This window comes from Saimiri boliviensis, chromosome 10 (assembly GCF_048565385.1).
Source record: "Saimiri boliviensis isolate mSaiBol1 chromosome 10, mSaiBol1.pri, whole genome shotgun sequence".
NCBI classification, from domain to species: Eukaryota; Metazoa; Chordata; class Mammalia; order Primates; family Cebidae; genus Saimiri; species Saimiri boliviensis.
This window is the reverse complement of record NC_133458.1, coordinates 110,607,544-110,679,632: the sequence shown is the minus strand read 5'-3', so window position 1 is coordinate 110,679,632 and position 72,089 is coordinate 110,607,544. Positions and strand designations below refer to the sequence as shown.

Here is a 72,089-nt window from a genome sequence, read left to right as displayed (position 1 = left end):
CCTAATATAGATGAGGGGTTGATGAGTGCAGTGAACCACTGTGGCATATGTGTACCAACGTAACAAACCTGTACATTCTGCACATGTATCCCAGAACTTAAAGTATAATAAAAAAAATTGTAATTGAATCCAACAGGATAAATACATTAGATAAGTTAAAAAATAAATATCATTTCATTTTTCTTTTTGACTCATGCCCTGACATGCTAACCACTGTATGACATTAATGGTCTCTATGGAGTTCCATGACCTCAGATCTCTCCCTCCACTGCAATTGTCATGACAATCAAGCACTATGCTGCTACCAGAAATATCTTCTCTAAATATTATTCTCTTTTAACTACAAACAAGGAAACAAAAACAAGAATGGCAACGAACGGGTAATGATGGATTTCTGCTAGCTACATGTGAGGCCACATTCCTGCATTACTCTGATAATCAGATCTCAGGGTATTACACCACTTTTATTTCCCTGGATGATTCCTAGAACCTGCTCTTTTCTTTAAAAGAGCCACATATTCACTCACCTCTCCTTTTACTCTGAATGTCTTATTTTTTTCTTATGTCTTTATATGCAATCTTACCCTTCTAAAAAGCAAACACATTTTAAATGTATTTCATTAGCCCCTTGCTTACATGCAAATTCTCCATCTTCTGTACTTCCATTGCCCTTTGCTTTTCTATTTTATTGTTTTGACCCATGATAAATAGGTAGATGGGGTGTGGGGCTGTGAGAGAGAGAGGCAATTGTATCTATTGAAAGCAACCTGAAGACAGTAGGAATAAATGTGGTTCTTCTCTTAGCCTTAAATAGCTTTTGCCATAGTGAATTATACAGACAGGGCTCAAACATGACAACGTGAAAATGTCTTGGGTATGGAAGAGAAAGGATCATGCAAGGAGCTGTTGTAGTTTTTTCAGAGGGTGTGGCTATGAAAGTTTCAGAATCTGAATGTGATTAGTTGGGTGGAGTGAGGTAAAGCAGTTCCCTCAAGTACCTGTCAGCCAAGCCCCATATTTCTCAGGTATCTAACGAGGCAGGAATGCTGTGTGATCATGGGACAATTATACACCTCTTCCCACTTAAAAGCATCAGCTTATCAGTATTTAATGATTTATTTCAGCCTTGCTAGGCCTCATCAAGACAGGACACATTTAGCACAGTGCACCTAGGCAAATGACAAAAGAGAGGGCAGCCACTGCCTCTGTAACCTGGTGTATTTCATGTGAGTATCACATTTCCTTTCTCATCATGTGTTTTTTTCCCCAAATGAATAATGAGATCATTAAATTGTGGGTATATTTAATCTTATCTGATGTAGATGCATTTTCTTTATCCTCTTGAAACGTATTTTAATCTAGACCGTTAATAGAATTTAAATAAAGCCCATTGAAAATGACTAAGCATTGTGTAACAGGAGAAAAAACTAAGTACATTCTGATCTAGGTCTCTATTCACAATTTGCAAGTAAAGTCTAGCATGTAGTGAGTTTAAGTTCAGCTATATGTTTAAATAGGAGGCGTGAGGCCATCAAGGAGAGTAAACATGTAATATAAAACACATGTAGATAAATGTAAATATGTAACTAAATTACTTAGCATGTAAGAGTTTAAAGATATATGTATATAAACCCCAAATATGTAAGCACAGTCTTTAAGAAATTGTAGATTCAATTGCTGGGCATAATCTACAGACCACGTGTTTCAGCCATTCAACTTGTAGACGAAGTAAACAATCACAGGCAGAATCAGTAAATTACCTACCATTCTACGGGAAGTTAGCATTAAGCCACATGGTTCAGAACTTAAGCCTGAGTGAGTGTTCAGACTCCCTGTCCTGTCGAATGTGAACTGAATCTGTGCTTCTCAATTCCCTGCTTATTATATGTAACTAAAAACATTATAAAAACACTCCCTTCCTTTCTTTCTTAAGAGTATGGCCTATGTGTTTGGGCAGGCATTCTGCTCTGTATTTATCATTTATAACACACTCAGAGACAGCAATCCTTGACTTTCGGGAGATGACAGAATCCTCTATCTCATGAGACGTTGGCATCCTCCCCTTAGAAAAATAAGCTTTGTGCCCACATTCAGCTTTTCCTATAATTCCTAGGGAAGCCAGCAAGCATTTTAAGTTAAGAAAACTTAGGATGTTATCACTTTGTCAGTGATCTTCCAAATTATTACCATCTGAATTGAGCCTAAGAAACTGCCATTTAATGAAAAATGTAATGTCTGGAACACAAGAGCTGAACAAATGAATAATGAAGATTACTTAAATGCTGGATTGTGCATTTAAAGGCTGCCCAAATGTTGCAAATTGGGAAGCAGATGATTCAGGTGTTTAGAAGTCTCTCTTCAACTTTTTCTCGTAATTTGGTCCAGGCTTGCAGGGTGCTTCATAGTTATCTCTCACCTCTTTATGGTGTTAATGGATAATATATTACTGTAATTTCTCAATGGGAGCCCCACCTGGCCTGACAAGAGAGACTCTCTTAATTAGGACACATACCTTCAGAGAATACAGTCTTTGATCCCTACATGTGAACATTTATACATGTATATTAATGACTATATTTGACATTTGCTTCTGATCACATGGAAATGAAAGTATGCCAGTATCTTCTGTGCTTCTGCGAAATAAAACTGTCCATCCCCTGTAACTACTTAAGGGACGGTATACAGGTAGTTACAGGTAACGCTGAGGGCTTCTACTTCTTTTCACTTGTGACATCCTATCCCCTTCATGGCCTGGATAACCTTATACCTTTTTCATGAAGATTATGTGAATTCTTCCAACAGATTTAACAGTATTTCTACTCTAGAATTGACCTTGTTGTTTTATTACACGTTATAAGTTGCCCCCTCCACTGAACTGTAAGCCCATGGGGCTTAGGGACCAAATACCATTCATCTCTGCATCCCCGCAACCCAGGGAAACCCCGTAAACCAGAGAAACTTGGATGTCGTACATTATGTAAAAATTCCTGTTACAGAATGTTTGCTGCCTCGAAGAAGCTAACTGTTTATTATGTGCGAAACGGTCACCTCACGGATCTTTGTTGATGACCCTATTATGGGGCAAATAAATAAATGAAGGACTGAATGAATGTAAAGGAACTGTGGAGGAAAAAAAGAAAAAAAAAGCAGTAAACTGGATAATGAGATTCCTTGAAAAGAATCCCCCACACCATTTTGGGATAAGAGAAGCCATCAGCCGAGCATCAGCCACTTTTCCTCTAAGGAACTTTAGAAAATTAAGACAAAGTATGGGTGGAAACACGACATGGCATTCGTAATGGATGACTGGCTTCTCTCAGATGACCTCCTAGCTGGCCATCTTCCACGAAGCCGGGAAAGCTGTGTTGCTCTATTATAGGACAATGACGGTGACTGGTCTTGTTTCAGTGATTATAGTGTTGCTTCTTCTGTGCTAGCCCAGAGCTGTGAGCAATGTGAAATAGCTCAGGTAGGGTATGCACATTTCTCCAGCCCAGGAGATTAAACTCCCGGGGTCTAGGTGGGAAGGTGTGTGGGGATCAGTCTGCGGTGCAGCCGCTCCTTTGAAATAGCCTCGCCCAGGACAGGCTGAGCCAGCCAGTCAACAAGAACTTTGTTTATTGCATTTCTACTCTGTGCTAGGTCTAGGGATGCATTCTGGGCTATTCTCCCCATTTGGACATGTTCTCTCCTCACTCATCTCCACACTACGACAAAGGATGGTCAACTAGGGTCACTTTTACTAGGGAGATACTTGAGTCGTTATTTCTCAGACGATATTAACTCACTGATAAAAGTAAAGAAATGCTTTTTGGAAGTGGGAAACATTGAATTGCACTTTAAGAAACAAAATGCTGGGGATAGAATAAGGAAGGGTACATTTATACCAACCCCTGAAGGATGGATAAAGCTTTTAAACGCCATCTGGGGTGAGGGAGTATGTGGGTGTGTTTGTACAGGGAGATAGGTGGGGCTCATGTACCTGAAGAGCTTACATTACAGGGTGAGGTGCAGGCATGAAGGTACAAGCGTTACAGGCAGGTCCCGAGGCGGTCCAAGAGTGCAGAGCTTCAACACGGTCCTTAGAGCTGGAAGACCCCAAGTCTGACCTTAGTTCCAGAAGTTCATTACAATGTCTCTATGAAATGGACATCTGGCCCCTCCCCTCACAGGGTGGATGTACGGATGTGAGGCCATGTTCCTAACTTGGCAGACAGCGGGCAGTCCTGAGTGGCAGCTACCACTATTTTAATAGACACACCCCATCTGAGTTCATCACCATAGGCATTCAGGCCTCCTTCACCCCACATGGTGCTGTGCACAATGTATTTTTGTTTCTGCTTAGGAACGTAATGTGAAGGAGCTGAAGCAAAGCCTGACCCTGAGCTCAAGAAAGCTCAGCTGTCATCCTGAGTTTCCAGTTTTTTATAGAGCATGTGGATTTACTCATTGCCATTGCATATACTGTCCTGGCCTCTCCACTTACCCTGAGCAGCAAGTTGCGACGAGGACTCTAAGCATGATCATACAAGACTGCCTCTATCTTCCATTTCTGCTGCATGTCCCTGCCCCCAGCAATGGACACAGAGAGCCAACAAAGGCAACTGACCACATCACACTCTTGTGGACGGAACCTGAGAGGGAAAGGCAATATAGGCCCCCAATGTGCTCAGGCCATCCTGCTTGGGCTAGAGTTTCTGAAGCTACCTGCATGGAAGAAGACAGGCGGGGACTGTGACTCGAAGGCACAGCATTTTGGGGGAGTGGTGCTGGGGGACAGTGCGATTCAGGGCTGCCACAGGCACAGGGCAGCAGGCAGGAAGCTAACGCTCTGGATGGTGGCATGAGAAATGCAGAGGCTGCTCAGGTTTTCAAACTTCAGCCTTGAGGTTTGTTCTGGAGGGAGGGGGGTAATCCAGTCAGTGGGCAAGGCAGGGAGTGTTTGTTCAGAGACCAGCCAGGCTGCCCATCTGCTGGCTGCCCTATCAGTGCAATAAAGTCTTCTAAGAAGGTGATGTCAAAGTGAGGAGGAGAAGCAGAATGGAGGCACCAGGCAGACCCAGGTTTGAGTCATAGGGGCAGTGCACATGGCAGGCACAGAGACTCCAGCCAAGCATGGGAGTGGGTGCCCATGCTTCCGGCATTGTGCTCACTGCCAGGGCCTGCTCAATCCGGGGTGACCTGATGTGAACATCATGAAGGTGTGAACTTGGGGGACCCCAAGTTGCCCTAGATGATCTTCAGAGACATCTTTGGGGACAGATGTGTCATATCCAGAATCTTTCATTTGCTACCTCCATTTCGAGGCAGTCATCAAGCTTAGTTGCCTTCCTATTTATTTTCTTATTTTCATACAGATGGAGGTTATATAAACTGTTTCATTTATTATGTAAGTCTGAATGAGATAACCGGTTTGAAGCACTTAGACTCTAATAGAAACTCAATCATTGTGACTGTGCGTCACCTCTTTTTCTTCTTAAATTCCAGTCCACCTGCCTTACTCAGACTGCTTGAAGATTGATCAAGCAGCTTTCTGGAAAGGAGCAAACAGCGTGTTGGGCCCTGCAGAGCCTGTGGGGCCAAGAACTGTTATACTCACCACACTCTTTTGCCTTTGCAGTCACCTGTTTGGCTGTTTCTTACCTGCCTGCCCCACTACACTTTTGCTGGGAAATGGCCTCAGAGAGCAGTCTGTTGTGGACCTCCTGGCCCTAATGGGATCCAGGCTTCTCACAGGAAGGGTTTGTTGTGACAGCCATTGTGGGTATAGCAGAGCTCACCCCGGTGTCAGGTGCAGCTATGGGTATGCACATAGCCTGGTGACAAGTGACATGCGACCTCACCAGGGCACCTCATCCACCTGCAACCCTGCCAGCATGGCATCAGATAAAAAATTAAAAATGTTTGTTCAGAGATCTGAAAAATGAGAGTGAAACCTTTGAGAGACGAGGCATTCCTGTGGGATCCTGCCCCTCTGCCTTCTAGTCAGACCCCAGAGAGTAAAGAATGACTCGAAGACGTCTGTTTCGTGGGGGGTATCTCACCCAGCTGAGTACCTAAGTGCAGAGAAGTCTAAACATAGCTGGCAAATGAAAATACTAGAAGGCCAAGAACGTCCTCCTTGCTCTCTTTCCTGGTTCATGTTGATTTAACTTACATAGTAAGTCAAACTTTATCTTACAGAAATTAATGCATTCATCTGAGTTTCTTAGTCATCCTGCAATTTAGTTATCTTCAAAAATGGATAAAACTACTAAAAAATTCTCAGGTCTCTTGTAATTCTACTATAAGGACAAGAAAACAAAAATTGGCTCATCTAAATTATTATTTGTTTTATCCCAAGGAAATGAATCCTATTTAGATCATAAATTCACAAATAATAGACTAGTGCAATGTGTGTCTCTGAGTATATATAGATACATATATATATATAACAACTGTGCATTTGGAATAAAACATGTCTGAGAACCTTGTGTTTAAGCCATTGTGCAACACATTTGTTAAAGGTAGGATGTATGTTTGTGACTCTTCAGGGATCTTCAGGTTGCAGGATTGGGAGGTGAAAACAAGGAGCAGTCACTTTCTGCTCTGAACAACTGTCACTCTGAAAACAAGTCTGTGTACAAACACCTGCAACCCAAGTCCCTGACAACTGGGACAGCAAAGAAGATTGTCCTGTGAGTAGAGAAGAGAAAGAGAGGGATGCCCTGTGTGGATGAGAAGAGGAGAGGACGTCTTTCTGTGTGACATTTAGCATAGCATTTAACTGGCTGCACACGCTCCTCCATCATTCAGTCCCGTCTTCAGCTACAGCAAGGGGCAGTATGACACCGGAGGGCAGCAGTCTGAGGGCTGTTCCCAGTTGTGCAGGGCTTCCTGGAGATCCGTATCCCCACTCATATCACGCAGGGTGGAGCAGCTACCTGACTGCTGGACCCCAGGGACTGGGCATTGGGCCTGATTCTGCGACCAACAGTATCCAGAAAGCTGCCAAAGTATCCCCCCATCCTCAATCCTCCTGCACAGAAAATGTGGGGCTGGAATGCGTGAGAGCTATGTTCAGGCCAGGCAGTGGCTCACGTCTGTAATGCCAGCACTTTGGGAGGCCAAGGTGGGTGAATTACCTGAGGTCAGGAGTTCGAGACCAGCCTGGCCAACATAGTGAAACCCCGTCTGTACTAAAAATTCAAAAATTAGGCATGTGTGGAGACAGGTGCCTGTAATCCCAACTACTCAGGAGGGTGAAGCAGGAGAATCGCTTGAGCCCAAGAGGCATAGGCTGCAGTAAGCCGAGGCTGCGCCACTGAACTCCAGCCTAGGTGACAGAGTGAGACCCCGTCTCAAAACAAACAAACAAATGAGCAAACACCTATGTTCACTTCTGAGGAGAGAAGCCTGCTGTCATCCTGATCTTTGTTTCTCTGTATCCAACACCCTCTTCCCACGCTGCCCCAACCCCAGCTGATTTATAATTTTCCATTTATCACTGGTTTTAAGCAATTGCTTTATGAAGTGTGTTGGTGTTTGTCGCCTCGGGGTTTTTGGACACGGATTTCTTCAAGCTACTTACTTCTGTGGTTTGCAGATGTCATCCAATTTGGAAAATGTTAGTCATTATTCTTTCAAATGTTTTTCTGCCCCCTCCTCTTCTTTGAGGATTCTAATTATACTGTTATTTAACCATCTGATGTTGTCTCACAGCTCGATTATGCTCAATTCTTTTTCTTCCCTGTCTTACTTCTCTCTCTGTTGAATTCTTTCTATTACTATGTTTTCCTGTTCACCAGTGCAGTATTTAATCTGTTAAGTCTGTGTGGTATAGCTTTCATCTTATTATCCTTTTTCTCTCTAGAAGTTTGATTGGAATCTTTTTATACCTTTGTATCTCTTCTTAACATGTTCAATTTTGACTTCTTGAACATGTGGAACGCAGGCATAGTAACTGTGTTCTCGTGTTTTCCTGAAAATTCTATCATCTGTATCACACTTGGGTCAGTTTCAATGATTTTTTCCTCTATCTGAGTATTTCTCGCATCTTTGACTGGAACAAGACTTTGCCGGACAAGAATCTTACCTTATTATGTGCTGGATATTTTTGTATTTCTACAGATATTCTTGAATTTGTCTCTGGTACATAGTTAAATTGCTTGGAAACAGTGGAATATTTTTCTGTTCTTGCTGTGTTAGGTGAGACCAGGCATTAGCAACAAAAATATGTTTTTCCTGCTCTGATGCAGAATGTTTCTGAGTGCTGTGCTTGATGCTCTGTGACTTACAATGCTTTCCAAACTGGCTGGTAGAAACTGGACTATTTCCTTCTCTGTGTGAGTTCTGAGGATGTTTTCCTCTATTTCTTTCAGATGGTTCTTTCTCCAGCTTTGTGCGGTTTCCTCACGGGCACAAATGGGCTGGTCTGTACTTAGCTGAAGGCTTAAGAGGAGTCTATGCTTGTCTTGGAACTATCTCTCTCACTGCCTCTCTCTCTTCCCTGTATTCTGCTTTGCAAACCCTAGCTCTCTGATCCCCCTGGACTTCCAGTTCTGTCTTCTACTCAGAGAGACTCTGGAGTTCCACCTGGGCTTGTCCTTATGCACCCTGGCTTGAAAATTGTCTGGGGCAAGTACAGGCATTACTTCCTTGGTTCCCTTCTCCCAGGAGTCAATCAATGTCTTGTGTTGCCTGATGTGCAAAGTCTTAAATATCACTGTTGCATACATTGTGTGTGTGTGTGTGTGTGTGTGTGTTTATGTGTGGGCATGTGTGTGAGAGAGAAAGAGCAAGATAGATGGAGAGTTGTTTCAGGCGGGAATATAAATATGCTTCTTGTCACTTCATCTTGGTCAGGAACAGAAATGCTCACCTTATGGGTCTTAAGTCCCTTTTCTTAATGGGTGCTTAAATATTTTCACTACACTAACTTCTAACTCTAAAATTCCGTGTCAATCTCAGAATATTTATGTGGTTTTAGATTTTTCTGATGCTCTGCAGTTTCAATTAGAGCAGATTATGGAATTAATCGCTTTAATAAATCCATTCATTTATTCAATTTTATTTTTACCAAGTGACTCCTGTGACAGAGTCTGAAAAAATTATTGAAATAAAGAGCCATCATGCCTGCCATCCTGAGAATAGGAATCTATAGTCTGTTTAGTGGTGCTGATCACCTTCAAGCAGACACAATGTTCAGATGAATGCACACTTGTAACACGTTCCATTCAGGATGATAGCTAAGAATTGTGAGAGGACACAGGATGGAGGGTGAGCTTGGATGGACACTTGGGACTGACTCGTGATGAGTCTCAAGGATTAGAGACAGACAGCAGCACCGAAGGTGAGGAAGAGGAGCCTGGTGGGGAAACTGTGCATGTGGTAGCCCAAGGCAGGAAAGCGCTGGGAATCTATGAGGACCGGAAGAAAACCTGGATGGCTGGAGAGCAGTGAGTGAGGCAGGAGTGAGCCCCAGAAGGCTGAAGAGGAGACAAGGGCTTTATTTTGTGGGGTTAACAACCGGGAGTTTGGATTTCACTACAGGTGGGAGATAAGGGATACAGTTAAATGGTTTAACCCTCAAATATGATGATGTGGATTTAAATGGAGAACCTTGCCTCTGGGTGTTGGGAGAAGTGGAATGTGGAAGACACAGAGCTGCAATGAGAAAACCAGTTTAGGAGGCCATGGCGGTGGTTTCAATAGTGACAGTTGTCACTTCTGCTATGGCCACTGGAGATGGAAGAAAGTGACTTTTAAGACATTTCAAAAGATGGCATTTTTCCTTGTAGCTTCCTCAATGTTTATTTTACATTAGAACCAGCATCTCTTACGAAATGAATCACTGACAAATGAGAATCTTGGGATGGATCTTACCCAGTGATCTGTAGCCACATTCTACTGAGGATTACTGCATAACACAGCATCATGAATTTATATGTCCAATGGAGAGAAATGGTAACAAGACTCTAATAGAAATTCATGACTCATCAACTATTTATTATAGTACTTACTGTAATAAAACAATATGATAAGTCTTATAGAGCCATTTAAGCTAAAGGTAAACAAAATGTGGGTTTGGGTGGTGATAGCTCTGTGGATAGAGACTCCTCTAGGCCTTTAGGTAGGAGCATCATTACGTTCGTTTTCCTAATCAAAAATGCCAGAGTTGAGAGTGTAGTCTGGGATGAGAGGCAGTCAGATGATGTTTATTTAACAAAGTGAGTAAAGTTTTGGGATACAAAATCAATGTACAAAACTCGGTAGCATTTTTATACACCAATAACGTCCAAGCTGAGAGTCAAATGAAAAACACAATCCCATTCACAATAGCCACAAAAAGAATAAAATACCTAGGGATACAGGTAACCAGGGAGGTGAGAGATTCATCTGAGAATTACAAAACACTGCTCAAGGAAATCAGAGACGACACAAACAAATAGAAAAACATTCCATTCTCATAAACAGGCAGAATCAATATTGTTAAAATGGCCACATTGCCCAAAGCAATGTACAGATTCAATGTTACTCCTGTCAAACTGCCAATATCATTTTTCACAACACTAAAAAAAAAATTCCAAAATTCATATAGAACTCAGAAAGAGACCAAATAGCTACAACAATTTTAAGCAAAAAGAACAAAGCCAGAAACATCACACTACCTGACTTCAAATTATACTACAAGGCTGCAGTAAACAAAACAACATGCTACTTGTACAAAAACAGACACATAAACCAGTGGAACAGAATAGAAAACTCAGAAATAAAGTCAAACTCCTACAACCATCTGATCTTTAACAAAGTCAAAATAATAATGAGCAATGGGAAGAGGACTCCCTATACAATAAATGCTGCTTGGATACTGGCTAGTCAAATGCAGAAGACTGAAATCGCTCCCCTTCCTTTCACCACATAAAAAAAATCAATTCAAGATGGATTAAAGACTTAAATATAAAACTCAAAACTATAGGAACCCCAGAAGACAACCTAGGCAATACCATGCAGCGCATAGGCATGGGCAAAGATTTCATGAAAAGGACCCCAAAAGCAATTGCAACAAAAGCAAAAATTGACAAATGGGATTTAATTAAACTAAAGAGCTTATGCACAGCAAAAGAAACTATCAGCAGAGTAAACAGACAACCTATAGGATGGGAGAAAATGTTTGTAAACTATGCATTCAACGAAGGTCTAACATCTAGAATTTATGAGGAACTTAACAAGCTGAACACTGAGTATACATGGACACAAACAACCCCATTTAAAAAATGGGCAGAGGACATGATCAGATATTTCTCAAAAGAAGACATACATATGGCTATGGCTAACAAAGATATGAAAAATGCTCAACATCACTAATCAGTAGAAACAGCAAATCAGCAATGCAGTGAAATACCATCTCATACCAGTCAGAATGTCTATTATTAAAAACAAAAAATAGCAGATATTGGCAAGGTTGTGGAGAAAAGGGAACACATAAACACTGGTGGTGGGAATGCAAATGAGTTGAGGAACTGTGGAAAGCAGTTTGGAGATTTCTCAAAGAACTTAAAACAGAACTACCTTTTGACCCAGCAATCCCATGACTAGGTATAAAAAGAAAAACAAATTATTTTACCAAAAAGACTCATGCATACGTTCATTGCTGCACTATTTACAATAGCAAAGACATGGAATCAACCTGGATGCTCATCAATGGTGGGCTGGATAAAGAAAACATAGTATATTCACACCATGGAATACTACACAGCCATAAAAAAGAATGAAATCATGTCCTTTGCAGCAACACGGATCCAGTTCGAGGCCATTATCCTAAGTGAATTAACACAAGAACAGAAATCCAAACAGCACATGTTCTTACTTACAAGTGGCAGCTAAACATTGAGAACCCATGGACGTAAAGATGGGAACAACAGACACTAGGTTTTACTTGAAGAGGGAGGATGGGAGGAGGACAAGGGTTGAGAAGCTACCTATCAGGTACTATGACCATTACCTGGGTGATGAAGTCATTTGCACACCAAACCTCAATGATTACCCATATAACAAACCTGCACATGTGCCCCCGAACCCAAAATAAACACTAAAAAAAAAAAAAATGGAGTTACCACAGTGATGACTCCAGTGAGGCAGAATTCCAGATGAAAGGTGCCAAAGAGGAAGAATATATCTAGAAGCATAACTTGGATAGGTGACCGTCCCTGTGGCCAGCTTTCAGAGGATCTCTTTGTTTTAAAACAGGCTTTGTTTAAGGAGCCAAGGGTAGGAATAACTGGGCAAGGTTTCCCCGAGCTTTTAATAATCTAGGACAGAAAAATCATCTCTCCACCACAGGTCATTAAATACTAACTAGTAGTGATAATAACTGAGTAATATGGATAGTTACATAGAACTGTATAGGTTTTCATAAAAGCACATCTAACTCTATTATTCAATTGGATTTCCAAATGAGTACATTCCACAGGGTCATTTCCTCCCATTTGCCTGTGAGGAAATGAAGCCTAAGGTCATAAGTCTTTTCTCTGATAGTCTGTAGGGCCAGCTACATAATTTGTTGGACTCAGTGCAAAATGAAAATGAGGGCCTCCATGTTCATAAATTATTAAGAACTGCAAGATGGTGATGGCAGAAACATGGAACCAAAGGTGAGGTCATTCTGAGTGGGTCCCTTGGAGACTGCAGGCCTCATACCTGCAATGTAGGTCCTGACACTCAAACTTCAGCCTTATACCACTGATAGCAAATTCCTGATTCTTCTCAGTTCTAGTCGAGTCAGGCCACGACTGTGGCATGTGTGCTTAAAGGTGCTGGATAATTAAAGGCCCCAGCTCCAGGGATTCTGACTTGGTAGATCTGGGGTGGAGCCTGAGACCTTCTAACAGGTTCTCAGGTGATGCTGGGTCTGGGGCCCCCAGTTTGAGAACTGTTGCCTTGAGATGGCTTCCCAGGAACTCCACCTGCCAAGTCACCCTCCTGTTTACTCCAGTCTGTGTGTCTGAATGGCTTACTCCTATGTTTTCACAACATAGCCCAGCCACCGCATTGCCATTTCCTGAACTCTGTTGGTCCACCTGGCCTGTTTCCTGTGTCCCTGGTTTGTGCACCACACTAGGCTATGAACCAGGAAACAAAGTAAAGGAGAAGCAGCGTGAGGTTGAAGCAGCTCAAGAGTCAGCGTGGGAAACAAACATGGCACCATTTGATGTCAATGGGGGACAATAGAGGCAATGACACTGGAATTCACAGGGGATGAGTGCTAACCCTTCTAATGTTTGGTGGGATGTAGACAGATGAGGGTAACAAGAATGAAGACTCTCATAGAAACAAAGGCATAGCTACATGTTATTAATTAATTCCACAAACATATCCCTGCTCTGTACTTAGTACTTTGCTACACACCAAAATGTTTTTTTTTAAAATATAGGACCAAACTGCTATCCCAAAGGGACACACAAAGCCCAAGGAATGATTTCAATTCCATCTGTGCACGTTATCATTGACATAGATGCTGAAATCCACATATGTTGAGGTCTTAGAATAAAGACTATACTGTTGCTGACCTGCTGTGGTCCCATCCTCTGAGTTGGTTTTGGAGTGATGTGAGTTTGTGCATGCCTCTTTTTCTCTAATCTTCACTGTTGTTTCTCCCCGATGACCTTGCTTGCTTCTCTAGCTGTTGAGGAACACTTTTTGTTCACTAATCATGCAAACACATAGCTTTACCTTCCTGAGAACTTGGAATAAGCAACCTCAGGAAAGGGTCAGAAAATGCCCAAATGTGTCTAATCAAAGAATATAAGTTTAGAGCCTCTGGTTGGAGCTTCCTAGCTATGCTACTCTGAGAACTCCTGAGGGCTTGAAGAATTTCTCCTCACCCTCCCGTGCATCCAAGCTGCCACCCTGGGATTGGGATGTGGTGCGGACAGATGAAGTCTGCAATGGAAGAGTCCTTCAAACATGTTTCTGAGGGTGTTTCCAAACTCTCACATAATCTTCCCATTCCTGTACCTCCCCATTCTTTTCCCCTCAACTTAGAGCAAACATGTTATTCTATCAAGGGAAAAATGAGGTGGAATCAGAGATATTTCATAGTTTCTGTTAAATATGGTATTTTTTCCTTCCATATGTCAGCAGGTTTTCAAATTCTGAAATTCATCATGTTACTTGCCAGAACAAAAACTTGTAATTTTCACTACATTCTCAGAACATTTAAACTATTTTCCTGTAGCAGTGTGCCACTCTGTATAATGATTCCAGATGGGCACTGCTTTTCCTGGGAGGCCGTCTATGTTCCTCTGTTTAGAATCTGCTGCTTGACTTAGTCACATTGGCCTCCTTGTCTGCTTTCATTAACTCTGCTTCCTTGACAGTTACACACAACATTACATGGACAGTTTACACTCCATTCATCAACTACTGGCTCCGTAAACTATCTTCATGAACTATCTTGAAGTTTTGCAATAGAAATCTGCCACGAGATTTGGTTCACCTTCTGATTTCCTTCCCATTAACGTTCACGTTTTAGAACAATTTCTATCAAGACATTGAGCAATTATACTTCATATGCTTGTGACATTGATTAAATAAGCACATTTACAGTAACTATGTAAATCCATGCAAACGGGAGTTTCAGCCATTCCAGGATTAACCCCTAATCAGCAAAGAAGCTTTTAATTTGTTTGAATTGTAATCTTTTCAGGAAGAGATCACAGATATAATCATCACTAAATCATATGTTTGTGGGGCGGGCAGTGGTGGGATTCAAGAGAAGGAAGAGTGCTGACTCGAAAAAAACAGGATGTGAGTTTTGGTCCTGGCTTTTGACTTTGAGAAAAGTCTTCACCACATCTTTGGGAATAATCAAGGTGTGTGCCACTTTGGGCCCTCTGCAGCTCAAACATTATTTGACTCTGTGTCAGAATTATTGTTTACGTTTTAATCAACTGAAAGATAATGTTTTTGGAATCCATTTTTTGAGACTTAAAATTCCATCCATAGTGGGGCCCAGCGTCTGCATTTTAACAAATTTTTTTTTTTTTTTTTTTTTTTTTTTGAGATGGAGTTTTGCTCTTGTTACCCAGGCTGACGTGCAATGACATGATCTTGGCTTGCTGCAACCTCCACCTCCTGGATTCAAGGAATTCTCCTGTCTCAGCCTCCCAAGTAGCTGGGACTATAGGCATGTGCCACCATGCCCAGCTAATTTTTTGTATTTTTAGTACAGATGGGTTTTCACCATGTTGATCAGGATGGTCTCAATCTCTTGACCTAGTGATCCACCTGCCTCGGCCTCCCAAAGTGCTGGGATTATAGGCGTGAGCCACCGCGCCCAGCCTTTAAATCTTTCATATGATTCTCACGTGCATTCCAGTTTGAGAATCATTCATTCCACTGATATTTATTAATTATAATCCACTAAATGCTAGGTGACATAGAAAGATTTGTCATCACAGATTCTAAAATCACAGAGAGGGAAAGGTCACAGGTCAATATAAGTAACCACAAACAGAACAGGGCATTACGAGAGAGGGGTAACACAGTTTTTTTCCCTGATCACAGGGAAGATGAAATTAAAGGCATTTATTTGTGCTGGGCCTGTCAGACATTTAGGAATATGTTATATTTTTTTCTGAGGTTGAATTCTTGCTTACTCAGTGTGCATTTTCTTTTACTACTACTATTATTATTTTTTTTATTTTAAGTTCCGAGATACACGTGGAGAACATGTAGCTTTGTTACACAGGTGTATGTGTACCATGGTGGTTTGCCGCACCCATGAACCCGTTATCTAGGTTTTAAGCCCTGCATGCACTAGATATTTGCCCTAATGCTCTCCCTCCCCTCACCCCAGCCCAAACTTGTCCCAGTGTGTGTTGTTCCCTCCCTGTGTCCATGTGTTCTCATCATTCAATTCAAATTTATTTCCCAATATTGTAGATTTCTAGGCATAATGGACCCTATCTCACTTATGTCTGTATTGTCAGTTTTGAACACACTACTAAGTCAATTCATGCATTGACTTATATTTAATATGCTCAAATAGTAGAGCATATTAAATATAAATCAATGCATGAATTAATTATTGAATAAAAGGTCCTGGGGAGAAGGGTAGACAGTAACAAAAGTAATCAGACTAGGTTCAGTCCAAGTAAGAAAGACATAAAGGGTATGCTATGACTGACGCGCAGGATGCCTGTCTGTCACAAGCAGAAATAAGAACAGAGAAGTAAGCAGGTACAAGATTACTGTGGAATTAGAATATACACCCAAGGAACTGGAACCTCATTTCCAGACCGGAAAGGCTTTTTAATCTAATTTTAGATTATTATAACCTAATTTAAAAACTGATGACAATATATAACTTTATGTTAGCAGAACATTTATCCCTGGAACATGTATTTTATTGAGGTGTGGGGTGTTTTGCAATCTTCAGCACAGAAGAATAAGAGGTAATCCATTATCTAACACGACCGGGGCTATGTGACCCAAACAGCCTGATTCCAACACAGTCACTTCAGTTGACAAAAATCAGGCAATGTGACATCTGGTGCTGTGATTACTCCACCAGGAAGTGTGGAAACATAAAATGGTAAAAAGAGGGCACAACTTTCCAAGATCAGCATAGTCACACCCTATAAAACTCCTCATGATTCAGGATGACTCTAAGAGACAAAAGGATTTGGAAAGTTCACAAGTCTTGAAAGCTACATTAGATGAGTGATTCTTCTGTATCCTCTGCTATTTAAACTCTGTAAGAAATGGTTTGCATTTATGGGGTCTAAATTTAGAATGGAAAAATCAATCACAATGTGTCCAATAGATGACATCATGTATGGTTTTAGTCTTAGGGTTTTAACAAAGCCCCCTAGTCTCTTAGTATTAATTTTATTTCTCTTTGATTTTTGTTCATGCTGGGCTTCATAAAATGAACAAGTAAAACACAAATAATTTTTGTAACTCAGGGTTTCAAAACACATATGTGTTCACATATAATATGACTTTCAGCTCTTGGATTTTCCCCCACAGATGTGAAGGGATTAAATAAATCAGACAATATATTATCATTTTCAATGCGGGTGACCTTGTAGTATGACATTGGTCCAGGAGACCTCCAAAGTTATCCCCAGTCACAGCATCCATTCTTTGGTAACCTTTCAATGTCATGTTGTAGCTCAAGTTAAAATGTTCACATCCAGGCTCTCACTGTCTCATATACATGTAAGCAAATTCCTCACACCTTCCAGGAAAAAACAGCATTTCTTTGGTACTACAGAGATCAGTGGACGTTATTCCTCCTGAGGTCAGGGGCTCAGCTCTGCCCATTTGCTGATCTGTCAATCCATGTATCTCCCTGCTTTGTCCTATAGATATTGATAAAACAGTTGGGATTTTTACACTATGGCAAAAGCAAGGCACACATTCAGATTCAGAAGGATCCCTAAAGAGCTCAAACATATAGACAGCATAACTGAACAGGACTCTTGCAAGCCACTGTGGCCATTGTCACATGGGAAGTAATGAGGTTTCTTAAAAATCTAAGTGAGGGAGAAAGCTGGCTCTGTGCAGCCTGAACTCTAATTAAACATATAATTTATTAGAACATAATTGCAAAGTTACCTAAACAATGTAAATACTATTAAAAATGAATTTCAAGAAAATTAATGGCCCATTATCTCTAGACCGAGGACTTCTAATTGGAACATAATTTAAGGATCAGAGATAAAAGTTGAAAATTTCTCAGTTATATTTTGAAAGAATCAGAAAGTACTTAAGTAAATTCCCAGGTCTTCTAAATTTCAAAGTAGAAAACAACCTGACATTCAGTTAATCTTCTCAATTTTAGGAGTTTGTTTTTTGGTTTTTTTTTTCCCCTGGTCCCTGGTTTAAAATTATTTAACTTCCAGGCTCATTCTAAAATGAACATTTCATTGCTATGTTTGATGGTATAAGTGCTTTAATGGTTTAAATTCTGGATTGTAAAAAATAAATAATCCAAAAATAGAGTAACTAAAAACATGTATTTCTCCTCAAAGATTGATATAATTCTTTCAGCAGGGAAAGTTCATTATGAAGCCATTCTCTTCCTACGCTTTCAAGCCTAGCATGTGGCATGCTCTGGCCAATTAAATGTAAGCAAGAGGAATGTGCGTTCCAATCCTGGGCAGAACACTTTCAGAGCTGGTGCACAATTTGCTATGTTCTTTCTCCTGCTCCAGAGACCAGAAATGCTCCAGTTGGTAAGGACTTAGCTGCCTGTGTCTCTGAGTGAAGGAGTCATGGAGCAGAGCACCCAACTGCCTGGATTGACGTGTAATAAGAGTGAGAAAAACACTGTATTGTTTTAACCCATTAAGAGATATCGGAGGTGTTAATGACCGCAGCATCAATATAGTCTATACTAATTCAAAGAAAACGGTACCCGGTACCTACAGCAGTTTTTGAGGTCTACATAACAAAGTTCCACAAACTGGGCAGTTTACACTGCAGAAATTTATTCTTTAACAGTTCTAAAAAGTAGAAGGACAAGACAAGATGTTGGCAGGGTTGTTTTCATCTGAGGGTAGTGAGAGATGATCTGCACCAGGACTCCTCCCTAGGTTCTGTGGTTCACTAGAAATCTTTGACTTTCCTAGACAGCCACTGTACGATTCAATCTGCCTTCATCTTCACATGGTATTTTCCCTGCGTGCCTGTCTATGTCCAAATATCACCTTTTAATAAGAACGCCAGTCATATCAGGTTAGGGATCAGAATAGAGTCATCTTTATTTAACTGATTAAAATCACAATGATTCTATTTCCAAATAAAATCTAACTCCTCGTGCATTTTAAGGCACTTTGGGTTAGGCCTTCAACATATGAATATTGGGTGGACGTAGTTCAATCATAACTATACCTAAAGTTTGGCATAATACAAACTCAAAATGTATGGACACGTTGTTACATAGTAGATAGAAATTAAATGATTGACTACAGCTAGAATCTGGTAATCCATTAAACTGTAGTGAAATATTTCATAAACTTTCCATCTCTAGTAACTTTTGAGGTGGAAAGTACTGGAAAACAGTACTAGTGGGTTGCTGCTGTATTTGAGAAGGCATAATGAAAGGAAAGGAACAGGTCCACACATTTAGGGCCCCGTAGTGTTATAAAGAGAATAACTTCTCACTGCGACCATTATCAGTGACATTTTAAAATATTCAAATAAAACATAGTATTCATATCTTAGCTTTGTAGAAAAGATTAAGTAAAAGCTATGCCTGTTAAACTCAGTGAAAAATGCCCCTGAGCAAATGTCTCAGAGTGAAAATTTAATTAAAATGTGGCATCCAGTAAATTCTTTAATTTCATCCAGCAGCTCAGAGAAAAGTGTCTCAATAGATAGCTTTTCCATTAAACCTAATAAGCTCAAGTTCCATGAGACAGTAATTAGATCAAAAGACAGAGAGGTGGGAAAAATAGCAAAGACATTTTATAACTATGAGAGCTATGCGGGGAGGAGGATGAGCCAGGCATGGTGGCAAACACCTGTAGTCTCGGCACTTTGGGAGGCTGGGGCCGAAGGATCACTTGAACCCAGGAGATCAGGCTGGGCAACAAATTGAGATGCTGTCTTCACAAAAATTGAAAACATTAGCCAGGGGCAGTGGTGAGAACCTGTGGTCTCCGTGACATGAGGGTACTGAGGCGGAAGGATCCCTTGAGTCCAGGAGATTGAGGCTGAACTGAACCGTGATTGAGCTACTGCACTCTAGCCTGGGTGACAAAGCAGGACCCTGTCTTAAAAAGAAGATTAAAGCCAGGCGGGGTGGCTCATGCCTGTAATCCCAGCACTTTGGGAGGCCGAGGCGGGTGGATCACGAGGTCAAGAGATCAAGACCATCCTGGTCAACATGGTGAAACCCCGTCTCTACCAAAAATACAAAAATTAGCTGGGCATGGTGGCGCGTGCCTGTAATCCCAGCTACTCAGGAGGCTGAGGCAGGAGAATCGCCTGAACCCGGGAGGCGGAGGTTGCGGTGAGCCGAGATCGCACCACTGCACTCCAGCCTGGGTAACAAGAGCAAAACTACGTCTCAAAAAAAAAAAAAAAAAAAAAAAGAAGATTAAAATAAAATAAAATAAAAGGGAAATAGGAACAGCTACTAGTAAATAGAAATCACACAAATCACACAGATAAGGTGCCTATTAAGTATTCAAAATAAATGTATTGCCAAAATAATTACAAAATTTGTCAAGATTGACTACTAGAGTCCCAAACTGACCCATAGGGTGCCCCACATATCTAGGGGCAGAAAGCGAACTGAGGAGAACTCTCAGACTTCAGCAAGGACATGTGTGCCAAGGTCCGTGTTCAGTGGAGTTGTGTATATCGTAAAAGGGAGAATCTTCCAGATGGCAGAGCAAACAGCCATGAAGAAAGGTCCACAGGAACAAGAATTCTAATTCTTGAGTCTAGAGTCGATCAGAATTCTAAGTCTAGAGTCTTGTGAAGGGAACATTCCCTGTCCCCCCAAGTAGCAGGCCCTCAAAATACATGTCTAAGAGAAATTAAAATTGCTTTATCCCAGGATATCTTTATGTGGCTTCTGTTCTTCCCTTTGTACATGGTGGATATGTGTTGAGGTTACTGCAATCTTATTCCGCCATTACAAAGTGAGTATGCAGTGAGGAGGTAGGGAATTTGCCTCTTTAATTCTTATGTCATCCCAGACATTCTTGGCTTTTTGCATTGTGCTTTATGAATGGGGCCTTGGGGTTGTTTTTCTTGGGGAGAGGGTGGGTATGTTTTGCGTGTACCAACAGTGAACTGGAACGACAGACTGTGGCTGGAATTGGTGCTGGAATTTCTCTTCTAGACTCATGGTCAGGATGTAGTCTCTTGCTTCCGTGAAATTAGGCAAGCCGGGGCCCCTGTGTCTTGCTTTGGTGGAGGAAATGTGAGAAACGACGATATTTATCACCCCCAGGTGGAAATATTTCAAAGCTGGTGTGTGTGTGATTTGCTATGTTCTCTTTTCTCTGCTATAGCAACCGGCAACATGCCAAATACTGGGGGCTTTGCTGTTCACACCTCTGAGTCAACATGACATGGAACGAAAGCCCACCTAAGCTGAAATAGACATGTAGCATAAGAAAAAAAGAAAGCTTTCCCACCTGTCGAGTGGTGTAAGGTTAGAAATAACCAGGTCCATGCATGTTTGTGCCTTTCCACAATGTCAGGCTTTTACTGACTGTGATTCAATCACAAAAGCCACAAGCCACATGGAGTTGCCAAGGAGGCGATTCTCCTTGTTACATCTCATTCATTCAGCAGTCAGAGCTGTGAGCACACAGGCTCAAGCCGCTCCACAAGTCAGTTGCTATTACAAACCGTACATAATAATATGCTTAATTAATATATAAATGTTAGAGATTAAGCATTCCACAGCAAGCAAAGTAACATTTAGCATCAAGAGAAAAAGACAGGAGAAAGTGTTAATGAGCTAGCCCAGTGGGAGAAAACACAAAAGGAGTCCTGGCTTGGGTCTGATGGCCAAGGCCCTGGGTCTAGCGAGGGAGACTCTTGGAGGTGGCAGAGCCTTCAGTGACAGATGCCAAGTTCTTATCACAGGTGACAGCGGGACATTCATCATTTGAGATGAATGGTTAGAGTGCCGAGAGCTTGTTCTTTTATATCCACAGAATCCTCCAGTGAGAACTTTTCCAGTGGAAGAGTATGCTTGCTTGTGTCCTTATCCGGTTGGAGGCAGTATTTCATTGTTGTTGCTGTTTAAACAAACACCTTATCCTTGTTGGTAAAGTGCCCTGGGAAATAGGAAATGGAGTCGTTTTCTAAAACACAGTAACCTTTGTCTACGGTGCTCTCTGCACTATTCCAGCCCACTGAGATTGGGGGCTTGATTGTATTTGCAGCAATACTTCACACGTTCTGATGAATACAATGATTCACTATTGTATTTCGAAAATAAGGGAGATGTAGTTGAAAATGTGAAAGAAAACTGATTGACTCAAATTTTATTTGAGTTCTGAAAATAAAAGAAATTAGTAGAATAAAGAAAGAGGAAAATAGAATACTAGCATGTTGGGGGTATCAACACATTGGATTTATGAGAAAAAAATGCCTAATATAATATTAAGTAAATGGTAATATTGTCATGAAAAAATAACATTGACATATAAACAGTCCCAAAAGAATTTTAAAAGAAAAAAGTTATTTAAAAAGTTCTAAAAGGTTCTTAAGTTCTACAAGTTCTAAAAGTTTGGGGGTTTGGATGAACCCCAAACTATGTGGAAACCAGTATTTCAATATCGTAATGTAAGATACAGGCTGTCCACCGAAGAGTAACACAGATATTGGTCTCTGTTTCCTACAGAACGTCCCCAGCAATTACATATTCAGTGCTGCCCACAAGCATGGTACTAGACTTGTGACAAGGGACAGCCCTTCAAGGTAGGTGTTGTGGTACTGATTTCTCTTCTGCTCTTCCTGCTCCTACTTCCATCTGGGCTTATTCAATATCACATTTCTTCCCATCCCCAAGTATCCCAGGGCTCTTCTCACCTCTACCTCCAGCCATCACACCTGCTGTTTTCTACACCTGGACCATTATTCTTGCCAGGGTAATTGCAGTTCATTCTTCGGGTTCAGTCTGCATGTACAGTAGGTTCCTCAATAACATTGTTTTGTTCAATGTCACTTTGTTATATCGTTGATGGAAAAAAAATGGATTCCAGTCCTGGCCCGCTGTCTGTGTGGGGTTTGCATGTTCTCCACATCTGTGTGGGCTTTCTCCAGAAACTCCATTTTCCTTCCTCATCCCAGAGGTGTACACATTGGGTGAACTGGCATGTCTAAGGTGGTGCACAATGAGTGACTATGAGAGAGACAGAGAGAGAGAGAGAGAGAAAGAGAGAGAGAGAGAGAGAAAGAGAGAGAGAGTGTGTGTCTTGTGATGGAATGGGATCCTGTTCAAGGCTGGTTTTTTGTTTTTTTTGTTTTGTTTTGTTTTGTTTTGTTTTGAGACAGAATCTCGCTCTGTCTCCAGGCACCAGGCTGGAGTGCAGTGGCGTGATCTCGGCTCACTGCAACCTCCGCCTCCCGGGTTCAAGCAATTCTGCCTCAGCCTCCCAAGTAGCTGGGATTACAGGCACATGCTACCACGCCCAGCTAATTTTTGTATTTTTAGTAGAGACAGGGTTTCACCATGTTGGCCAGGATAGTCTCGATCTCTTGACCTCATGATCCTCCCGCCTTGGCCTCCCAAAGTGCTGGGATTACAAGCGTGAGCCACCACACCCAGCCCTCAAGGCTGGTTCTTCCTTGTCCCCATAGCTGATGGGAGAGGCCTGACTGAACTAGAATAATTGGGTCAATAATTACCTGACTCGTTTCTACTGATCTTTCTTAAACGTATGTAGAGCTCACATTTATGTTAATATTTAATATTACAAGTGCTTTCATCTTTCTTTAGAAGTTTGGTGATTTTTGTGAGCAGAAATACACCATAAGAACTTAACCTTTGTTTATATCAATTAGCCTGTGGTAAGATCGGTTTCATTACACATCATTTGCTTAAAGTCACACTTTCTGAGAACTTGCTGACAACGTTAAGGAAGGATCTCCTGTAATTTTCCGGAGCCTCTCTGCTGAGTTAGGTTGGCCAAGGCGCTGCATTTCACATATGCATTTCCCATAGTCCAGCCTTTGTCCCTCAGTGTAACAGGTACACTCTAGCTTGGCAGGTCTCCAAAACGACCACAAGCTCCTGCAGGTGAGAGGGCTACTTCTTGCTGTTTTTCTGTAGTAGTCCAGTGACATACAAAGTGTGATGCAAAGCAAGCCTCAGTAAATAAATGTTGAATTGGCAGTTGAAAAGGCAGTTATGGAAAAGCTACCTTCATTTAAGAAATAAAGAAATATGGAGACTTTTTTCCCTACGAACATTTAAAAGAGCACAGTCTGTGGAGAGTCCCTATATATAGGGAAAGAACACATCGAAAACAAACAAATCTAGTGTGAAAGTACAATAGGAACGAGCAGGCCGCAGGGAAACGCTGTGCTTGCCTCACAGCTGTTCTCTGCACCAGGCTTTGAGGGCCTGGGGAAACTGGATCCCCATACAGTCTGGCCTTCTCTCAGGAATGACAGGCATTAAATGGCCCTTTGGACTGGCTGAGTCATTTTCTAAACAGGGCCTTTTTCTCACCTGTAATACAAAGATAATAAAATCTGTTCATCTAATCTTACATATCTTCATAGAAAGAATCTAAAATGGTGCATGTGAAACTCAACTCATCGGTGCTGTTATAGAACATTCTGGACAAGAAAATCCAGTGGTCCACTGTCCCCCTTTCCTGCTGCAGTTTTGTCAAACTGTGGCTGGAATCTCAATGGGAAGAGTAAACAAAACAAGTCCCAGAACCAAGAAATGCCAAAGCCCACAGACAGGAATTCACCGAGTCCCTGTGCTCCTGCCTGTGGGGTCTTGGTCTGCTGTCTACCTTGTGGGGGCAGGAAGACAGTCCCTAAGCTGTGATTCTACAAAGATCAACTTTAAAATGGCAGGCGAGATAGCAGCTCAAGTCACAGATGCGCTTTGGATTCAGGAGGATACTGTTTGGAGGAAGGTCAGGGAGAGAGAGATAAAGAGAGAAGCCTACAGGAAGAGAGAGACAGGCATGGAGTGAGAGGGGAAGATGGAGACAGGAGACAGAGGAGAGCAGGCAGGGGCTAGAGAAGGATGGAGGAAAAGAGGAAGAGACAGAGATAGAGACAGAGACAAAGTCAAAAGAGAAAAGAGAAACAGAAAGAGAGATACAGAGAGAGAAAGATGGAGAGAGAGGAAAAAGAACTGGGCATGGAGGAAAAAAGAGAGGAAGAAGGAGGTAGGAAGGGAGTCACCTCCATGGAAGAAGGCCTGAAAATCTCAGTTCCCCATTACCTAGCTTATCTTATCGCTTTTCCTGGGATCTGTGAACCAGGAAGGAAGTAGGGAGGAGTCACAGGATAAGATAATTGACAGCCGGCCTTTGGTATGTACCTTGTTGGTCACCCTGTGACCCTGGGTGGTGATCCAGCCTCAGTGGCTAGGTCTCCTCATCTGTAAAATGAGAACAACAATGCCTCACCCATAAGATAAAGGCAGCCCCAAAAAGAGCTTTTGGGGTGCCCCAAAAAGAGCTGCCCAGTCTATAGACCTGAGCTGATCCTCATCCCAGCTGGGAAACAGGAGGGAGCAGACTTCACAATGAAAGGAGCTGGGTGATTTTTGCTGAGGAGCTGGCAGTGGCCTGGAATCTAGGTCTGTGCACTTCCCAGACATGTGCTGGGGGCGGGCCTGATTCCAGGGTAGGAAGATCAGGTGCTGCAGGGGCCGTGAGAAGTGCAGAGTGCTTTTTGGCCCCTCAAGGTTCTGTTGAAAACTTCTTACAAAGAAGGAGAAGAAAACACAGGAAGCTGCAAGAGTGAAGCAACTCATTCCCAGATGCGTGCACAGAGAACAGTGGTCTTGGCTTCTTTGCCAGCCCTGTGACCTAAAACATCGCAGTCTCTTACAAGCAATGACCATTTCTCTCCCAGAAGGCTTCCAGTTGTGAAATCGAATCTGCTTAAGATCTGCTTGCTTAGAAAACCAGCTGGAGGGGAACCTGCCCATCTTCCTGCTGTATAGACAAGCCCAAGATTGCTGATCCACCCCCCAGAGAATTTATTTAAAATATTTGAAAAGCTTTCGTCACAAGTCAAGGAGACACCATCAATATGGCACTTTTGTCTTAGAAACCTAACTGCAGGAGTATAAATTTGTGATATTTATGCACAATGATTTTACACTAGGCAGGTACGAAACTTGAACGAAATCTTGTCCTGAAGCTAAATCTGTGATACTTATTTTAATAAATCACTTGCTCAATGAGTGAACAAAGAAGCAAATGTCAAACATCCCTTCCAGGGTCCAGGGCTGAGCGCTGTGAGCCCTCCCTAAGCTTCCCTAGCAGTCCTTGCCTGACCTCCATCATCAGTTGCCCCAGGTCCACTGAAATCAGCTCATCTGCTCATTGACTGGCCTCCTCCGAGGGCTTCTGGAAGGCTAGCTTGTAGCTAGTTCATGTTCTGGACCAAGTATTTGACATTCTAATTATTCAGCATCTCTGCACTTGCCACTCAGGTGATCCTTAGAGCTAGGAATAGATTCAGAGTTACATTATCTTGTCTTTTTTGACCCTAAATCTCAGAACTGGGATAAAATAGAAGATTCTGGCTTCAAGCTTTCAAAGCATCGGCTTCTGAACAGGGTAGGAATCAACATTTCGTAGAAGAGAAACAATTAACATAAGAAAAACTAGCTAACTTCTCCAGCAAGCAAAATAACCAATGAAAGTAACAATTGCTCTTCATTTTTAAATGCCAAATTAGCAAAGATTTCAAAAGTGAAAATATACCCAAATGAAAGGGCATGTAGTTAAAGAGACATTTTTGGACATTGACATGATCAATTCTAATTTTTTCCTTGTAAATCATTTGGCAAAATACAGCACAAGCTGTAAACTGTTCAAAATCACTGTACCAAAATGTCTGTTTCCATGAATATGCTCTAAACCAAGAATAACACTGAACACAGAAAAGCCAAAACACACAGATATCAATTACAGTATTTACTTTTAATAACGACCATTTGGAAATACCACAAATTAAGAAAGTGGTTCAGCAAAGTATGATGAATAGTAAGTCAGGCCTCGGTGACCCAAGACAATGATCATTTCGACAACTCAGTAACCAGGTGGAACTTCGTTTGAATACTGACGTGATAAGATATAAAATGGTATTAATGAAACTATGATTTAAGATACAAAACAATCAAAAAATAAGACAACGTAGGGACAGTATTGTTTTAATGATGGAAATTTCCCTCTTAAAAATGATAAATTCTAAGTAATATTTAATGTTTTTATATCACAAACGTTTATAAAAAGATTATGGAGGAGCATACCAGTCAGAAGTTTCCCAGTCTCATCGCAATCCTGTCTCATGTTAGGAAAACAGCTCCATTAATATTATTTCGGTTCCATGCAGAAAGTTTTGCAAAATGTAACTGAATACTCTGTTTTATTAGGCACTTATACATATGAAATATTGATTTCTTTAAGATTCAAACTGTAGTGCCCAGTAAACTTGAGAAAAGGATGCCTGCTCTCATTTGTTGCACTTCACCTAGCATTTGGTAATCTCTTGCCACAGGTAGGCAGAGAGCATGACCTGAGTGGGGCCATGGACTGCTCTAGGGTCACAAGAACCCTTCATAACATGTCACAAAATTAATAAACTCTCAAATAGAATCCATGCAGAGAGCTTAGTCTGCAAATGACACACCAGGCTAACCCTCTCACCCAGCTCATCCATTTTTTTTTAACAGTCCAGAGGTCTTTTATTTTTTTTAACACCTATTATGCCATGAATTCATAGGGAGTAGGTTCCAGCAGCTCAGGCTCCTTCCCACTGGTTCTCACAAAGCATGCTTCTCTGGGTGGAGCAGGCTGAGCTTCAGTTGGACCCAGGTACCTTTCTCTTTGGCTTCTTTCTGTTTCTGATCATTTTCCTTCACAAATTTTAGGAAGCTATCTCGGCTCTTACAGTGCTTGATGTGCTCCTGAGGGCAGGCGTCTTTAAAGCCAGAAGTGAGGACGAGGGGAAGAAAGGAGAGGGAACAGAAGGTGGCCAACTTCCCAGAGAAAGAGCCCTCTAAGCACACTCTGGTGCCCCCATTGGTACCGTTTATTATTTCTTCCTCAAACGTCCTTTGTTTGTTTCCTGGTTAAATGCATTCCTTGGCAGGGAGTCCTCTCCACTTCATGGTCTCCTTGATTCCATTGTCCTATCTCTCTTCATCTCTCTCTCATCTTTTCTCTTCCTATGAAGACACATGCCATCTATTGGCAAAGAATAATACTATGAGTAGCAATAGTAGCAGCAGCAGTAGTAGTAATAGCAGTGGCAACAATGGCAGTGTTAGCAGCAGCAGTAGTAGTAACCATGGTAGAGATGGTAGCATCAGCAGCCGTAGCAGTGACAGTAGTAGCAGCGATATTAGTGGTAGCATTAGTAGCAATAGCACTAGTAATAGCTGTGATAGTAGTGGCAGTATTAGCTGTAGCAGCAGTAGCAGTCATAGGAGCAGGAAATGGCAATAGCAGAAGCAGCATTTCTAGTAGTCCTGGTGGTAGCAGGAGCAGGAACAGCAGTTCTATTAGTGGTAGTATTAGTAGTAGCAATAGCAATAGTATTACAGTAGTGGTAGTGGCAGTGTTAGCGGCACTAGTAGCAGTGGTAGTATTAGCAGCAGTATTAGTATTTGCAGGAGTGGTAACAGTAGCAGTAGTAGCAGGAGCAGCAGGGCTCACAGTAACAGTAGCAGGAGCAGCCACAGTGTGAGTAACAGGGATTTGATAAATCTGGCCTCTGTGATTGCCAGTCAGAGCTAGTAATAGACTGCTATAATGTTGATGACGGTGTTTCACATTTAGGAATCCTGAACAAGTACCGGGAATTTGTACCACATCAAGTCAATTCATTCTCATAAGAACCTCGGAAGGGGTAGCTGTCATTGTGACTGACTATTGTACAGAAGAGTAAAGCAAACTTTCAGAAGTTAAGCCACTGGCCCGATGTTACACAGCTAGCATGTTGTCTCCTCCAACCAGAGAAAAGGCCTGTGTGGGGTCCGGCTAGGTGGTGCTCATGTCCACACCACCCTGCCTTCTGAATGGGCACCTGCAGGGAGGGGTGTGGATATCGCAATATGAAATGTCTTGCTGGCCAATTCTCAGGTGTTCCTTGGTCATGGTCCCTTGCCTGATGGAACAGATTATCTGGAGTGAAGGAGCCTCTGCAAGGTGATCCTGACTTTGTTTCTAATCACCCTGTGTGCTTCTCATGATGTCTGAGGCTGGAGACACTGGGCCAGCAGAGGTTCCCGAAGCTGAGCAGGCACTGGAGTCCCCCCATGGCTTGCTAGAACTCACACTGCAGGGCCCACTTGACAACTCGTAGGTGCAGGCCCAGCTGAGAATGTGCATTTCTACCAGTTCCCAGATGATGCTGTGCGGCTGGTGCAAAGACACTGTGAAGCCAGCTTCTTGGAAGAATGCCCTCCTCACATCCCAAGGACTCACAATATCTTGGCATAACATTCGTGTTTTATTCTGCAAGACTGGCACACCAAGAAGACAACACACCTACTTGAGAATGACATGTGATAGGTTGTCATGAATAACATTTATTTGCTCTGGGGATCGATAAACAGGCCTGGGGTCCGATGTGATTTACTGTGCACAGGCTGGTCTCCTCCCCACCACCCATGGGTCTGTACCACCTCAGAGTATGAGAATGTAATTGAGAAACACTGACCTATACATAAAAATCACAAGTGTATCTCCTGACCTTGACCTCACCTCCATCCTCCCTCAACCTTTCCACACAGCGGCATCCCCTGGTCTGACTACAGCACAGTAGCCTAGTAGCCGGCATGGATTGATGCCCTTGCTCCGGGGAATGCCTTCCTTCCTCCCAGCCTGAGCCTCGTCCCTTCCAGCCTGTTGGTCAGCAGCCAGTGGCTTGAGAACATTGCGTACCCAGTCCCACGAGAGCTCTGACCGCCCGCCAGTGCTTCCTACTGTTTACATGGCTCTGTCCCTCATGGGGCTCTGTGTTCTTGAAAATAGTAACTGGGTCATATTCTCTAGAACTTTAGCACAAAAACAATGCTAGTAGACTTTCTATAAACATGCATTGAATTAATGTTTTTCATGTTTCTAATTTTTAAAAAATAACACACATGTGACTGCTTTCAACATTTAAAGCTTCTTTCCTAACCCATTGGCATACACTTTCTGCCAGTAGATAAGGAGCCATGGAAGGCACGTTGTTCTTTCTTGTGCTGTGCTTATCGGGTGCTGAAAGATATACTCCATGTCTGATCATAGACATGTCTGCTTCTGAAATGTATGTAGAGCCCCTTCCCTTTGCAAGGGAGTGTCTCTCTTTTTTTCTTATTTCAAAGATAACATAACTAGGCGCGTTATTATTAATTATGACAGTGAATGTTGCCCTGTTTTGACTAGTGATTCATATTTTACAAGATGTATTTATACTAATTGCTGCATTTTTACTTTATAGCAGTGCAGCCAGATACCTATTAACAGTATGTTTATTTTACAGATTAGAAAACTGAAACTAAGTCAAGTGGCTGCCAAACGAAAAAGAGATGTGGTTTCCAACTGAGGTCTGTAATTCCAAAGTCAAGATTTTATTTTAATCTAACTTGATTGGAAGCAAATGGCCAGTTGTCCTCTATTTCTAGAAGAATATGCTGGAAGGTATAAACTAGTATAACTTTCTTAGAACAACTTCTGCAACCAGGGTATGTTGGAGGCAAGGGGGCCTGAAGAGGCACTCAAGTCTGTGATTCTAAAATATGAGGAAGATTGAGGGGTAGTCACAGAAGTCAAAAACCCACTCCCCTAAAATCAAAATGACACCAGATCTACCAAACCTTTCAGAAGATAATAACAATGTTCTCATGTTTCTGTATGCCTTCCCTAACCCCTGTTTTGTGTACTTTCTTAACTGCTGTATCTCCATTACCTTAGATGATTAGAGACGTAAGAAGTACTCAATAAGTGTTTGTTTAATGAATGAATAAAATTCAAACTATCCTACTGAATGGGTCTGCTAGGATAGACCATAATCCTTTCCCCTGATATATTCAGTGAGTGATTTGCAACATTTTAGTGGGCATTTTAATGGCATGTGAGTCTCAGTTCATCAACACAATTCTTTCCTTAAACACCTGTGCAATCAGGAGCAATGGAGAGAATGAATGGAATATATATGAGAACAAGTGGAAGCGTCTTCCAGTCCTGGCTGGCTCCACTTCTCTCAGGTTTTGTCGACAGCTGTCATCAGCAGGATCTTCATGGGAACCATAACAAAGTCCAGCTAACCTGGTGCCTCTGAGAACCCTGGTGGCTTTTCAACCCTACAACTAAAAGTGTTTCAGTAGCAGAATGGAATTCAAGAAGGTGAATCAGAATCAAAGACCCCTCTGTGGATGGCTTCTGGAGCCACACCTGCAACTGACTAAGAACCAGGACATGGTCCTTTGTGGCACAACTCTGTCAATTTTCCAAGCTCTGCCTCGTCTTGGACCATTGCCCATCAACCTGACAGCCAGCTGCCTTTGGAGACATAACCCTTACATCTGCTGAGCATTATGGTCTCAGTTCTGAACCACTTAGCGAAACCTGCACCTCATCCTATACTTCCATTTGTACCTACTTCTCCTGACTTCTAATCAGGGGAACATAGTTCTATCCAGTTCTGCCTCTGCACAACTTCCCTGAATGCAACTGTAGCTTTTTTCCTAGGGTGTCTTTCTGTGGTTTCAGCCTTCCCAAGAAATCAACCCAGCCCATCTTACTTGGCTTTTCAGACCTCTTAAGAAGTGTTCCTACCAGATGCTGCCTCATCTTATAAGCATAACCTGAGAGATGAGGACCATGGGATAGGTCATTTCAAAAAAGACAGAAAGAAAATGGGGATATATCTCATGCAATCTAAGACGAAGTTATTCAATAGTCCTTGAGGGAAGAAAAAAATAGGCAAGGAAGGATAGAAAGATTTTGAGTCAGATGCTGATACCAAGAAATATTACAGAAGAGTACCCTCAAAGTCAGGGGATGCCTTTCCTCTCCTCCTGCTGTGGTCTGCACCCCTCTCCGTTATAACATCCACTGATTACTCTATACTATAATTGTCTGCTTATTGATTGACATTCCTCATTAGGCCATGAGATTTTTAAAGTCAGAGTCTATGTCTTAATTGTTTTTATATGTATAATAATTATAGCAGTGCCTGACACGTGGCAGGTTCTCAGAATAGTGACGAATGAAGAAAAAGAAGAGCGATAAAATAGGAGTGACTAGTTAATCAGATGCTGTAGAGCTGACTATCATGAGCATACTTCAGTGGAGTCCACTTTTCACATTGCTTAGTTTCTCAAATCATTATTTACATATTTCTCTGCAATGAATATCAGTTATTTCCAAAGTAGGAAACATGAACTATTAGAGGTACAGAGCATCTATACTAATTCTCTCTTTCTGTAAGTGAGTCTTTGCAGAGAGAGACCGAAGCTGACAGCTGATCGGATGTTATCTGGAGCTCTCCTTCCTCCCAATCAAACTCAGTGGTGCTGCGACACTGCTCAAATCCTGGGAGGAAATCAAAGAGCATCCTCCTTCTGGCAACAGGACCTTACTCTTTAAGTCCGACCCTGTGCTCATTCCACTCACAGAAATTTAGCAATAAAATACTATGCACAGAATGTGGTCTAGGTGGTTCACTGGGCTTCACAAGACATAAATTGACTTAAAGTAAGTTAGTTCTGGCTGGGCGCGATGGCTTACACCTGTAATCCCAGCACTTTGGGAGGCAGAGGCAGGCAGATCCATGAGGTCAGGAGTTCGAGAGCAGCCTGGCCAACATGGTGAAAACTATCTCTACTAAAAATACAAAAATTAGCTGGGTGTGGTGGCACATGCCTGTAATCCCATCTACTCAGAAAGCTGAGGCAGGAGGATTGCTTGAACCCAGGAGGTGGAGGTTGCAGTTAGCCAAGATCATGCCACTACACTCCAGCCTGGACGACAGAGCCAGACTCTGTCTCAAAAAAAAAAAAAAAAAAAAAAGTTAGTTCTGAGAAAGGCTTATTTTTCTTTTCTCTGAGCCCTTGCACGCCCCATCTCTCTGCACTCTGCTAGTACTGATGGTGTCCTCTGTCAGGCCAGATATGGTTTTGGACATTCGTTGTTTTTCCTTCTCTTGCTAAAGTCTCAGCACGGCTTTTAAAAATTTTTGAAATTCCCAAGGTTTTATAGTTATCCTGTGTCTGCTTTGTGGTAAATCCAGAAACTCAGTAATCTTACAGCTGTGATATAGGCAGGCCAGGGCCTGCCATCACATGACTTCCATGCTGAGAAGTTTGGGGACATTGTTTAATTAACACACAACTTTTTTCATTACATCACATTAGGAAATTTTTGAAAACTTGCGTCTCCTCTCAGTTCTACACTCCACTGCCCAGGGAGTAAATACTTAAAAATTAATTTTCAGTAATTATAAATGGCTTAGATATTTGTATATTTTTTCTATAACATATATATTTTTATAATATAATGTATATATAACTAATTATAAACATTATGTTGTAATGTAAACATATAGTTATGTACGTGTATGTTTTATAATACATAGTATGTATACTTTTATCTATTAGAATTATATAGGTACATAATTAACATACCTACACATAGTTTTTATATATACACACACACATATAGATAGATTATATATAATAAATAGTGAATATATATGTAACACATAGACATTTACATACCTTATACATAGTCACTCACCACCGAACCATGTTTTTGTGGTCTCATAGGATTACACTATCACATTCTTACTGTACCTTTACTATGTTTAGATCCACAAACACTTACCATTCTGTTATAGCTGCTGATGGCATTCAGTAGAGTAACATGCTGTGCAGGTTTGTGGCCTAGAGCAATACCCTACATGCGTAGAAGGCTACACATCTGCGTTTGTTGAAGCACACTCTGTGATATTTGCGTGAGGATGAAGTCACTGACAACGCATTTCTCAGATGGTATCTCCATTGTTAAGCAACAATTGACTGCATGTCATGTGCTTCAAATTTGAAGAAGAGAGTTTATCTTGAAAAACTGGAAGAAAACCTATTTCAGAAATTTTCAAATTGGTGAAAATCTTTGTGAATACCCTAGAATGGCATCATTGCAGCAATATTTCATGTGATAGTTAAACTCATAGAAAAATACAACTGTTCCTGAATTTGCACTATTCGCCTCTTTCTCTTCTGTATGAAGACATGTATATATTAATATCTCAGTGAAATTGGTATTACTTCTGGAAAATTGATTTTTTAAATTAAGAACAATTTTCATAATCCTCAAATTAAAGCATAATACATGTCTGATTGTTTCTTTTTAAGTGTACCTATTTTCAAGAAAATGTGGTTTGTATAGATTGAATCATGACATGTTTACTTCTTTGTTCTTAACCTTTATCTTTTAATTTTTTATTCAGGAAGTTTTGCTAAGTTTTACGCAGCACTAGAGGTGTCTTCACACAAAATTGGCCACCCTGCTGAGACGGTCTTTTCAACTGCATTGACCTAACCTCTCCAGTGAGCATCCCTGACCCACATCCCAGACGTATTTTGATCATTCCATGAGGTTTCTGCAAGCCTGTGTTTCACCATTGTTAGATAAATGGACAGAATTATCTCCAGGTACTAGCTGTGGAATATGACTCAAAGGATGGGCCAGTGAAATATGCATCAGTTTGGACAGACCTCTAGGTACTACTTTGAGTTTTACGAAAAGGCATTCTCTAAAGAATACATGTTGTATTGTTCAGTTTACATAACTCTCTCCAAACCATGTGATTATCAAGACAGGAACCCCTGGTTAGTCGTTGCCAGACATTAGGGTTTGGGAATCTACATAATGGTAGCCGGAAAAAGTCTTGTGGTGGTGTAGCCGGAGTACATCTTGATTTGGGTGGTAGTTACACAAAACTACCAATATTTTAAAATTGCATAGAACAACACACATACACACACACACACGCACGCACACCACGTTTTGTGTAACAGTTACATTCTAATTTGACAGCTCTTCAAATGGTCTTAATCTCTGGAGGTGAGAAGACTAATTCTTGCTCTCTCTATAGTGGCTTAGGATTTTGTACTCAGCAAGAAAATGAAAATATGACATTCATCTGTCAATGTTGCTCAGTCTAATGAGATTTAAATGCTGGAAAGTTACATAAATATACCTGTATTTGTTGATAAGTAATAGAAAGGTAGAATACGGTTAATTTATTCCTTCTTTAAGTAAATAATAATAGAATGACTTTAAGTGTCAGCTACTGTTCATTGCTGGAAATACAGCAATGAACCACACAAGCAAGGCCTGGGCTTCTTGAATTCTTCTCTTCTGTGGTCAAGGCAGTAGATGAAGGTAATATGTCCAGAAATAAAAATATTTCCAATTTTATCTTGCATAGACTTTGAAGACAGACTTGACAGCTTAGACCCAGGAGTTAAAGAAAAAAATATTCAAAGATGTCTTTCTGTTTCCAGTTTGAAACAATAGTGGTGATATTTTTCAAAAAGTAGGAATTTATTTAGGAAGGAGTAATAAGAGGTTCATTGTGGGCACTTAGACTGACCATTTAATAATCCAAAGATATATACATGAATGATGATAGTTTGAAAGCTATAGATCATTTACATAAACTTCCTAATCATGGTAACAAAGTCCATCATTGGCACTATATTTTTTTTTCATTTTTTCAGTCAATATTTACTGCTCTCAGCCTGCTGCTGGGCCCAAAGAGGAAACATTAGAGTGCTTGGTAAAGCCCGGGGCAGTTTTCAAAGTGAATTCACAAATATTCATCCCATGTCTTCCTCCTGGCAGTCCTGGGATGTAGGCATTTGTATCTACATTTTCTAATTGAGGAAATGAAGCCTTGAGGGTTCTGTTGCTAACCTTTATGTAATTAGTAAGTACGCATTGTATCTTTAGCAGAGACAGGGTTCACCATATTGGCCAGGCAGGTTTCAAACTCCTGACCTCAAGTGCTCCACCCGCCTCGGCTTCCTAAAATGCTAGGAGTACAGACGTGAACCACCATGCCCAGCATTAGTAAGTACATATTAAAACTAAGTACTAACTTTGTTGCCTGTGCCTCTCCGAGAGTAATTCACGCAGCAACTTTCCCTGTGGTCAGGGTATCTTCCACTTTCTTGAGTCTTTGGGGTTGGCCACTCAGATGTAGCTCTTTGGGGCTACATGGACTTACAAGTCAGGGAATGTGGAATTAATTACAAAGCCATTCTGGGGAATTCTGAGCTAGATGATAATATGATCAGATAATGGAAATAAAGGTTTATAAACTATAAAGTGCCATAAAAATATAAGGGGATGATTATTCCAGGTTTCCAAAAAGGGATAGAAACATTCTTTGAGAAGAGACTTAATATTCTCAAACTATCGACATGACCTTTCCTTTCAAATGAAAAAGATTTTGTTTTCTTCTTTTCATGGGATAAGTACATGACCTTTTCAAAACAACTCTCAAGTATTTCAGTTGTACAGTCATGAATCGTGCACAGGAAAGATTTGGTCATACTCTCTGCTGATGCTGTGAGCTGATGCCAGAGGAAGACTTCTGATAAACTAACACACCCACACCAGGCCACTCTACATAAGTTACTGAAAGTTCAGAGCCTTTTTAGGAAGCCACCAAAAGAGCCCTCCTGGGAATCCATGTCCTTTCAATAAAGCTCTTTCCAAGAACAAATGTTCTCAGCTAACTGGAATCTTACCAGGACTTACTTGAGATCCGTGAATGTTTCTGTGGTAACTCCCTTAAGTTGGTACTGTTGAATGTGGCATCAGAATTTCTTTTATCTCGGAGGAGTTCCAAAAGTTTCAGCAGAAGGCACACGTTTCATCTCTTAGACCACATGCCAGCCAGTGGGTCAATTGCACAGGTGGCAAGCATAATGATAACTAGGTGTTCTGCTTTGCTGGATGCTTAGAACTTTAAGCCATTAGAAAATGCTTCTCCTATCCCTATTGTCTCATTGGGCTCCCTTTTAATTTTGTAATCTCTGGCACATATGTGTTAGTCAAAATGCCTGCCAAATCATTCATGCTGAGGAAAAAAAGAAAAATAGAAGTTTGGTTACCCAGGCGTGAGGGTTTTCTAAGTTGTCCGTATATTGTGATGGTCCCAAGTCAGAGTAAGGTTAGCAGGTGGCTTCTTCAGGCTGCCCAGACCTCTGGAGAATCCCACTTCTTTAACTACAAAATGAAGACAATGCCATTTACTTTATGAGTTTTCAGTGAATAGTAAGTAAGCCAAAGCGTATATAGAAATCAGCACAGTGGCTGGCACAGAACAGGCACTACATGAGTAACAGTGATCATTATATATTATTGTCATTCATGATTATGATTTTCTGGGAAGCCCAAATTTTGGTTTTCCCCCTTTATCTAATTTCAGCTATACCAAGCATTATATGTGAAATGGATCTTTGCATGAAAAAAAAAAAAAAACAGAATTGGAAACTAGGTAGAACCAAAATTCAACCTTTAGGAAAAGTTCCTGCAAGCCAGACAAAGCTAATTCATGGTTATTTATAACCCACATTCTTGATTCTCTCACTAACTCTATACATATCCCATTTGGAAACAGAGTTGCTGGAGGATTCTTAATTCCACAAGAAAATACCTTGATTCTAAACAACTTGCAAGTTAGTATATTAAAAAAATTTTTTTTAACTAACAAAATTTAAAAAAACAAGCTAATTCAAAAGTTGGCAAAGGACATGAACAGACACTTTACAAAAGAAGATATACATGAGGCCAACAAACATATGAAAAAACGCTCATTATCACTGGTCATTAGAGAAATGCAAATCAAAACTACATTGAGATACCATCTCACGCCAGTTAGAATGGTGATCATTAAAAAATCTGGAGACAACAGATGCTGGAGAGGATGTGGAGAAATAGGAACACTTTTACACTGTTGGTAGGAGTGTAAATTAGTTCAACCACTGTGGAAGACAGTGTGGCAGTTCCTCAAGGACCTAGACATAGAAATTCCATTTGATCCAGCAATCCCATTACTGGGTACATATCCAAAGGATTATAAATCGTTCTACTATAAGGACACGTGCACACGAATGTTCATTGCAGCTGTTTACAATAGCAAAGACCTGGAACCAACCCAAATGCCCATCGATGATAAACTGGACAGAGCAAATGTGGCATATATACACCATGGAATACTATGCAGCCATCAAAAATGATGCATCTGTGTCCTTTGTAGGGACATGGATGAACCTGGAAAACGTCATTCTGACACAAGAGCAGAAAATCAAACACCGCATGTTCTCACCCATAGGTGGGTGTTGAACAATGAGAACACCTGGACACAGGGAGGGGAGCATCACACACTGGGGTCTGTAGGGGAGAAACAGGGGAGGGACAGCAGGGGGTGGGGAGTTGGGGAGAGACAGCATGAGGAGAAATGCCAGGTATAGGTGATAAGGAGGAAGGCAGCAAATCACACTGCCACGTGTGTACCTATGCAACAATCTTGCATGTTCTTCCCATATACCCCCAAACCTAAAATGCATTAAAAAAAACTAACAGAATTTATACAATATTTTAGAAGATCAGTGCAATATCTATTATATGAAAGTCTTCTTATGCATGAAATGATGCAAATTCATCTGGTTTTAATGATCTAGAGAAAATAGTGTATGTTTTATTCAACCTGAGAACATACTTGAGTCAGATAGTGAATAACAATTATACAATGTCTTAAAAATATATCAATGTTCTCAGTGTAATCTACATTCATAAGCATCCATTTTGAATTATAACCAAGAAATATTCAGAATCACTGACTTTTTTTCTATGTCCTCATAATTAGATTTTATATAAGTTGAAAATCAACATGGGACATTTTCAGAGCAGTAATACCGTATCTCTATTTCTAGAGTTTTGTTTATTTGTTGTTTTTTAAAAAAGTGTTTTTGTATAATTCAAATTCATTTATCTTTCAAAAGAAATGCAATCCATATGTTTTTTATTTATTTACACTTACTGTAATTCATCAAAGAGCTATTTAATAAGCTATTTAATGTCCAAAGAGTCTTCGTCACAAGTTTTTTTTAAGTCTTTCATCTTGTGTACCAGGAAGCTTTGCTTTTCTTTGAAACAAGGTTCTAAGAAAACCCTTCTGGAAAAATATGACCTTCCACTCATATTCTAAAATGTTACTAGGCCTGAAAATTAGGCTAACAGAAGTGTAGACTTGAGCAATACTTCAGTGAATTTAACAAGTTCTAAAACAGCGTCAATTCAGTCCCCCAAAATCTATAATTAATACTTGAATAGTGGCATTTTGGAAAGGGTGAAAAAGAATAAGCCCGTCTGCTTTTACTCAACAATCTCTCAAAAGTCAAGAAAATACTGTGAATCAAACATTATCCAATATGAACAAAAAAGTATTTTGATTTATTTTCACCATGCAATATTATCAAAATGCATCGTCTTCAATTGCTGGAAAAATTGTTTGTGTGTGTGTGTGTGTGTGTGTGTGTGTGTCTACGTATGCCTGTATCTGTAAATGTGTGTGTATCTGTGTGATGTATATCTGTATGTGTGTATATGTGTGTGAATGTCTGTATGTGTATGTATGTATATACATTGCAGTATTATTTTTTATAACATACTTGCTTCAGGTAAGATAAAGGAAGGCATTTCCAGAAAACAAACCCCAAACTCAATGTTTCTGTAAGCTCTTGTCAATAGCTCCTGTAAAAGCTTAGTTGAAGCCTTGTGTTCCAGGCCTTTAGGTTCGTAGGCTCCTCTGGCCATAACTCATTTCTTCTGGTGAGCACAGAAACCTGCCATGAAGGAGAAATCTTCTGACTGCCAGTAGACAAATCCTCGAAGTAACAATTCCAAATATTACCATTCAGATAAAGTGTTTGTTAAATTGCACTACCTGTGTTTTAAGAAAGAGACACTTTTCAAAGGCACCATATAAAGCTCCATTGGGAATTTCTCTAAGTACAACATGACGATCCGGAAGGTCCTGGGGCATCAGCCAACTGGGGCTTACATGCAGTACATGCTCTTGGTTTTACGCATTTATTATTTTCTTTTATTAATTCAATAAACATTCATGTAGAGCCTAGTTAACCCGGTAGCTTTATGTACAGATATATAAAGAAAATAACCCTGTTTTTCACTGTTGTTATATGGGTGTTTATGTATATAATAGGTACTTTTCTGAACAGGAAATTGTCATATCTACTGATGTGGAAAGTACTGGATGATTTCAGTTTTGTTATCTTGTTTTGTTTTGATAACGACCCTTTGAAGCAAGGCTGGGACCTGAGGTTCAGCCAGATTAAATAACTTTCCCCTAATCATAGAGCTATTTCGCTATTTCTAAGAAAAGCTGAAAATAAAACCCAGATCTTTATGATGACACAACTCATTCTGTGTTATCTCACTATTGCAAATTCCATGAGATTTCAGAGCAGGAAGAGATTGGTTGGGATTTAGAATATCATAAATTTGAGCTCTCAGCCACAAAATCCATTTCCAAAACTCATGTAGTTAATAAAAGAATTGCTGCAGCACATTAAAGATCTCTCCTGAGCCAAAGTCATTGGGGCCTCTTGATCCTGCTTACTTTTCATTCTGGAGACTACTACAGTTAGCTGGGGTGGGATCACAGGTTCGCAGCTGTGCCTGGGCGTTAGTGAAATAGAGTGGAATGGAATTAGCAATTGGAGCCCCACAGATTTTGATGTACATCTGGGCTTCCCAATTGGCTATTATGTGACTTGCAGTACTAACATAAACTTCCTGAATCTCAATGTCTTCATCTATAAAATAGACAATAAATAGTACCCCATTTCACAGGGCTATTGTGTGAAGTGAGTACATGGAACCTGCTGACCATTATCAACACTTATCCCTATTGGCCATCTTTCCTTTCTCTGACCAAGTCCTCTGTCCAGAGTCATTAAACTCTAAATTCTGTTCCCTGAATATCAGCCCCTCTGAACTATGACCTAACCAGGACTGAGAAGAATGGCTTCCTTATCAGAGTATTGTACCTGAGAGTCTTTGACAGGGTGACTTGAGGATGATCAGCTCAGAAAAGCACGTGGGTTTGCAAAGCCAATTGAGCATATATTGCAGACAAGAATTGGGAAAAACTTGGGCCTTAAAAGAAAGGAGAATTCTAAAGTTGCCAAAGACAGGGTTAGATTAAGAAAGTGAAATAATAGATATATTTATGGAACACCGGATATGGATGTGGGAGTTGGGGTCATGGTTTGGGATGGTATTAGAAACTGGTTTTCTTTCATTACTATGATAACTCTGGTGGCTCTGCCATACTCTAAGCTTATCTGCACACTGTCACAGATCTACACAGGAACAAATTGAGGGAGGATCTGAGGCTTGGACAGGTGGCTTGCTCAGAGCCACGTGGCTAAGGAAGGACTGGGATGCATGGTCTCCTGCACATGGCTTGGGCCCCATATCATTTCCATTGAAATATGTGGCTCAAGGTAATTCAGCAGCTATGGAGATAGGTGTGAGTGAAGCTCTGTCAGTTACTTTAAAAACAAAAAACCATAACTGACATCCACAAAATCTCTTAACACCACAAAGCTTCAACTTTTTCATCTGTTAAGAACAAAACAAAAAGCAAGGCTGTGATACTTTATCTTTCGGATGTTCTAGAACCTGTCAAGTCTAGCATGTTTCCAGCCCATGTCTCTGTATAGATCGTCCAGCCTACCTACAACAGCATTTCCACGCATTTTTCTTATTTGGTTTTACAAAGACAGCTCAGAAAGGCTGCTGGTGCTAATGAACTGAACTCTGGTCATATACCTGCAAGGACTGACAGAAAGCAATCCGCATGGCATTGATTATTTATGCTTTATAAAATAGAAAACACTAATAAGAATGAAAATAGAAATTTTCATTCTTTATAAAATAGAAAACATTCTTTATAAAATAGAAAACACTAATTATTATTTTTATCATTATTAAACACTGCTTAGAATGATCTATGTTTTGTCTGCTGGGTTAGAAAAAACAAAAGAGATAGTTTAAATAAATTTTAAAAAGAAAGAAGAATGGACTGTGTATAAATGTAAACTACAACTTATAAAAGATTTGATTTTCTCTTTTTTACTGTTTGACCATAGCTTCTGCATTACGTGAATTTGCTGTAATCTGAATTTGTATTTTTATATATCCCTTCTGTGGATATTCTCAGTGCAATGTGATGTTAAAAATCTAAGTATCCCTCTCTTTTGCCTGCTGGCATTCATCAAAGTGATCTCAGATGTCGATGTCTACTTGTGATAATTATCAGTCAGAGGTCACATAGAAATGATGGTTTTCATTGACTGTTTTAGAACCTCTGTGGTGTTCTCTATCTTTAATTCATTTGACATCCTGAGATCTCATTCTACTCTTCCTCTCCACTGATGGGAAATCTATTCTCAAAAGCTAAGAGGGGGCAGAGATAGTGGAGGCAGATTTTACAGAAGCAAACTGGAGAGGGAGGTCGTTGGAAGGTAGAGAAACATTTGTGACACAGTAGATTTGGGGCAGTGCTGTGCCCTCTAGACACAGAACTCAGAACAAGGTCTGAGGAACACAGTTGCAGGGATGTCTTTTTTCAACCTGTTTGTCTTGTAATTGCACTTTCCCTCTGAGAACTTGCTATGAAATTGCGTGGAAAATCCAGGTCTTAATATAACACAATGGTAATAGGCATAAGCTTTCAAGAGACATGGTCCTGGGTTCAAATTCTAAACCCTGCCCCTGGTTCCACAATCTTTTGGAAAATAACCACTGAAATATGTTTTCTCATTTTTAAAATGAGAAACAAAATAGCTCACACATCATTCTTGTAGAGATTAAGCAAAATGGTGTATATTACATGTTAACGCCAATACTGAGTACATAGAAATATTCAGTAAATTTCATATATCTAGGCTTATGATATATGCCACTATAAATATTTGGCCTTTGGGATTTTAAAACGTGAGGTTAATTCCCTCTTTAAAATTCACACAGCAACATTATTTGCCTGGATGAGCATGAGGTAGATCTCATAGAAAGCACCAAGTCTAGATGGATTGTTCTCATCTCTGGTCTAGAAATGAAGAAACACAAAGCTTCAGGAGATGCAAACATGATACAGAAGAATAAGATGGTAGGCATCATCATGGAATCATTCTCAATAAAAACCAGAAACCAGAAGAAAGGAAGAAGTTTTTATTTCTGGTTCAGTTGTTGTTTGGGCTGTTTTACTTTAAATGTATACAATAATCTGCTCTCATGAATGAGTATCTCAAGTGCCACACAAATAGCTCAAAACAAAGCAGGTTATTAAGGTTTCTGTAATCATAAACATACAATTATTATTTTTTTCTTTTGCCTTTCTAGAATTTTCTTCATAGGTCACTGGCACTGCTGAGGGTTCATGGAACTTCTACAGAGAAGCCAATGGATATTACTGACCACCATGAGGCATTTGCTTTTGCTGATGAGAAATCCGATGCCATTCTAAATGCCATTATTGTTATCAGCCACCTATCTTTTCTTCTAGAGAATTTTGGTTCCCTTCACATTCTCCATCTGCACCTCCTCTTAACACACCTTCTCATTCTTGTACTGTGAAAGTAAGCATTCACTATATATTTTAAGAATTTGTCCACCCATTTGTCAGGCTGGACTAAAACACACACGAAAGTCTCAGCTTCCAAGTTAACAGGAAGCAGTATTTCTCCCAAGCGTACATTGCTGCTGTAGTGTCTGGGCAACAGCTCCATTTTTGAAGTGACTGCTGCTTTCTTACTGAGCTTTCATTAAATCATGGAAGTCTGTCTGTTTGAAGTCTTATCAGTAAGCGTGAAATATTTGCCTCCAGCCTGAAGGATTTAAGTCACATTGACACAGAGAAGCAGCTTCAGTCTCCAGCTCAGACCCAGAGATTCAGATAAGAGTTCTGAACATAACGTTCCACGTATATCTCTACTTTGCAATTTTCAGAGAAACAGAGTACTCAGTCCATGCTGCAGTGTGGACCTGATGTTGACCACTTTGCACAGAGCCCTAAATTGCTTTGAGCCTTCAAACACTGAATCTTTCCAATTCCACCTAAATCCCCTCCTGTCCGCAAATCCTAGAACAACTCAATCTCTTTCTTTTTTTCCCTTTTTTTTAGCTTGGTAAGGAACCCCATGTTTCATCAGATATGCAGCCTTCCTCACTGTGTGGTAATAATGATACCATGTATGGGGCAATAAATAAATCTGATTTTGTGGGACTACAAGTTTGTGCTTGATTGAATGTGTTGATTGGGCTGGGGCATCACTAGGTGGTCAGTTTCCTTTCTCCTATTTATTCCTTCTACAATGAACTTCAAATTTATTTCTTTAATTTAATTTTATTCTATCCTATTATCAAATATACATACAAAAGGATATATATACAGTTGTAATATAATAGATATATTAATGTATTTATATGCAATAATATGTATATTATATTAGAATATGTACTATATTATTTATATAAACAATATAATAGTATATGTAATGTATAACTGCATATCACATTTTAAATACCAATAAAACAGTCATCAGTGTACTGCCCCCCGCTTAGCCGAACAACAAAACCAATGTCTTCATCATTCCTTATGCTCCTGTGTGCCCCTCAAATCCTATGCCTTATTTTCTTCTCCAACCTAAGAAATAGGCTCTATCAATATATTGCCTTTCTTCTACATTAAAATGCACTACCAAATAATTATTTTTTAGTGTGGCCTTATTTTGGCCTTTTCATAAATTTCATCATTCTTCTGTGATTGTAATTTTTTGTGATGTACTTTTTTAAACAATGTTTTGCTTTTAATTTTATGTGTGAGCTGTATTTCAGTAATTTTCATTGCTGTAGAGTATTCTATAGTATGAGAATACTATAATAAATGTATTCAGTGGACCAATCATGGGCATTTCCGTTATTACTAGTATTTCACTGCCATGAACAGTTTTGAACTTATATCTTGGGGAAAATGTGCAAGAGGCTCTTTGTGGGATATTCCCAGGACTGCAGTTGCCTGATTTAGGTGATGTGGTACTTCACCAGGTACTGTAATATGGTGATCCAAAGTGATTACAACAACTTATATCCCCTCCAATGAGGTTTGAGGATTGCTTCACATCTTCACAAATGTATGATCATATCAGACTTTAAGTCCTTAAGTGGGGTTGTATTATAGTCCCGCCTTCCCTAATGAGATTGTACATCTTTTCATTTTGTATTACTCTCTCATCGTTTTGCTCCTGACTGTACTATTGAGAGTTTATTACTTTAATATTGGTTTTCAAATAGCTATTTATATATTCAGAATTCTTATCCTTATTTTTAAAAAATATGCTCCCAGTGTATAGATTGTTATTTAGTTTTTTTATGGTTTATTTTAATGCATTTATGTTCTTAAATTCAATACAATTAAGCCAATCAGCCTTATTCTTTATTTTTTGTATCTTATTTTAGAAATCTTTCCTTACCTTGAGGTCAGAAAGAAATTTCCCTACATTTCCTCTAAAGATCTTAAAACTTTACCATCCACATTTAAAATTTTAACTTCTAAAGAAATACTTTTTCTGAAGCAGTAGAAAAAAATTTTTGTATCATGTTGCTCCTGGTTCCAATCTCTAACACTAATATTTCCCCAGTCTGAATGTTCCTTCTGTTATCTCTTTATTTTCAAAATGCCCATGACTCTTTGCAGGCCCTATTCTGTTTTATGGATCATTTTTTCCAGCCTTATTTTTTAATATAAGGCTTAATATTAGAGAAAATAAATTCTTGCCTCTTATTATTTTACGAATCCATTTAAAAATCAGAATCACTTCATCTAGTTTTATAAGATGTCTTAGAAATTTTATTGAATCTACATGAATCACTTGTGAAAACTTGACCTCCTTTCAACACTGAGTCTTTCTGAGAAAGCATGTCCCTCCAGTTATTAGATCCCCTTTATTCCTTTCAATACAATTATAACTTTATACCTACAGAGTTTGCTAATACTTGTAAATTATCCTTTTAACTGTTTAATGGTTTTATTGTTATTAATAATACTTGTAAAAATTCTCAAAATTCTATTTTTCAGTACTTTCATTTAAGCTTTTGAGATGAGTCCATAGATTTTCTTCTTTACTCTTTTCAAAAAATAAGTTCTACTGAAGGAATTTTTTAAGATGAAGCAACTTGGCAACTCCAGAATAACTATATCGTGGTCAGGACATAAGTTTATTAATACCCTCTTAGAATTTTTGCATATGTTTTATATCTATTTAAACTATTGTTGTGCATTACTAATCTTTAAAATTTCAAAATATACACCAATAGTTCAGAAACAATGAGGCTTGTAACATAAGTAAAAAGATTACCAAACTTCTAGTTGACATGTTTTGCTTCCACAGTTTCAATGAGATGGATTTTACTGCCTGATCAATTGATTTTATTTGGATTTGAAATGTATGGATTTGACAGTAAATGCAACAGTCCTTTCTCAATAATATAGACAAAACTTCAAATCATTTTAGGGCTTTATATGTTTCACAATAGCTGTTTCTACGGACTGCTAAGTGCTTATTCACAGTAAAATACTATTTTCATTATTTTGCTTTCAAACATGGTCCTAAGGCTTTCTAATTGTCTCTTTTGAACGACACATCCTTTCTCCCCATCTTTCAAAATCCAGTCTGGCAATCTTCATCTGCAACTAGAAAGCCTGAGTCATTTACATTTATTGGTAAATTTAAATACAGTTAAATTTACTAAGTAACTGTTAAATTTACAGTTAATTTAAATATAATAAATTTAAATACAGTTATATTCAAATTTAAATTTATGTTTTCCTTGCTAGTTTAGAATTTTCTGGCCTGCGATTATCAACAATTCTTTTGGTTTTATTCCTTTTACATGTTATTTGAAATTTTTCTACTTTCTTCTATTTCTATATAATAAGCTTGAAAGTTATCTACTTTTTTCTATTTGCATATACTAGAAATTTTAACATGCATATTTAACACAACAAAGTCTGATTCGAGAACTTTTATTGTCTTTCCGAAACAATACAAGGGCCTAGACATTTAATGCAACTATTCCCCTCTGAATTTATAGCTCATGCTTGCTTTGTAGTTTAGTTTCATGTCATTTTGTAGTTCTGCAAATCAGACATTATCATAATTACTATTTTATGTTTTCAATACTTATCTGGGCTTACCTGTATGTCTCCAATTTTCTTCACGCATCCCTTCTTTTATCTCAGATATTTCTTTGCAACTGAAACATACACTTTGCAAGCTGACAGCTCCTTTCCACTCATTCTTAGGTTCACCCGAGGGAGCAGAAAATCATCTCACCCAGCAACCCACTAATTCAGGTAACGAATGATTGACCCCGGAGGCCTGTGTGGCCTCCTGTTCACCTTCCCGGCCACGGGCCTCGGTGTGTGGCTGACGTGACTCAAACGTGCTTGGAGGCTGGAATCTAGCCACAAGTGCCCAGTGGAGATCCATCCGCAGCTCTGAGGTTAAAAGCAGAGACTTTCCCTTCTCTAGCCAGAGCAGCATCTGGCCATCCAGTGGTATGAGAGTGGACCCCAGTCCTTTCCCTCCAACCTGCAAACAGTGAAAACAGAGACATGCCGAGCCCCTGTGGGCCTCCTGGGAGGGAACAAATCTCCCTTCAACTGGTCCTCAGAGACTTGCCAGCCCTGGCACTTCAGCACCGCTACCGTAGTGCCCTACCTTGAGTTCTGAGTGTCTGTGAGACTTCTGCTTTGCAGGCCTGCTTCCTACCTTCCCTTTGCTGTAATCAAAAGAACCATCTGCTGCCCCAAATGCTGACAGAAATAGATAAATTAAATGTAAAAAATGCTACGTAGGCTAGAGTACAAAATCTAATCACTATGAGTGGAGACTAAGCTCTGACCTCTCATGTCTGCTTCACTCTCACATTAAAAATACATTATTTCCTTTAAGTCTTTAAAAAAAAATGTATGGCTATGGAAATATTGGAAGTCTCTAATGTCCTGATAACTATAAACATAAATTCTTGCACATCACATGCAAGCAGTAAGCTAAAACACTTTCAAATCTTAAAAATTTGGCCCAGCACTTTGGGAGGCTGAGGTGGGTGGATCACAAGGTCAAGAGATCGAGACCATCCTGGTCAACATGGTGAAACCCCGTCTCTACTAAAAATACAAAAAATTAGCTGGGCATGGTGGCGCATGCCTGTAATCTCAGCTACTCAGGAGGCTGAGGCAGGAGAATTGCCTGAACCCAGGAGGCGGAGGTTGCGGTGAGCCGAGATCGCGCCATTGCACTCCAGCCTGGGTAACAAGAGCAAAACTCCATCTCAAAAAAATTTTTTAAAAATTAAAACTTTGGAAAAAATTTTAAAACAAAATAGAGTAAAATAGAAATTAAAGAGCATTACGTAGGTCACCATAAAGGTAAGGGCTTTTATCATTTATATGCACTCTGGATTATCAATCCTGTTTATCCTAACAATTGAATTTAACAAAGCATCAAAGTAAATGTATCAAAAGAGATTTTTTAAAAAGGATTGATAATACTGTCATTATTTGTAGATTATAAGATTGCATAATTGTATACCTAAAATACTCAAAGAATACTACTGGATTTGCTTTAAAAGAGTAGAATATAGTGATCAATTTTAAAAAAAAAAGAACAGAAAACAAAAGTTTCAGTATATACCACCAATAATTATGAAGACATTAAATGAAAATAAACAGCATTTCTATTAAGGACACAATACTGGCTCAGTGGGATTGTTTGGGTTATGGGTTGTCAAAAAATCAAAGATCATTCAAGTATTTATGGTGAGAGTAAATAGTATACAATTTAAAAGATATTCTAATAGTGCTCTATCAGATATTAAATCACTCTTTTAATATATAATTTGATAATTCTGGATAATAATAACAGAGATATTTATACTACACAAGTCAAGCACTGGGTCCTGATACAAATGAACTTCATGTAGGATGAGAAAAATATCACCAGTTGGTGAGAAAGGCAAGTATTTAATAACGGTTTGCAGAAACTTAGCTAACTAACAGTAAATAAATTAAACATTTCTAATAATAAGCCAACAAAAAAGATGAAAATAATAAAAGTGAAGTTCTAGAAGAAAATAAGGATGCATATAGATCTACTTTTTGACTAGAGAAACTTTTTCAAATTTAAAAATAGTGGAGGCCTGGCACAGTGGCTAACACCTGTAATCCCAGCACTTTTGGAAGCCGAGGCAGGTGGATCACCTGAGATCAGGAGTTCAAGACCAGCCTAGTCAACATGGTGAAACCCCGTCTCTACTAACAATACAAAAATTAGCTGGGCATGGTGGTGGGCACCTGTAATCCCAGCTACTCAGGAGGCTGAGGCCAGAGAATTGCTTGAACCCGGGAGGCGGAGGTTGCAGTGAGCCAAGATCGTGCTATTGCACTCCAGCATGAGCAACAAGAGTGAAACCTAGTCTCAAAAAAAAAAAAGTGGAAAAATATCAAAATACTCAAAACTCTATGCATATGCCATACTGTGATAAAATGTCCAACAAATATTGTAGATTAAACACATTAATATTCTCAATACATGAAAATATCAAAATAGATAAGATCACAAATACTGCCCTTTGATGTGGTTTAGCTGTGTCCCCATCCAAATCTCATCTTGAATGTAGCTTCCATAACTCCCACATGTTGTGGGAGGGACCCGGTGGGAAATAATTGAATCATGGGAACAGTTTCCCCCATACTGTTCTCATGGTAGTGAATACATCACATGAGATCTGATGGTTTTATAAGGGGAAACTCCTTTTGCTTGGCGTACATTCTCTCTTTGCCTGCTGCCATGTGACACATGCCTTTCCCCTTCCACCATGATCGTGAGGCCTTCCCAGCCACATGGAACTTTGCATCCATTAAACCTTTTTTTCTTTATAAATTATGCAGTCTCGAATATGTCTTTATCAGCAGCATGAAAACAGAGTAACACACTTCCTCAGAGTAAAGTCACAAAAGAATAAATACAAATGGCTATTTGACATGTAAATAAGTTGAATCTCACTAGAACTTAAAAATGGAGTTCACTAGAAATTAAACACAAATTTTGCTGGAAGTTACACATTAAAAATCGAATTAAGTAGAAATTAAAAATATAAAGTAAGAATGTCAATCATGAACAGGGTGTTATAATCTCTGATGAACAGACTGTCAGCATGAGTCAAGCTTCTTAAAAGTTATGTTCTTTAGAATCTGTGTGTCTGCTTCTAGGTATCTGACCTAATTACATAGGAAATCTTTACAAGCATAGAGAAATATATCAAAGAATTATTTTAAATAATTAAACATTTTTAAATTCCTTGTCTTCAACTATAGATATTTCAATTCTGGGGAGGAGGAGGACATAGCCTTTTTTCGAAAAGCAACAAACTGATTCATTTACATATGATTTTGCCTGGCATTGGGCAAGGTAGCTCAGTTCTGAAGATCTCTGGATTGCCTGTGACCAAAATTACATCTGTAACCTTGTTACATTCACTAGAGTAGAATTAATAATGGCCACCATTCGTGGAGACGTGGATCTATACAGCAGGCACTTTGCATCCTGTAATACAATCCTGAAGGTATGATTCTTTCTCCCTTGACATTCTGCAACCTGCAAACATCACCTAGAATCTCTTCCTTTTTTCTAGCACTTCCCATCCTTCTCTTTCTGTGCTTTCTTCCTCTTGAACTCTTCCTTCCACTTCCTTAATGGAAATCTCTGTAAACCACTCACATAAAATGAGTTGAAACTCCCAATCACAGTGTGTGCTACTGAGGGGGAGAAAGGGAGAAGAGAGTCAGCAAAACAGAAATTTGACGACATAAAAAGTGATGTGCCCCCCAAAACCGAGTGCTCTGATGTTCAGAGGGGAACCAGTTCTCTTATTTGGAGTAGAATCAGGAAGGGATTTTGTAGTGGAGGGTCTAGGATCATAGGCAGGATTGGGAAAAGCGATACTTCTGATAGAACAAAATGAGCAGAGGGTTGGTTGGAAACATATACAAAGCTCAGGTGCTATTCTTTGTCATAAGCACCTACAAAAGTCATGCACAACCTTGTTTAGTTGTGATTTTTAAAAGTCCCCTTCCTTAACTGATTCAAAGTTATGAATTAATAATAATATTATGCCTTCACAATCCACAAAAAACAAAAATAAGAAAAATCCCTGCCTCTACTCATGCCCATTGGGCTTCCTTGAGAGCTATGAAAATTGCAAATGGAGATTCAAAGCAGGAGGGAAGCCTGGGCCAAGAATGAGCTGTCCCTGAGGGTGTTCCAATTCAAACTTACCTATCCTTGATAATTGCAGTAATTTTCACATCATCACTGTACTTGACGTGTCTATTGTTTTGTTCTTTCTAAAATCCAGATAGCACCTTTGAAGATAAGTTTCCTCCACTACTCATTGCCTCTCCTAGCACTGAGCTCAGGAGTAAAGTATGCATGCATCGGGTATTAAACACAGTCAAACAGGCTGTGTAACTCATCAACGAAAGAAAAATCACAAATGCATCAGCTCCTCTCGGGCAGTTTGTGATGAAATATTTTATCAACCTCTCAAAGCATCAAAAAGTGAGTCCAAAGAGAGATTTTCCAATACAGGAATAATCCTCATAGAAATAATTAATGCAAGAGCCAAGGGGCTGAAAGAGAGAAGCTGAGAAGCTCCTATTTCTCACCAAACACCGTTTATTTTTTATTTTTTTATTTTAAGTTGATTGGATATTTGCAGTCTAGTAGGCTTACCACTCATTTACCTGAAATGATGAAGCAGCAAGGATGACCCTAGCCTTCTGGGTCTAGTTCAAATGGATGGATTGATTCAGCATACCTTCAATGTCCACAGAGATTACTGGCCTTCTGTTGGGGTGGGAGAGCTTTCAACTAATTATGGCAGCAACTGAGCAGCCCTGCATCGAGAAGGCTCTCAGCACAGCTTGGCTCACAGGTACCAGTCATGTATCCTCCCATCATCAAAAAGCCCAAGAAGAAAATCTCTGCTTTTAACCTCAGAGATGCGGATGGTTTTCCACTGTGCACTCGTGGCCGGATTCCAGCCTCCGAGCATGTCTGAGTAACATGAGCCACACTCTGAGGCCCCTGGCTGGGAAGATGAGCAGGAGACCATACAGGCCTCCAGGGTCAATCATTTCTACTCCGGCCTGGGAGGACTTGCAATTCCCCAGACATGAATAGAGTGTGAACAGTGACCCAAGATCAAATCCAAATTATTGGATTCCAAAGTGACTGGCTGTTCCGTGCTGTGCAGAATGGAAATTATACAGTAATACGCACTCTCTGGAAAATATCAGGAAACGAAGGCCACCTATGTTGTCATGTGAGCCTAAGAGATGGAACTCAAATACCGGCTGGAGAAATGGAAAAAGGATGCCTGAAGGGGAACAAGAGGCTCCAGAGGTCATACTGAGTCAGATGAGTGGCTTTCAGTCATGTCCTCTGCCACGGCCCCCAAAGCCTGCCACATTGAAAAGAAAATTGAATTCCAGAAACATTAAATAATGTATTAATAATTGGTTAGATGTAGAGTCTGAAGGAGGATTTGTTTACAGTGATTCTCAAATGTCTACCTAGAATGCTCAGGTGAATGCACTCTGTAGATGCTCCTTTCTCTGACACTGGGGACTCTTGTCACTTCTTCTGGGAACCTGCATCCCCAGAATGCAGCAAGGTCCCAACTCAAAGGTCATAGCAAGAGATGAATGCCGGCCTTTGCCTGGTTGCTCTCTAACACAGCCCTTTTTCACAGAACTCAGAGGAAGCTGAATCCACCCCCGGGTTCCTCTGCACGCTGCCATCTGACTGGCAGGCCATCGGTCTTGCTCACCTCTATCCCCAGCTCCTGACTCATACTTAATACTGAATGCATCTCAGCGACCAACAGCACCAGATCCAATGACTGTGTTATGGGACGTGAGAAGGCCCCATGTTTTCCATAGCATCTGCTTTCTCAAGTTTGGACCCCTCAGTCACCATGTCACTCTCAGGACATCCACACCGGATAGTTTAGGCAGTGCCACTTTACATCTCACAGCCAAGCCAACTCTTGCTCACTCAGCACCCGGGCTCCAGCAGGCCTCTTCCCAGTCCTGCACGTCTGGCTGAAGATGTCTCTCCTGCTCCCACAGCAAGAAGTCCACCCAGAGAGAAAGAGGAGGAACCCTGAGCTGGACAGGCCTGGTTTCCCAAAAAGGCCAAATCAGCAAGTCAGGCATAACAACAGCCAAGTGGTACAGAAAGGTCATTGATTTGCTTCTGTATGATCCCTCTTGAGGGATAAGCCGTGAGGAAAAGAAAGCCCATCCACAGTGAAGTCCTGCTCTGGAAGAGCTGGAGCTGGATTGTAGCATCTACTCTTTCCATCCCTCTCCCTCCCCTTGGAAAAGGAAGGGAAATCGAGACCCTCCTCCTTCCAAGTGGAGCCGTCCCATGCTGTATGTCATATTCCCCTCCACACAGCTACCCTTGGTGCCCTAGGCTGTGCCAACCGCAGGTCCCAGCTCAGGATCCTTGGAGGAGAGGCAGCTCAGGATGTGATGCAGAACGCACTTGCTCCAGGAGCAATGGGTAATGGGCTTTTGTTTTTTCTTTTTCAGAGAAGGGAACATCCCCCTCCCCCTTCCCCGCACCCTCCCATCCCCATTTCCTGAGCCTCAAAGATCTAATGAAGGCACTGCCTATAGCAGCATGCATTCCCGTATACTTTCAAAAGGCAGCATCACAAACCATGATGTTTGTGCTGCTGTTTTAATCATTTCTTTGACTTTTTCAATGACGCAGGAAGCCAGAGATGACAGAAAGCCTAGAAAAGCAGCTTCCTGTGTTGAGCCATTTCTGATCCAAACTCCACACTGGAAGTTCTCACCAATCTTCCACATTGTTTATTTTAAACAACAAAAAAGCAGTAAATTTCACAAAGCAAAACAGAAATGTTAATTCAAATCCTGACTTTCTCCTATCAGGCTGGGCATCCTTGGGCAGTTGTAAGAATTGAAGTGGTTAGTTGTTAGGCTCCATCTATGTGCTAGAAACTATTTGAGACATTCCCTGTGGTGATCCAACCTTAAAAATAATTCTGGCAGGTAGAGGCCCCAGCATTGGCCTGGTTTTTGATATTTTTTGCATGTGAACTGGAGAACCAATCCCTTAGACAGTCCTTAGACTTTGATGTATGCATGACTCACATGCTATTCCCACCAGATACCTTAAGTCCTCTCCCTCAAGTTCAAAGTTCCAGAAATATCTAGGGCAGAAGCAAAATGCCACCAATCTCTTTGCTAAACCATAGCAAGGGTCACCTTTACTCCGGTTCCTCATCTCCATCTCCATCTGAGATCACCTCAGCCTAGATTCTATGGTCCATAGCATTATCAACGTTTTGGTCAAAGCCATTCAACAAGTGTCTAGGGCAGGCGTCCCCAAACTACGGCCCGCGGACCGCATGCGGCCCCCTGAGGCCATTTATCCGGGCCCCCGCCGCACTTCAGGAAGGGGCACCTCTTTAATTGGTGGTCAGTGAGAGGAGCACAGTATGTGGCGGCCCTCCAACGGTCTGAGGGACAGTGAACTGGACCCCTGTGTAAAAAGTTTGGGGACACCTGCTCTAGGGAGTTGCAAACTTTCCCACATTTTCCTCTCTTCTTCTGAGCCCTCCAAACTGTTCCAGCCTCTACCTGTTACCCAGTTACAAAGTCACTTCCACATTTTCAGGTAAACTTAGAGCAGTGCCCCACTCTGCTGGTACCAATTTAGTGTATTAGTCCATTTTCATGCTGCTGATAAAGACATACCCAAGACTGGATAATTTGTAAGGAAAAAGGTTTAATGGACTAGGTTTTATGTGGCTGGGGAGGCCTCGCATTCATGGCAGCAGGTGAAAGCCACATCATACATGGAGGCAGGCAAGAGACAATGAGAGCCAAGCAAAAAGGGAAACTCCTTTATGACCATCAAATCTCATGAGACTTACCACTACCATGAGAACAGTATGGAGGAAACTGCCCCCGTGGTTCAGTTATCTCCCACCAGGTCCTTCCCACAACAGGTGAGAATTATGGGAACTATAATTCAAAATGAGATTTGGGTAGGGACATAGTCAAACCATATCAACAAACAAGAGATGGCTCTGGAATTTAAGGACTGGAGTCCAGAATGGTTTGCCAGCAACGCCTTAGACAACATGGCAGTACCCCCAAGCCTTGGGTTTCTCTTCTGCAAAATGAGGATGCTGAAAAGTAAGCCAAAAAAAAAAAAAAAAAAAGTCCTTACCTTCAAAGATTTTGGATGTTTCCCATGAAATGACAAATATGAAAATGCTTTTTGTACTTCAAAATGTTATACAAACATTACCATTTTTTGCCATATTCTGAATGTCCTCAGTTATTAAGTAGGTCCTTTAGACACCAACCCTTAGGAATTTTATTTGAATCAGGATGGACTCGCATGAGCCATCAGACTTCCTGTAAATGCAGAGCCTACAATTGAAACTTTATAAAGACAAGAAGAAATTTCTTTGAAAGTGTTGAATTCACATTGCAGGATGATTTATGCAGAGTTGTGATTTATGCAGTTAGTTTCTCATGGCTATGTATTTTAGAAGCTCTGATTTTGAAAAACATGAAGCAATTTTGAGGTTAACCCCAATCTCTTCTCACTGTGGGTGGGTGAAATCCTTAGCTAAGTTTCAGAGTAGAGACAAAACACTTTCAAGACTTGGTTATGCTCTGTCTGTATTTTTTTTTCTAAGTATTACATCTGTTTTACCAGAAATTAGTACTTCCCTTTACAATGACTTTAGTGTTAATTACAGTGCACATTTGAATTGAGTCTACTACAATTGTTCAATGTTCAGACATGACTGTTTTCACTGAAAATACTTCTCTAGCTCTAGCTATCACTGTTCCTAAGTTTCTGTTGCACAAACAACACTGAGAAAGATATCTTCTTCTACAGGCGTATCCTGCAAATATCCCACAGGCGCAGCTGAGCATATTCCGAAACTTGGCTTCTTCATCAGAGCATATGCAGCAGCAGGAGGAGATGCATAAATAGCCTGGTTTTGACTGGAACAGAATAATCCCCTAATTCAATGCCATTTGAAAGCAATATTTCTGTTTATTAATAAACATATAATTTATGCTTTTTTCTGTTTTTATTAGATATTTTTCCTGGGTCAATAAAGCTACTTTTTAAAAAATAAATACTTAGAAAACATATAATTATTAAAAATTGAAAATATGATAGCTAAATGTAAAACTGAGCAGAAAATGAAAGCTATCAGAAAATAGAAGGAAAAGAAAGAGAGGGAGGAAGGAAGGAAGGAAGGGGAAGAGGGAGGGAGGGAGAAAGGAAGAAAGGAAGGAAGATAAAAAAAATCAGAAGGGGGAAATGGAAAGAAAATTTGAGGCTTACTTTAGAAGCTACCACACCCGATCAACTGAAGTTCCAGAGAAGTGGGGAAAACAAAGGGAGAATATGATAAGAAAAATTTCCTTAGAGGGAAAGTGAGGTTGAAAATATGTTCTTTTATTTTTAATTAATTATTTCTGTATCAAATAGTGCAATTATTTGGGTTTTCATGGTAGTTTAATGATTTTTTTTTTTTTTTGAGACCAAGAAGGTTTTGGTAAACTTTTTAATACCGTTATGTGTCATCACTCAAATTCAATGAAATAGAGGCCCAGGTTTCCAAACCTGTTAAAAATTTGAGCAAAAATATAAAATATGAATTGGGACAAAAACGACCCCCCTGAGAATAAAGATAGGGGTAGGTAAACACAGCACGTTGACCTGTGGAAGTCTCTTTCACTGTCAGATGCTGTTGGGTAAACACGTCTGCCCACAATAACTTAAGTACACCCTTAGAATGACCCTGTGTGGCAGACACACCTGAACATTGTTCCAAGCTAGGGAATCCGGGAGTGCCCAATCTGATGATTCATTCCTTGTTTATGGGGAACATCTGAGCCCCTGGCATGTCCTTTGGAACTTGGGCTGTATAGAAGATTGAGGCTCTGAGTTTTGGGGATTGATAAATGAAGGTTGTCAGGTGGAGGGGTTAAGTGAAAATGCTCCATAAACTGCATGCTGTTTGCAAGTGGTTGTGGTTGTCCTGCCCAGCCCACTACCACTGTGCTGTGTATTTACATTGTCCAGACTGCTGCCACTGGACTGTTTCGGTCCATAAGGTAACCACCTTATGGTGGTTCTCCTGCCCAACCTGCCACCACTGGACTCTCTTCCTTGCATGAAAGCCCCTCATAAAATCCTGTGTCTCATTTGCTGACTTTGGGTCTTTTCTTGGGCCTCTTGAACCTGGTGCCTTCCCTACTGAGGTTCATAGGACAGCAGATGCTCCAGAGGTTGATTTGTGAAGAAGGAAAGTGAGCTCTACCAGAGACAACAAAATCTCAGGTGACCCCTCCATGTCTTATAGCATCAAAGATTCCAGGTGATATTGCCTGGTCCAATTTGCCTGTTTCACTTGCTCTACTCAGGCCTCATTTTCCACATCTGCAAAACAGAAACAATAGTTTTGACCCTATTCTCTCAGGTGTGGACATGATTCATGCGGAAAGCTGATTCATTTTCTGAGTTTTACAAACTGAGTAGGGATTTTCCAGCAAGGAAGAAGTGACAGAGCATTTCGTCCCACGAGAACCAAGTATGTGAAGGCAGAGATATACACCAGTGTTTCACAGATGATCTTGCTTTAGCCTTTGAACAACCTCATACCAGAAGTAGAATGTGGCGTATCCATAATGAACAGGCACTCCAGATACAGACTTCCCTGGGCACATGGAGAACGCTGATGCCCACTCCAGGCTAAACTGAAGATCAGTTTCTGAGAGATGGGGATAGGCACCTGAGACAGAAAGTGAGTAGAAAACGAGGGAACTAGACCTTCACCCAGGCTCAGAAGAAAAAGAAACATTCTTTTAGAAGGGACAAATATTGTTTTGTCGGCCAGGAAGAAACAAAACGAAACACTCCAGGCCACTCCCCATACTAAGTGAAACCTGCTTGTCTGCCCACTCCATAAATTCTGGGCTGTCTGCTGTGAGCCCTGGCATTTACAAGTTTCTGCACCAGGTGAACATATTTGCCAACCTAACCCATGGAAATGTTAACAGGATTGATGCAAACGGACCATCTGCCCTTCACCAAACACGAGAAAACCAGGCGGATCATGAGGTCAGGAGTTCAAGACCAGCCTGACCAATCTGGTGAAACCCCGTCTCTGCTATACTAAAAATACAAAAATTAACCATGCATGGTGGTGGGCACCTGTAATCCCAGCTACTCAGGAGGCTGAGGCAGGAAAATTGCTTGAACATGGGAGGTGAAGGTTGCCACTGCACTCCAGCGTGGGTAACAGAGTGAGACTCCATCAAAAAAAAAAAAGAAAAAAGAAAGAAAGAAAGAAAGAAAAATAGGGGTTTGGGAGAACTCCTGGGACTCTGAACTCAGAAAAAAACTAATATACTTTGGGAAGCAGGAGATAACACATTAATCAGATTTAAGAAGATGTTGCACATATGAAACAAGAATGGCAGCTTTGAATGGCAAAATGGAAAGAAGAAGAAAAAGATCTTAGGCATTATAAGAAATACAGTAAAAATACGTGTGTATACTGAATAGTCAGGTGGTTACTTTGAACAGTAAGTTGGTTATTAAGAAAACTTAACAAAACTCAAAAGAAAAAAAAAGTTGGAAAACATGAGACAAACTAATAATAACATTGACCATATGTCTAGGAGTTAAACATATATCTAAACGATCAGGTCAGGGATAATGGAGAAGAGGGAAATATTTTTAAAAGTAATAAAAGTAAATAAATATATCTGAGGCTAAAGAATAACATAGATGCTTTGAACAAGAATCCTTTAATACTGTGTTGGGTGGTTGGATAAGTTAGGAAAAGACCCTAATGGGCCAATTTGGAGCCATTTGATGATTCCAAGTTAGAAAGAAGTTCTGAAAATCTTTTAGTATTGAAAGAATCAGGATGAATACCTAGAAGTAGATGTCAGTATAACATGAGAACTCCCTGAGAAAAAACTCATACAAACATCCGTGTGGCCTCAGTTGTGGATTTTTGAGGGAGAATTGTCTGAAGAATTAAATTTTAGGGGGCTTCTACATGATTCTTTTTCTGCTCTCTAATAATGAAGTGGCAATATTTGAAATGTAGAAGCATAAGTTAGAAAATTGAAATATTAAAGACAATAGAAAAAGGTTCTATTTGCATGAGTGAGCACACAGACACACATTTGCTAATTTACTCATTTCCACCGAAACACTTTCTGAAGCCCTTAGATACCTAAACACATTTCCAAGACCTGAAGATGGTGTAGAAGTGGGGGAAATTCAATGCTGGCCCTTGCAAAAAAACAATATTCAGTAAAAACAGGTTAAATACACAAATGTCTATAATCATAAGCAGAATTAGCTGTCAGACAACAGAAAAACATGTTTGTCAGTGTTCTTCAGAAAAAGAGAACCTACCTGTAGGATATAGGTGGAGCTTTATTAGGAGGAAATGACACCTGAAATTACAGAGGCTGGGAAATCCCATGATCTGCACTCAGAGCTGCGGATACCGGAAAGCTGGTGATGCAAATTCGTCCAAGCCCAAAAGCCGGATTACCAGAGAAGCCAATGGTATAAATCCCAGTCTCAGGACCAGGGAAGGTGAGATGAGGTGGGATGTTTCAGCTCATTCAGTCAGGCAGAAGAAAGAAACAGCAAATTCCTCTTTTCTTTGTCTTTTGTTCTACTCTGCCCCTTTATGGATTGGATAATGGCCAGACACACTGGGGAGGGCAAGCTGTTTCACTGAGTCCACTGATTCAAATTCTCATTCCATTCAGAAAAACCCTGAAAGATACACCCAGAAATAGCACTTAATCTGTGCGCCTCATGACCCAGTCAAGATGACACACAGAATCAACCATCACAAGTTCAACCCTTGTCACCTTGGCTCACAAATGGATCACCTCAAATCATAATTAATCCTCAAATAAACATAATAACAAGGTCACAATGCCACTGAACATTATACACCTATCCCATGTACAACCAGTTAATGCACTAATTCCTTCCCCAGAAGCAGAGGTAAAGCAATTGCAGCCCTGTGGTTGCAGGAGATAAAGGTCTTACATTATTCCCATGGCGCTTGAGATGAAATTTCCATCCCAGCACTCCATTTTTTCTTTCACCACTTTGTTCAGTAACATTAGGTGCAACCAACCAATGCCTTCATAGGTGTTCATTTTCCAGAAGTGTTCAAAAGTATCCTGTATAGAGCCACTTCACTTCTTGCTTATTATAAGGGGTTAATTAGAAGTATACAGTCCAGATATTTTGCATATCTGTCTAAACAATTCACACCATGGGCTATCAGTGCTCTCTTTACATTGGTAATAGAGCCATTAGCATCTTTAAATCTAACCACATTAGAGGGCCAGTTCCAGAAACCCCAGGCTCAATTCAGAAAACTCATCTTTAAAATTGTGTTATTTTAATTCTGTTCCTCTAGAACCATTCATTCCCTGTATCATATGTGTATACATACATGGAGTGAGAGAAAGGTAATACGGAAATTAGGGCATGTGATTATGGAGGCGTAGGTGTTCCACCGTCTGTCATCTGCAAGTTTTAAGTTCAGGAAAGCCAGGAGTGTTATTCAGTCTGATTCTGAAGGTCTGAGAACCAGGGGAGCCAGTAGTGTAAACCCTAATCCAAGGGCCCATAGAAAATGAAATGAGATGAGATGTGCCAGCTCAGCAGTAAGGCAGAAAAAAAAAGTAAATTATTCCTTCCTCCTGCCTTTTGTTCTATGCAGGCCCTCAGTGGATGGAATGATGCCCAACTACATGAAGGAATAAAATCTACCCTATTGAGTCTACTGATTTAAGTACTAATCTTGTCTAGAAACAACCTTACAAATACATCTTGAAAAAATGTTTAATCTGGGCACCTGAGGCCAGTTAAGCTGATACATAAAATTACCCCTCACAAAAAGTAAGATATTTTTGTGTATCAAAGAAAGATTTTTTTTTTCCAAAAGGCAACATTGCTGTGTCTTTTCAGAATGACAGGAGTAAAACATTAAACTGTTCTGTGAAACGGATTGCATCAGCACCTGAGGGGCTGATTCCTGAGTCATTAACCGAAATGAGAGAATGTGGGATTTGAAATTGGAAACCTTGAGTCATTTTCTTCCTCTGTAGACCATCAAACTTGTGATTTTAACCCAGCTATTCTCACTGAACCATAGCTCTGTAACCCATAAAATGGGAATAACAAACTAGTTCACAGGACTTTGAGGATTTCTAAGGCATTTAGTGGGATGCTGTACAAATGGCCTTCACTGAGCTAATCCTGGCTGGGCCATACAGAAACTGTGATTTGGTTATACTTGCCAGATTCTATTAGCCGCATTCAAACACCGCTCTGACTTGGAGGAACAGAAAAAGGCCTCCCTTGTTCATTTTTTCTAGTTCACTAAGGTTTCCCAAGCTGCTTCTTCAACTTTTGTTCTACAGAGTATACATTTTGCGGTGACACACATTGCTTAAGATCTTCAAAACGCTAAAGACTCTCTTGGTTTGAAATGTGACATATCAGTGAAAACAGATGGCAGTTCAGCTTTCCAGGAGAGGGGGGTTGGTTAGAAAGATGGGAAATAATGAGGAAGAAAAATATCTTGAATTGCAGGCAGAGCGTTTTAAAGGAGACAGAGTTGATCATTTATCTTCCTTTCTTGAAAAAGTCAAGATAATTAGAATAGATATGTACTAAAAATATGTATATACACATATGTTTTAACATGAGGCTTAGTTTAAATGAAGACTTACTTTGGAGAGAGGCCTCATATCTGTGCCAAGAGTAATCTGCATATTGATATATTTTATTTATGCAGCTTCATTTTTCGGCATTATCTCAGAAAAATCACTTGATTGACTCCTGTTCTGGTAAATGAAATCATACCCGGTTCTCAATTTACTTTTTAAACCCATGTTAGCGAGTAAAGATGCTTTTTATTAAACTACAAATGATCTTTCATAATTTGTAATAACTTGCCTTTTTAAGAAACATGGAGAGTTTCTTCTGAATATTAGCAGCATTTTATTCTGTACTGCTGTGAACCTGCAGGATAAGCAAAGACAGGCAGGGCACTGGGCATTTAAGTGGAATCTAAACTTGGAGCAGTGTGTCCATGCTGTTCTTTCATATGTGCTAGTGTTCGGCGCAATCCCCAACCCCAGTCCTACACACAAATCTGCAAGTGTAGTGGGGTAAAAAGGAGTTTTAACTATGGCAGGAGTATGTATTATTCCTTTGAGCATAATAATGTGTATTTTCATAAGCCAACTTGTTTAAAACAGAAGGTACTAAGTTTTCTCTCATCTTTGACCATGTCCTCACCAGTCACACCACCTAAATCATAAAGTCTTATCACTTCTATGGTTCCTCCACCCCACTAATCTATCTTATCATTTTCAGCATCACACCTCACTCCCTGCCTCCTGCAGTCCCCTAACCATGGATTCTGAACTGTGGCCACAGCACAGTGGCTATCTAAAGACAGCACGAGTCTGATCCTGTCTTTCCCAGCTTAAAGTGTGTAAGGACTGAAGACCCTTAGTCCTTACAGTAGGATTTTATTAGGGTAGGGCTGAAGGGGGACATCACACCTGGGAAATGTGCCCTACAGTAGAAAAGGAATCAGACCAGCCAGATCCACAAGCTGCATGCGGTGCCTTCATCCCTTGTGAGCAAAATGGGAGAAAGAAGCTCCCCCTGGAGTCAGCCAGGCCCCACCTGGAGCTTCTTCTGGTGACTTCCTGCCTTGAATGTTGACCCCTCAGCAATGCCCCACCTACCAGGGGAGATCTGGAAGGAAGGTTCTGTCAGTAATCAAGGTGTGGTGAGAGAGGCCAAAAGGGATCAGAAGAGTTGCTCTGTGTAGACAAATACCAAGTCTGAATAGTCTTCGTGTGGGTCCAGTTTGTTTTACTTTCTATTCAGATAGATGCATACATGTGTAAATATATTATAGAAGGATATATAGAGATATTGATGTAGATACATAGATATAGAATAGATGTAGGTATAGCTACATAATATATTTAAAACTGAGGTAAATATCCATGCAGCTTTCGTACAGATAGCTGAATTTGATATGTCATAACATATATTTATTCACTATTCTTTAAAAGATCGGGTTTTGATAACCACACAGTGTTGATATCTCTGTCACCGAGGAGGTCTGACTATTGACCCCTGCTCTGCAATCTGACAATGTGTTTGCAGGTTTTACAGTATTTCTAGAATTGTGGGTGGTTTTAATTTCCCTCCTATTGTTTCATATTTTGCATGTTTTCTATGGGGCATGCAGTACATTTATAAGCAGATAAAAACTTTAAAAAAATAGTAGTCTTCAAGTTCTGGACACCATAGTGTTCAATTCTTCTTGCTAAGTTCAAATATAAACCCGGGACAAAATATCAGGTAACTATCAGGAGATTCTGAAAAGATGGGCCAGAGACCTGAGGACTTGGGGTACCGCCTGGTTTGTCTTTTTTTCATTTTGTTGTATCCCCTATCTATTCCAGCCTGGGGTCTGAAAAAGTCCCTGACCCAGAATTGACAGCATGCACAGACAAAAGCTGTTACTTCCCAGCAAAGGCCTGGAGGAGGTGGCCCTGTACACAGAGCCTCCTAATGACACCCCCACCCTTAGACCAGCATCCTAGGCCCCAGTTTCCACCAGTCCTAAAGTTCATGCTTCCATCTTATCTTTAATGCAGGTTGCAACGCTTCTGCTACTGAGCCTCAATCTCAGGCTGGTGGGATGGGGTGCCTGGAAAACACTAAGCCTCCTGCCGAGGTTATGGCTATCATTTGCTTTAATTTTTCTGGACTGCGATTTGATTTGTATTTTAAAGTCTTACTTTTTCCAGTGGTAACAGAAACCCAACTGTGTGTCACCTCTCAGTTTGCTCAGTTAACTTTGGTTTCCTTCATTTATCCTGGATTTGCCCCACCCACTCTCTCGCAGGCATTCAAACTGTGACGTGCTGTGCAGGGGATGTGCAAATTAAGGCCTCAGCTGGACCTCAGCCATCCTGCCTGTGCCTCTCATCCTCTGGCCCACTGACACTGTCCTCCAAAGAGGATCTTCAGAGAGGTTCCAGTTTTCATCCTATCTTTAATGCAGGCTGCCACTCTTGCCTACTAATGAGCCTTGATCCCATGGACAACTGGTGGGAGGGGCACACAGGAAACACTAAGTAATCCCACTCTGGGCTCCTAAAAAATGGGCTGTTTCTGTCCTGCAGCAGAAATGAACTGCAGCCTTATGAACTTGCTGCTTACAGGGCTCAGTGATGCAGTGAGCTCTGCAAGGCCAGTTTTCCACCAAGAGCCCAGACAGAAAGTGGGTGGTGTGTCTTCCACTCCCAGATCCTGAAAGCTCTAGTGTTTCTAGGTCATCTGTGACATTCGTTTCCTTAGGCACAGAGGTTGAGTACCCCAGCTTCCCAGCTCAGCAGAGGCACATAGAAAATAATTCAAAACATCATGTTGCAAGGATTCTGCCTGCCTCCCTTTGTCCCCTTGTGCCATTATCTTGTTTATATGTTAAGTAATATTAATACAGTCCTAGTATTACTGAACTTATGTATCATAAATGCTATTTTTCTTTAAGGTTATGCTTAATCTGTTTTTTGGGGGAATTTAAAAATTCAAAACTTATGAGATACATGAAATTTGCTTTAAATATATGAAATACATAAAAAATTTTTACTTATGCCTTTGGATTAAAAATATAGAGAAACAATTTCATTAGATAGTGTTTTCCCATGAGTTGATTCAAAAAGCATGGTAACACTGCAGAATGAATGAACTTTGCTAATTTGAAAATAATGTCTGACTGGTACCTTAGAGCTTTTAGAACACACCTAAGTGCATCAAATTGCAATGAAGTTTATTTTATTTATATATATATATATATATATATATATATATATACACACACACACACACACACACACATACACATACACACACATACACACACACACAATGCATTTTATGAAACAGGCAATAGAAACACGCTTTCATGAATGATTTAGTCATCAAAATTTTTAAAAGAAAATATTGTAAACTTTTATAAAACAGATGCCATTTTAGGTTAATTCAGTTTATTTTCTGTAAGTCAAAAATTTTAAAGGCTATGAATAGCTAAAAGCATTAAAAAATACCCTACAATATGCAGTATTTAATATAATTCTTTTTACAATTCGGTTTTCAATTTTTAATTCTTACTTTTTTATTTCAATCGGTTTTGGGGGAGCAGGCGATGTTTGGTTACATAAATAAGTTATCTAGTGATGCTTTCTGAGATTTTGGTGCACCCATCACTCAAACAGTGTACACTGTACCCAATGTGTAGTCTTTCATCTCTCACGCACTCCCACCCTTACCCCTGGTTCCCAAAGTACATTATGTCATTCTTATGCCTTCGCATCCTCACAGCTTAGCTCCCACTTATGAGTGAGAATGTATGGTGTTTAGTTTGCCATTCCTGAGTTACTTCACTTAGAATAATGGTCTTCAATTCCACTCAGCTTATGGAAATGCCATTATTTCATTCCTTTTGTGTCTGAGTAGTATTCCATGGATTATATGCCATCTTTTCTTTATTCACCCATTGATTGATGGGCATTTGGGCTGGTTGCATATTTTTATAAGTGCAAATTGTGCTGCTATAAATATGTGTGTGCTAGTATCTTTTTTATACAATGACTTCTTTTCCTCTGGGTGGATACCCACTAGTGGGACTGCTGGATCAAATGGAAAATCTGCTTTTAGTTCTTTAAGGAGTCTACATGTTTTCCATAGTGGTTGTGCTAGTTTACATTCCCACCAACAGTGTAAAAGTGTTCTCTGTTCACCACATCCATGCCAACATCTATTATTTTTTGATTCTGGACATTCTTGCAAGAGTGAGGTGGTATTGCATTGTGGTTTTGATTTACATTTCCCTTATCATTAGTGACAGTGAGCTTTTTTTTTTTTTTTTTTTCTTCTGAGATGGAGTTTGGCTCTGTCACCCAGACTGGAGTGCAGTGGCCTGATCTCAGCTAACTGCAACATCCACCTCCCAGTTTCAAGCGATTATCCTGCCTCAGCCTCCCAAGCATGTGGGACTGCTAGCGCCTGCCGCCACACCTGGCTAATATTTTGTATTTTTAGTAGAGATGAGGTTTCACCTTGTTGGCGAGGCTGGTCTCGAACTCTGGACCTCATGATCTGCCCTCCTCAGCCTCCCCAAGTGCCAAGGTTACAGGCATTGTTTTTTTTTTTCTTGCTGATTTATTTGAGTTCCTTGTAGATTCTGGATATTAGTCCTTTTTTGGATGCATAGTTTGAGAAGATTTTCTCTCACTTATTTGGTTGTCTGCTAATTATTGCTTTTGCTGTGTAGAACCTTTTTAATTAAATCCCACCTCTGCATTTTTTTGTTGTTGTTGTATTTACTTTTGGGTTCTTGGTTGTGAAGTCTTTGACTAAGCCAATGCCTGGAAGAGTTTTTTTCAATGTTATATTCTAGAATGTTTATGGTTTTAAGTCTTAGATTTAAGTGTTTGATCCTTGAATTGATTTTTGTATAAGGTGACAGATAAGGATCCTGTTTCATTCTTCTACATGTGACTTGCCAATTATCTCAGCACCATTTTTGAACAGGGTGTCTTTTCCTCACTTTATGTTTTTGTTTGCCTTGTTGAGGATCAGTTGGCTGTAAGTATTTGGCTTTATTTCTGGATTCTCTATTCTGTCTCATTGGTCTCTGTGCCTATTTTTATACCAGTACCATGCTGTTCTGATGACTGTGGCCTTATCATATTGTTTGAAGTTGGGTGACATGATGCTTCCAGATGTGTTCTTTTTGCTTAGTCTTGCTTTGGCTATGCAGGCTCTTTTGTGATTCCATATGAATTTTATGATTCGTTTTCTTAGTTCTATGAAAAATGATAGTGGTATTTTTATGGTAATTGCGTTGAATCTGTAGATTGCTTTTGTATGGTCACTTTAACAATATTGATACTACCCATCCAGGAGCATATAATGTGTTTTCATTTGTTTGTGTCATCTATAATTTCTTTCAGCAACATTTTGTAGTTTTCCTTTTAGAGGGTTTTCACATCCTTGGTTATGTGTATTCCTCTTTTTTTTTTTTTTTTTGGCAGCTATTGTAAAAGAGGTTGTGTTCTTGATTTAATTCTCAGCTTGGTTGCTGTTGGTGTATAGCAGTGCTATTTGTGTACATTGATTTTGTATCCTGAAACTTTACTGAATTCATTGATAAGTTCTAGGAGTCTTTTGGATGAGTCTTCAGGGTTTTCTGGGTATATAATTGTATCCTCAGTGAACAGTGACAGTTTTACTTCCTCTTTACCGATTTGGACCTCCTTTATTTCTTTTTCTTGCCTGATTGCTCTGGCTAGGACTTCCAGTATTATGTTGGATAGAAGTGGTGAAAGTAGGTTTTCATTTTATTACTCAGTCAAAACTGTATAGATATAGAGACAGAGTTATAAATACACACAGATGTGAATGCCCCAATTTATGATCAACCAATTAACAAACACACCCCACACAAGCATAGTCAGTATATGCCTTTGCTGTTTCTATGCAGAGAGTGAGAATCTCCTGTTTTCTCTCTAGGGTGCCCAACCACCAATTAAGATTTTGTTCTGCACTCTTGGTAATTTCCTCTCTGGACATCAAACCATATTTCCAGGAATAGCAGCATTTTTTGTTTGTTTGTTTTGGTTTGGTTTTTTGGTTTGTTTTTGTTTTTTTTTTCTGTTTGTTTGTTTGTTTGTTTTTTCCTGATCCTGATATCTTGAGCACAGCTGAATGACCAAGAAATGTTGGCCATTTACTAAATGATTCCTTTAGGGTTTGGCCCAAAGTTTTAAAATCCAAAACTGAGATCAAAAGTTAGGCCTACTGCAGATGTTTATGCTGTGAGGGGTGAACTGGAGACATCGGGGGCCATGCCACCCAGAATTTGCCCTCATCTGGGTTGCAAAGAAGGAGAACGATGCCACAGACAGAGAGAAGGGAGCAAGGAAGGAGCTCAGCATTAGTTGAGTCCCTGAGTCAGTCACTATTCCTGAGACTTGGTAGCATTATTTTCCTCCACATTTTTGGATGTTTCAACACTCACCTGAGATTCTTTAGCATTTCTCTGATAAATTTTCTTCTCTATCTAAGGTGGTCTAAATGACAACATGGATTTCTGTCATTTACAACCCTCAGAATCCTAACTGGTGTAAAACTAGAGGGCTTGTGTCTTGGACTTAGATCCTTGAGGTTTTCATCCTGGGTTTACTATTTATACAACTAGCTATTGTAAACAGTTTCTTTTTTTTTTTTTTTTGAGACGGAGTTTCGCTCTTGTTACCCAGGCTGGAGTGCAATGGCACGATCTCGGCTCACCGCAACCTCCGCCTCCTGGGTTCAGGCAATTTTCCTGCCTCAGCCTCCTGAGTAGCTGGGATTACAGGCATGCGCCACCATGCCCAGCTAATTTTTTGTATTTTTAGTAGAGACGGGGTTTCACCATGTTGACCAGGTTGGTCTCGATCTCTCGACCTTGTGATCCACCCTCCTCGGCCTCCCAAAGTGCTGGGATTACAGGCTTGAGCCACCGCGCCCAGCCGTAAACAGTTTCTTAACCTCTCAATCTTCTCAACTGTAAAGTGAGGAACATAATGTTATGTCACTTGCTAAGAGTATGAAATGAGATGATGTCCATAAAGTCATTAGCACAGAGTTTAGCTCAAGGACCAGTGCCATTAGCACCCCAGGGAGAGGGGTTGTATAGAACTTGCCCATAAATTTTATATCTTCAAATACACACATGCATACAAAACTAGAGGGAAGATAAAAATGCTCTTCCTTACAGAATAGACCAACTCATAAATTTAGAAAAAAAAAATAATAGAGCATAAAAGCCACATCTTTGCAATGAGATTATATTAATGAGTGAGTCAAGCAGGAGGCAGCAAGGGATGGTGATGAGCAGGACAGTTCTGCAGTCTGGAAGGATCTCACCATAAATGACTTGTCAATTACAATGGTAAAAACTCAAAGTGCAAAAACTTCTCAGCCTACCTTGTAATCAAGTGATGGAAGGGAACACCCTAATCATGAATCAAGCTGACATCAGGACTCATCTGGAATGACAGGGAGAGAACACAGCCTCCCTGTGCACCAGGCTAATGTGAGCACCTAATGATGCTCAGAACAGTTAGCCTACAATTGGGCAAAACCATCGGACGACACAGTACTTTGTAGAGTGTTGGTTGTTATCCTCATGATCACAGCGCTCACTGGGAGCTGGACTCAATCTGGTAGAACCAAGGACAACTCACTTAGAGCTCATGTCTGAGCTGAGACCATGGAGAAGGCAACCAGGTGAGGAAAGCCAGGGAAGGCAACATGAGCAAGAGCCAGGGTCGGGAGATAGCCAGACACCTGTGAGCAAATGTCAGCTGCTCCTTAGGGCTGGAGGATAGCATCAGATGTTTTTTTTTAAGCTTTACGGGTATTCAATGAGCAGAACTTGGAAAAAAATCAACTTTTGAGTACTTGAAAACAAAACAACTTGAAAATCCATTTGGAATAACTCTAATAAAGTCAAAATTGATTTTTTAAAATACAGTAAGTATAAGTGTGATGTCTTTATTATTTTAAGAGCTCACAGAAGTTGATAAGAGAAACATTAGACCCCAACAGGTAAAAAGATTCGTATAAAAAAGAGAAAAATATACAAACTGTAAGGAAACAAATAAGAAAATATAATGTTTAGTTTTGAATAAACGTCTTTCTTTGCAAATCCAAAAAGAAAGCCAAGTAGGTACCTCCAAAAAAAGTCTCTGTGCTCTCAATAATAAAAGACAATAAACACGTTAACCAATTGTAAACCAAAAATAAAATTCTAAGCCCAGCAAGCAGCTAAATGGATCACCACCCTTGGCCAAGAGCATTACAAAGTAAACTGGAAAAAACTAATCCAAGCCATGATGGGAAAAGATGGTTAGACATTCCTCATTTTACCCTCCACCCTTTGGAATTCAGGCAAAAATCGACCATCATTAATATTAAAGCAGAGAGCCTCAGACTGAAAAAAAAGACTGTAGCAATAAGATGCTAAATTGCAAACTGACTCTGGTATAAGATCACATGAGAGATAGCAAGTCCTGAAAAAAAACTGCGGTATTTTATCCCAACATCTATTTCTTTGACATATATTTAAATGGCCCTACAAAGGGGTCTCTTGCAGGAGAAATTTACATTCTGCAGAGAATCTCATTCCTTTACTAGATCTTTTCAGGAAAGTCTAGCACCTTTTAAGGTCTGATAAGACAACTATTATCTCTGATGCCTACTACCCAAGAGGCTTCATTCGCAGAACAGGAACCTTAATCTTAACCCCAAGTATATATTTCTGCTGACTTCAATTCCTTAAACTTAACTCTTTCAATTTATTGCTAGTCAGGAAATCTTTGAATCGACCTATGACCTGAAAGCTGTTCCACTCTCTTCTAGATATTCCATCTTTCCAGACTGAGCCAATACATATATTGATAGATGTCTTCCTGTAACTTTTGCCCCCCTAAAATATATAAAATCAAGCTATGACCCAGCCACCTTGGGGACATGTTCTCAGGACCTCCTGAGGCTGTGCCACTGGCATGTCCTTAACTTTGGCAAAATAAACTTTTAAATTAATTGAGATTTGTCTCAGATACTTTTTGATTTATGTAATATATGTAAAAATAAGAAAAATATGAAATTGCATTTAGGCAGTCAGAAAACTTGGGAGGGAAATAAATGCAAATGTTAATGTTAATCACTGTGTGGTAAGTTATTACTTTTATGTTCTTTCTGCTTTTCTGTATTTCCTAAAATATCAACAAAGTTTATATGTTATGTCTAAGATAAGAAATGCAGTGATTGATTTTAAGGCCCTTTTCACTTGATTTGCTTTTTTTTAATATATATAGTTTTTTAACTAGCATGTCGATTTAATTTGTAGGCAGTTTCATTAGTGATAGGAAATCCAGTTATTCGCCAAAAATGTCAGAAAATAGCACATTTTAAAAATAGCATATTTTAATAAATAGTTGTAGTTTTTGTTTGTTTCATTTTGTTTTGTTTTGTTTGACACAGGGTCTCTTTTTGTCACCCAGGTTGGAGTATAGTGGTACAATCACAGCTCACTGCAGCCTCAATCTCCTGGGCTCAAGCAATTCTCCCACCTCAGCCTCCAGAGTAGCTGGGAATTTTAGGTGCATGCCACCAAGCCTGGCTATTTTTCACAATTTTTTTGTAGACCCAGGGCCATTCCATATGGCCAAGTGGTCTTGAACTCATGGGCCCAAGTGATCAGCCTGCCTCAACCTCCCAAAGTGCTGGGATTATAGGCGTGAGCCACCGTACTCAGCCCTAATAGATGTATTTTGAAGCAACTTAGATGTGGGTATAACAGCAGAATGTCTTTTAGAGAAACAACTATGTAACATATTTCAGGCTAAATACCTTTATTCTGGATTAGTTCTGGAGGGCTTCTTCAGCTATTACCTGTGTTTTATCCCCGAACACAAATCCTTAACCTCTTCTCGAGTAATATAATGAAACTTACAGAAAGAGGAACTCCCTGTTCAATGTAGGGTTTCATTCACCCTTGTGGGCAGAAGTTTCATTCTGCTGGCAAAATGTGGACTTCTTACTTCAATGTTTAAAATATGATGGATTTAGAAAACTAGTCTCAGAAATCTGGCGTGGGCTTAGAAGGGAGTGAACACTGAAAGCACTGTGCCTGTAACACAGCAAACTCTAACATGGAATCCCTGAGTGAAGAATTTAGTTGGGGAAGGGCATTAAACAGCAGCCAATTTGGTAAATAAAGTTTTATTGGAACACAGCCATGCTCATTTCTTCCTGGGTCATCTATGGCTGTTTCTGCACTAGAAGAGCAGAGTTGAGTGGTTGCAATAGCAACCTTATGGCCTAAAAAGCCTACAACATTTACTATCCAGCACTTTATTTTTATTTATATTGCTAGCTCTGTGCTAGCCAATTTCCCCAGGTGCCTCTCTTTAAATTG

The 72,089-nt window shown here is 40.1% G+C and overlaps 1 long non-coding RNA gene across 1 annotated transcript; it reads right to left on the bottom strand.

Moving 5' to 3' along the window:
• Positions 1-36,341: 36,341 nt before the first annotated feature.
• LOC141579973 (uncharacterized) lies at positions 36,342-47,406 on the bottom strand. Its single transcript, XR_012511965.1, has 2 exons — positions 47,023-47,406; positions 36,342-36,962 (listed from the first exon to the last, which is right to left on the bottom strand). It is a non-coding gene; the product is annotated as an uncharacterized LOC141579973 (long non-coding RNA).
• Positions 47,407-72,089: the final 24,683 nt, after the last annotated feature.